Genomic DNA, 72,089 nt, shown 5'->3' with positions numbered 1-72,089 from the left:
ACGCAGCTACATAATGAACAAAGATATAACAAAAATACTCACATTGTTTAATATGTTAGATGACAGAAATTTACATTTAAGAAAGTTGCCAAGGCAGCAAAGCAGATGGCAAATAGTAGTTTAATTTTAAGACATGAGAATAAATTAAAGGCAGTGTGGTCAATTGTGAAATCTGAATTAGGTATTAAAGACTCTGGTCACGAAATTTCTAAAATCAAACTTGAAGATAAGGTAATTGAAAATCTAGCTCAAATTTCAGAATGCTTCAATGAATTCGTCATTAATGTAACAAAGTCAAGTATCAGTGTTGCAGATTATGACAACAAACTATGTTTTTGTATCAAATGTCTGAATGCTCCACAAAATTTAAAACAGTGTAAGGAACAGATGTAGAAATATTATATTAATAAAAAACAAAAAATCTACAGGGTAGGATAGGATTCCCACAATAGTTCTCAAATTTGTGCTTAAAACAGTAGGACAGCCACTATCTATATAATAAACTAATCTTTTGATCATGGATGTTTCCCAGATGTGCTAAACTAAGCAGAATTAAAGCTGCTGTTCAAAAAAGGGTCAAGAGACGATATGGTAAATCTTCATCCCACATCTCTTCTTCCAGTCTTGTCAAAAGTATTCGAAAAAGCTGCCATCCAGATTCAAAATTTTACTGAAAACCATAACATTATTTTGAAAAATCAATGTGGCTTCCAGAGTGGAAAAAGAAATGTAGATGCAATTAACAAGTTTGTTGACAAGTTTAGCACATCATCAGACAAAAAAAATTAAGTTACAGGGATCCTCTGTGATGTCACAAAAGCCTTTGAGTCAGTGTATCTTGCAATTCTTATCTGTAAACTTTATAGATATAGAATTAGCAGTAGTGTTCTGCAGTGGCTTGCTTCATACCTGTGCAATGGGAAACAGAGTGGTTGTCTCTACAAATGCACCAAATTATTCTTCCAAATGGCAGACAGTAATACAAGATGTCCCTCAAGGTTATATACTAGGACCTATTTTATTTCTATTCTACATTGATAAACTATCAATTAAGACTAATGCCCCATCGGTTTTATATTAATTGAAGATCATGAGCCAGAAACTATCCCTATCTGCATCATCAATACTGAACGAGATGATGCAGTAGTTCATACACTGGACTCACATTCTGGAGGATGACAGTTCAAATCCACGTCCTGCCAACCTCTTTTAGGTTTTCTGTGGTTCCCCTAAATCACTTGACGTAAATGCTGGGATGGTTCCTGTGAAAGGGCATGGCCAACTGCCTTCCCCATCATTTCTTAATCTGATGGGACTGATGACCTCACTGTTTGGTCCCCTCCCCCCAAACCAACCAACCACCCACAATCAATACAACAGATAATTGAGAAACATGGTTTCATCTCACTGGATTAACCCTGGACATCCCAAAAACCCATGTGATCCAGTTCAGAACAAATCAGTCAACAGCGCAGGAAATTAAAATAAACTGAAAAATCAACATCTAGAAGAAGTGGGTTCTGTGAATTTTTTAGTATTAAATCTAGACAAGAATTTAAATTGAAACAGACATGTGGAATATTTAGTTAACAAACTATGTAGCTTTGTGTTTGCAGTGCAAATATTAGCAAAAGCCACTGACATGGATAGAAGGAAAATTGTGTACAATAGCTGCTTCCAGTTAGTTACAAGGTATGGTATTGCTTTTTGTGGAAATTCCAGTAACTTAAAGTGCATTCTGAAATTACAGAATGGAATTCTTAGAAACATTTTCGCTATGCATCTGAGGAAATCATGTCGCCCATTATTTAAAAACCTGAAATTATTAACAGCACTCTCTCAATATATCTACGACATTATACTTTTCTTGTGTAGCAATTTATAGTTCTGTAAAGAGCACTACTTTGATCACACATATAATAAAGAAATAGAGATACTTTTGGGTCCTTGCACATTTTTTAAACCTGTATAATCAGACTCTCTAGTAAATGGGAATGAAAACTTACAACAGACTATAAAAGCCAAGATCATTCTGAATATGAACCTAGACACCCTGAAAAGAAAGTAGCGTGATACTCTGCTTCAGCGATGCTACTACTCAGTTGAAGATTACATGAATGATGAACTAAATATTTGGGTAGATATAGTGTATCAGTTGCCTTGTTGCGTGAATATGGGAAGGTAATTATTCGTAAAAAAGTTACATTACTGTTTAAATACAACTACATCTTATTACAGTTTTGTATCAGTGAAATTCTATTAAACATATTTTGGTGTGTCTCCTGTACTCTGATTTAATGATTAACATATGCATGTTATGAGACAAATAAATCACATTGGGCATTTCATTGGTTGTAATGGTTTTATCTTAAAAAAGGCCTACTTCTCCTTCATATGACAGCAGGTGTTTGACCATGTTGGCCCAACACCCACTGGCTATACCCCCACTAATTAATTCCTCCAGCCTCCCTTTCCCAACTCTATTGAAGTGCAGACACACCTAGTGCAGCCCCATCTCCCAGTTGTCTCCAGCGGCACCAGTGCAATGTGCATTTGGCCGCCAGTCATCAGCGTCATCTCCAGCTCTATACTGACTAGTTGCACAGCACTGCCAAGATTAGATCTCTCATTTCTTTAAAACAGCTCTACCATTTACAAATGGGTGTCACCTGTTAGGGAAGCTGTCTTACTCATCTATGTTGTACGCTCCGTCCCTACCCAAGCTTTTCCCTACCCCACCCACTATCACTATGTGATCTTGTGTGAAAAAACACTAAATCTTCAATCACTTGATCAAACCCATCACTTGGCTTGAAAACACTGGTGATCTGATACTACTCCCCTAACTTCTCCTGTAACTGAGGGTCTGTCATGACTGTTACATAGCAGCAGTACTCTCTTTTTCCTAACATATATACCTTTTCCATCCTTCCTACTCATGGGCAGAGTGCACTGCACATCTACCATCTTACAGCATATTTAGGCTCCTCTACCCTCACCTCTGGCAGTTGGCACCTATTGCTGGTTTTGCATTGTCAGACCACATCCTGTTCCTGCTAGCCCTTCGACCAACTGCCAATTCCCAACCATCCACCTCACCACTGCCTTCTCTCAGCCTCGCTAGTTCTTTTCTAGCTTGATCTAAGTGTGCCTGAAGGGCATATATCTTTCCTTCTGCTCATCTATTAATCTATTCCACCTGCATATTTTACAATTCCAGGAAAAGACCTTGGAGACCTCCCCAGAGCTCTCTTCACTGTCTTTCCCCAATGAAATCATTTACTACAGCTTATACAATACATCCCACTAATTAGTTTCATATGACAGTTCCCACAGTTTCTACTCACAGTCAAATAATACCTACAGCAAAAAAGAAAAACCTAAATATGAAACACTAAATAAATATTACGAAATCTATTACTTTTATCTCTCTACAAAAAGAATGTAACCTCCAGTACTGTATTAAATTCGTCAATACTGTAAATTCAGTATTATTCTACAAGGCCAGGTGCATGTAAAAAACGTCAGAGCTAACAGAAATTTAAAACAACTCAAGATATTTCCTAAACTTAAAAATGGTATTTCATGTCTTCCCTTGTGTAACAAGAAAAAATGCACTAGCACAGCTGTTCATAGCAAAAGGTCCTATAAAAATTGTGCGAATATCTATAGTCCATTACAAGCAATGAGTTCAGTATGTGAATGGATGTCAGATCTACAAAACGACTACCAGTAAGTCAATGTTTAGACAGACCTACAACATGATGCACATTAAATATACTGCAAAAGGTGTTCAAAGTGTAAAAGAGACAGAAAAGAACAAAAATAAAATCAAAACTTATATTAGTAATGATGTTTATAATTTGTTTTGGAATAAATTTTGCAGTTACTAATGAATTTTATCCACCAGCTGAGAATTACTTTTTTCATGTGTATTGTATATTTTATGCCCTAGATTTGAATCAACAATGTGATACTGTATGATTCATAGGAAGAGAATCGAGAGATTTGGTAAGCAGTTCAAGAAAGAATTCTAATGAAGGAGATGAAGGTGGACAACTTATCCCATGAAACAAGGACAAGAAACAAGAAAGAAGAAGAAAACTAATTAATTTTTTTACATTTCAATGTCCCCCACAGAAAGCAGACAACTATACAAGTTAGGGTTGATTCAAGACAACACAAACAGTGATTTTTTATGGCTTCTCGTAACAAATCAACACAAGTACTGACTCTGTTGGGCTTGTCTCAACACAGTTCTAACTCAAATACATGTTAACTTCTTTGTTGCATGGATATTCTGGCAGAGTCTAATGTATAAGTTTCATGTATGAAATTCTGGGGGGGGGGGGGGTGGGGGTCCAGACTCACATAGTGTACTATCTATCTATCTATCTATCTATATCCGAATCCCGCTCCAGCTACTGCCAGGTCTGGGTGCTGACGAGTCCTCTCCATTTGGCTCGGTCCTCCCACCACTTTTCTTCCTCCACTTGCTGCCAGGTCACACCTCTCCTTTCAACAGATATTCTCACTCCCATTTTCCACCGTGTTCTTGGGCGCCCTCTAGGTCGTTTCCCATCCATCTTTAGTTCTTCCATAATTTTGGGGAGTCTCTGCCCATGCATCCTCTTAACATGCCCATACCATCTTAATCTCTTTCTTTCAATTTCTTCTCTCATACTTTCTTGTTTGAGGTCCTTTCTAATCTCTACATTCCTTACTCTGTCCATTCTTGTTTTTCCCTTAACTGCTCTGAGAAATTTCATTTCCCCTGCTTGCAGTCTGCTCCAGTCCCTTTCTTTCATTGTCCATGTTTCTCCACCATAGGTGACAATAGGGAAGTAATAATTCTTATACATCAGGAGTTTTGCTCTTTCTGAAACTTCATTATTCCAAATCAGATGTTTTATTGTTTGGTAGAAATTGCCTCCCTTCTGTAACCTCCTATTAATTTCGTTAGTTATTCTTCCATCCCTAGATATTTCACTCTCTAAATAAGTGAAACTTTCTACCACTTTGAGGGGTTCTCCATTCAAGGTATTATTTCCATTGATTCCTTTCCCTCTTCCAAATACCATTACTTCACTCTTATCTTTATTTATTCTTAATCCATACCTTTTCATTATTTCCTTCCACGCATCAAGCTGTAACTGTACATCTACCTCTTTATCACCCCATATTACCATATCATCTGCAAAAATCATCTTTTTGTCTTTTTCTTTTACTATATCTTTAACTGCCCTATTCATTCCCTCCATCACAACATTAAAAAGCGCTGGAGATAGAATACTTCCTTGCTTAAGTCCTTGTCTTATTTCGAAGTATTCAGAGTTCCCCAATGGTGTTCTAATTCTACAATTGTGGCCTCTGTACATTGTCTTTATAACATTAATGTATCCATCTTCTATATCTATCTTCTTCAGTTCTTCCCAGAGTCTTTCCCTGTCAACTGAGTCATATGCCTTTTCTATGTCTATAAAAACCATTATCACCCTTTTGTTATACTCCCAACTTTTTTCCATCAGCTGATGGATAGAAAATATCAGGTCGATTGTGCTCCTTCCTTTCCTAAACCCATGCTGTTCTTCACTCAGCTCCTTTTCTATCTTTTCACTTATTCGATTTAGTAAAATTCTTTCAAAAATCTTGGCTGTATGACTCATGAGGGTTATTCCTCTGTAGTTTTTACAAAGTCTTTTATTGCCTTTCTTGAAGATGGGAACAATGTCTCCTGTTCTCCAGTCGCCAGGTATTTTACTATTTCTCCACACGCTTGATAGTACTCTATACAGCCACTGCATTCCCACTGGACCTGCTGCTCTTATCATGTCCACTGATACTTCGTCAGGTCCTGGGGCTTTCCCCCCATTCATCTTCTTCACAGCTTTTTCCATTTCTTCCTGTGTAATTTGTCCTAATTCTGCTTCCCAACTTCTCTCAATTTCTCCATTATTTGTTGTTTCCTCATGAACCTGGTCCTCAGCGTTTAACAGCTTCTTAAAATGTTCTTTCCAGAGATCTTTTATATTCCCTGGATCTTCAATAATGGTACCGTCCTCTGTTTCCATCTTTACTGGTACTTCAGAAACCTTCCTTTTATTTTTCATCATTTTATAGAACATTTTCTTATTGTTCTTCACATCTTCTTCAAGTTTTTTTTGGAAAACTCTTCCCATGCCTTTTTCTTTGCTGTTTCCACTATTTCTTTGCACTTCTTCTTTTCCTCTATATATCTTTTATGGTCTTCGTCATTTTTAGTTTTCCACCATTTTCTCCATGCTCCATTTTTTCTTCTAACTGCTTGGATTGTGGTATCATCCCACCAACTTGTCTGTCTTATTTTTTCCTTTCCCGATGTTCTGCCACATACTTTTTGTGCTGCTTTGACTAAAGTGTCTTTGAATAAACTCCATTCTTTTTCTACATCGCAGAAAACTTCTTTTGGAAATTTTTGTGTTATTAATTCTCTGTACTTCTCAGCACATTCACTCTCCTTCAATTTCCAATCCCGTATCCTCGTCACTTTCTTCTGTTTTCTATTTTTCACACACTGATTCATTTTCCATTGTCCCACCAGTAATCTATGGTCTCCATCAGCACTCACACTTGGAATTACCTTCACATTTGTTACTTTCTCTCCCCATTCCCTATCTACTAGAATATAATCAATTACACTCTTTGTTCTTCCATCCCAACTGTATCTGGTGATAACATGACTTTCTCTCTTCATAAACCAGCTGTTTGCTATTTTCATTCCATTTCTCTGGCAGTCTGGGAGTCTTTCCCCTTCTTCATTTCTACCTCCATATCCAAAACATCCCAATACTTGCTCAAATCCCTTTCTGTCTTTGCCTACCTGTGCATTAAAATCTCCCATCACTATATTAGCACTCTCTATATGGTTTTCTAACACATTTTCAAAGTCCATCTTCTCTTCTTCGCTACATCCCACTTGAGGTGCATAAATCTGGATTACTTTTAGTGTTTCTTTTTGGAATCTCAAGTTTAAGATTATGATCCTGTCTGATATATATCTCACATTTTCAATACAGCTTTGTACATTCTTATTCACCATCACTGCCACACCATTTCTTCCAGACCTGTTATTCCCACTCCAGTACAGTTTTCCTCCTCCTCTCAAATTCTTCTCACCTTTTCCCTTCCACTTTGTTTCGCTTAATCCCAATACATCTAACTTCCTCTCTGTCAGTACATCTGTCATTTCTTCCATTTTTCCATTGAGGGTTAATATATTAAGGGTGCCAATATTTAGGTTATTTTTTAGTCCAGTTGGTTTCTTCTTCTTGTACTGATGAGTAACATCAGGTCTCCCGTCATTTGCACCACTACTTGAAGAAGCAGTGGGGTCAAATCCTGAGTGGTTCATTCCGAGGCTCGTCTGTGTTTTGAAAGCAATATATGAACACTTTCCTACTGGCTTGCTAGGCCTAACGCAAGGAAGGATTTTCTGTTGGGGTTGTCTCCCTTAGCCTTTCTTACATACTGTATCTTTATTGTCATATCTGTGTTTTCATTTACAGAAATTTGTGTTAAATGGGGTATAGAAATTGTTTCAATAGGACTTCTGTTCCAGAATTTGCAAAAAGCTGAAGACAACTAGTTAATAGTATTCAATAAGAAAAGTAATGGTGAAACTTATAAAAAAATAATAAGAATTGTTATATAAAGCTACTACAATTTGTAGGATAGTGTAAAAAAAATCATGATTAAGCATTGAGGTGTGGGCAGGAAACAGTGAGAAGAACCTTCATATGTGATCGAACTTGTTGGATTTTTTTCGGTCTTAGCTCTTCAGGCAGTTTGCATTGGAACGATCTGACCTCAATTTCGACGTCATACCTAATATATATCCATGTTTCATCACCTGTTATAACCTTCTTTAGAAGTTTGGGATCATTGTTGACTTTATTCAACAACTCCCCAGCAATATCTAAGTGATACCTTTTTTGGTCGAAATTCGACAGTTACAGAACAAACTTTGCTGCAAAACGTTTCATCCCAAAACATCCGAAAAAAGTACTTGGCATAAGCCAAAAGACGCTTACATCATCAACAACCTCTGACGGTGATTCAGCGATTTTCCAGAACCATTTTCCTTACTTCTTCCAAACTGTAGTCAGTAACAGTTGTGCCAGGTCGTCCAGGGTGTTCGTCGTCTTCAGCATCTTTACGATCTTCTTTGAAGCGTCTGTACAACTCGTAAATTCATGTGTTTCTAATAGCAAATTAGCCAAAAGCAACAGTCAACATTTTGAATGAGGTGCTGCACTTTATATAATCGCTGCAGATATAATAGAGTAGTCTGCAACATCAGCATGTGGTTTTTAGAGAAAAGATCAATGATTAACTGTAACAAAATGTAATGCATTCAGTGTCTGACATGAAAATCCTGTAAAAACAAAATTTTATTGTCCCAAAATGATCTAACAATCAGTGAAGTCAATTATTTTCAGTTCTTGGGACTAAGTGCAGATGGAAGGCTTTCTTGGAAGAATCGTTTTTAAGTTCTTGTGCAGAAACTAAATGTTACTATCTTCACTGTAAAAAAGTACTCCACTGTTTCTGACACTGAACTCTCAAGACTTGTTTTAATTGCTTACTTTCTCTTTATTGTGTTACAATATATTGTATACTGGAGCAACTCTGTGCACTCACAAAGATCATTCTTAGCCCACAAAAGGATTTCAAAATGAACTGCAGTGCCAGTTCACGAGCTTCATGGAGGCCAAAATTTGGTGTCTCAGAATTCTAAGTCTGCTATCCCTGTTCGTCCTATTCATATACTCCATCATGGAAATTGTGGTTGAAAATATTGGTTCACTCATATGAGTCTGCAATATTCATCCAGTGAACACTAAATGAACAAATGATGTGCTCTTGGAATAACACTTTCTTAAGCACTGATCAGAAGGATGTGCACTATTCAGCAGTTTGCATTTTCGATAGGCTCCCATCAGAACTAAGAAAATTGAATTATAAACCCAACGTATTCGAGTCCACCTTGTAAGGTTTCCTTCTACTATTCCATAGAGGAGTAACTTATAATGTATTAGTTTTAGTATATTTTTCAAAAACGTCTTTCACGTTTTATTAATTCTTTTGTTTATAAATTTTCTAATCAGCATTCTGTAAACTCGTCCCATGATCAAGTAGTTTTGGCTCACATGGTTCCACAAAAAGAAATAAAACCCCAGCACTTACCACAAGAACCGAGCAAGGTGGCGCAGTGGTTAGACACTGGACTCGCATTCGGAAGGACGACGGTTCAATCCCGCGTCCGGCCATCCTGATTTAGGTTTTCCGTGATTTTCCTAAATCACTCCAGGCAAATGCCAGGATGGTTCCTCTGAAAGGGCACGGCCGACTTCCTTCCCCATCCTTCCCTAATCCGATGAGACCGATGACACACTGTCTGGTCTCCTTTCCCAAACCAACCAACCAACCAACTTACCACAAGAAATCTAATTAAAGAAAAGAAAACCTAAATTAGGATGACGAGATGAATATTACAGCTTCCATCCATCCAGATATAAGGCCAGTATGTTAAAAACCATGCAACCACATTTGGTCTATCCCTAGTGTACAATATTGGTTTGTTTATACATTCTTGCTACTCTCTGTCAGCTGATATCAAAATGATGATGATGATGTTTAGTTTCTATTTTATGTGCCACAATTTCCCAATGTGCTCGACTGAAAAATTTTGCCTCCATATAATGTGTGAGATGTTGCACTCAGAAAGAGTCTTGCTTTAATATTTTCATGAAAAGAGAAGAAAAGGATTATAGCGAAAAAATATGCTGTCAAGTGAGACAGAGTTTAAACTATTATTTACTTTCGCCACATTTTTTACTGTGCCCCTACTCCATGTTACACTAAAAGAAAAAGAAATTGCAACACCATGAAGGAGTTGTGTGACGTAAACGGAAGTTGATAAGCAAGCTTTTCATTTGAAAGGCGATGTCTATTCTAACTTCGCGCCTGTCGCACAAGAGTTGTTCTAGTAGTGTCATTATAAGGATGTGAGTCAGGTTTGCTTTAAATAAACGCTGTAATGGTCATGAGGATTAGTTTATTTTCAGATTGGCCGTGGTGAGTTGATGTTAGTCGAGAATACCCTATAAAGCAACAGAGACACCATTGTCAACACCTCAGTGTGTTTCAACAAGATCATGTAATATGACTATGAGAAACTGAATGTTCCTTCTGTGATACTGCAGAAGGATTTGGCAGGCACATAGCCACTGTATATGTCTGCTGGCAGCGGTGGTCGTGAGAATGTACAGTTGAAGAAGATCAGGCACTGGATGGACACATGTCACTACCGAGAAAGAAGATAATTGTGTTTGGCGTATGGCTCTGGTGCATCTGCAGCTGCACTTTCGAGCAGCAGTTGGAAGCAGAGTGGCACAACAAACTGTTATAAATTGGTTACTTCAAGGACAGCTCTGCGCCAGATGCCCAGTAGCCCAAACCGCCGCCATTTGCGAGTGCAGTGGTGTCAAGCATGAGCTCACTGGAGGGCAGGGTGGAGATCTTTCATGTTTTCTGCTGAATGCTGGTTCTGCTTTGGTGCCAGTGATGGTTAGAAGGAGGCCAGATGAGGGCCTGCCACCAACTTGTCTGCTCGCTAGACACACTGGACCCACACCTGGAGTTATAGTCTTGTGTGCGATTCCGAATGACAGCAGGAGCACTTTTGTGGTTATCACATGCATTCTGACTGCAAATCTGTATGTCAGTCTGGTGATTCGACTTGTTATACTGCCATTGATGAACAGCGTTCCACTGGGTGTTTTGCAACAGGATAAAGCTCGCCCACGTTCCACTGTTGCAACCCAACATGCCCTACAGAGTGTCCACATGTTGCCCTGGCCTGCTTCATCGCCAGATCTGTCACCAATGAAGCACATATGGGATATCATTGGATGACATCTCCAGTGTCATCAACAACCTGCATTAACTGTCCCTGTATTGACTAGACAAGTGCAGCAGGCATGGACCTCCAACCCACAAAATGACATCCAGCACCTGTACAACACAATGCATTCACATTTGCATGCTTACATTCAACTTTATGGCGGTTACGCCAGTTATTAATGTACCAGCAAATCACATTTGCAATGGCTTATCTCGTGCTTATGGTGACCTGCGATCTTGCAATGTTAATCACTTAATCATGTTACCAAGACAAATGTATTCCCGAAATTTCTTTACTGTACTCTACATTAATTATTTTTTGGTGTTACAATTTTTCTGTCAGTGTATTTAAGTAATCCTTCACTGCACAGAATGTATTACTTAATAGGAACTTTTTGGTTTTCATGCAACTTAATTTCAGTAAACTCTTTAGGGAATTAGTTGTATAATTTTATTTCTGAAGAGCAAACGCTATTTTGAGTTTTATGTTTATTTTTTCTTGGTACACATAAGTTCAGCATAGATCTTAGTCCATGGTCAGGAACAGAGCAGTTTGTGCAGTAATACGAGGGTGGTCTGAAAAGTTCTTAGAATGGGTTAAAAAAAAGATACTTACATCACTGAAACCTTTTTTTTATTTTTCAATGTAGTCTCCTTGTAGATTAATGCATGTGGTCCAACGATGTTCCAGTGCCTTGATCCCACGTCGAAAACGAGTTTCATCCAGGCCAGCAAATAGTTGTCAACTCTGGCTAACAATTCTTCGTTGGAAGTCAATCATCGTCCACCAAGAAAAATTTTCTGATTTGGGAAGAAATGGAAGTCTGACGGAGCCATACAGGTGAATAAGGTGGGCATAGCAACAATTCATACCTTAGTTCGTGTAATTTTGCCGTGGCGACGGAAGACGTTTTTGATCCATCGTCAAGAGTCACGGCACCCATCTTGCAGATAATCTTTTCATTTCTAATTCTTCAGTTAAAATGTGTTACGACCTTTCAGATGACATCTGTCAAGCGTGAGCAATTTCAGGCACTTTCAATTGGCGATCCTCGATGACCATTTTGTACACTTTTGCAATGATTTCTGGAGAAGTGACAAATTTGGCCGGCCACTGCACAGATCTTCACTAAGCTCTCCTGACCAAATTTAATTTAATTTATCCACTTGGCAACAGTTGAATATGAAGGAGCAGAGTCCCCCAGTGTACGTTGGAAACCTGCATGAATGTCCTTTGCTTTCATACCTTTCTTTATGAAGTACTGAACACTAGAACCGCTGATATTTTGACATACCTAGAACTGCAGCTGGGTCACTAATGACCCGCAATCTTTTCCTTTATTTCCCCTATGTCCATGGGTTACTGTTACTACCAATGAATCTATTGTCAGAAGGACTAGGAAATTTAGAATGAAATTAACAAAAAAAACAATGTTTACACAAATTAAAATTTTATATTTTAAAACTTACATATATTTGCTGAGTGTTTTTACTGGCTACAGTTACATGATGAACACAAATAATAGTCTTTTGATGTACATTTGTTGCACACAGTTTTCTTGCAGATGTGACACTTTACAAATGATTTGTTTCCTTCACAGTTAGACTTTACAAGGCAACATGTTCGCTTTTTCTGTCTGTCAGGAATATCTTCAGGTTTGACAGGGACGCTAGTCTTTCTAGTCACTGCGTACTTCTCAGCAAGCTCCTCCCCCAGCTGCAGGATGAAATCCCTACGTTTCAATTTTTTTTATTTAGGGAGTTGAACAATACCCACGCATTCATCACAGCCAAATCGATCAAGTTGTAAAATGTGTGAACAGGCCAACGTCCCGATAGTGCTTTGACAGAGTATTTGCGAGCCATTTGGTCGACCACGTCTACTCCATATTTAGAGCAGTTATAAGACGTAACTGTATCTGGCTTCTTTTTTATACCATTCTCAATCGTCACATAAGGATGCATAGTGCTCACAATCATGACATTCTTGTTGCTCTTACCCTGATAAACAGTCAGTGTATTATCATCTTTTTTCTACAATACTGTGCTGTATAACTGTTCTCTTGCCTTCTTGATACAGACTGGAATTTCCCTGCGAGATCGATTTATTGTGCCCACAAGACTGTTAGAACTGGGGTGAAAAAGTTGTCAAATGTGACATTTATTCCTTTGTTGAGGTAAGGTTGCTTCAATTTTTTTACAAAAAAGTCACCAAGACACTCATCACTTCGCCTAGTGTCATCCTTTCCTAGATAAGGGATAGCATTCATAATACACACTCCTGGAAATGGAAAAAAGAACACATTGACACCGGTGTGTCAGACCCACCATACTTGCTCCGGGCACTGCGAGAGGGCTGCACAAGCAATGATCACACGCACGGCACAGCGGACACACCAGGAACCGCGGTGTTGGCCGTCGAATGGCGCTAGCTGCGCAGCATTTGTGCACCGCCGCCGTCAGTGTCAGCCAGTTTGCCGTGGCATACGGAGCTCCATCGCAGTCTTTAACACTGGTAGCATGCCGCGACAGCGTGGACGTGAACCGTATGTGCAGTTGACGGACTTTGAGCAAGGGCGTATAGTGGGCATGCGGGAGGCCGGGTGGACGTACCGCCGAATTGTTCAACACGTGGGGCGTGAGGTCTCCACAGTACATCGATGTTGTCGCCAGTGGTCGGCGGAAGGTGCACGTGCCCGTCGACCTGGGACCAGACCGCAGCGACGCACGGATGCACGCCAAGACCGTAGGATCCTACGCAGTGCCGTAGGGGACCGCACCGCCACTTCCCAGCAAATTAGGGACACTGTTGCTCCTGGGGTATCGGCGAGGACCATTCGCAACCGTCTCCATGAAGCTGGGCTACGGTCCCGCACACCGTTAGGCCGTCTTCCGCTCACGCCCCAACGTCGTGCAGCCCGCCTCCAGTGGTGTCGCGACAGGCGTGAATGGAGGGACGAATGGAGACGTGTCGTCTTCAGCGATGAGAGTCCCTTCTGCCTTGGTGCCAATGATGGTCGTATGCGTGTTTGGCGCCGTGCAGGTGAGCGCCACAATCAGGACTGCATACGACCAAGGCACACAGGGCCAACACCCGGCATCATGGTGTGGGGAGCGATCTCCTACACTGGCCGTACACCACTGGTGATCGTCGAGGGGACACTGAATAGTGCACGGTACATCCAAACCGTCATCGAACCCATCGTTCTACCATTCCTAGACCGGCAAGGGAACTTGCTGTTCCAACAGGACAATGCATGTCCGCATGCATCCCGTGCCACCCAACGTGCTCTAGAAGGTGTAAGTCAACTACCCTGGCCAGCAAGATCTCCGGATCTGTCCCCCATTGAGCATGTTTGGGACTGGATGAAGCATCGTCTCACGCGGTCTGCACGTCCAGCACGAACGCTGGTCCAACTGAGGCGCCAGGTGGAAATGGCATGGCAAGCCGTTCCACAGGACTACATCCAGCATCTCTACGATCGTCTCCATGGGAGAATAGCAGCCTGCATTTCTGCGAAAGTTGGATATACACTGTACTAGTGCCGACATTGTGCATGCTCTGTTGCCTGTGTCTATGTGCCTGTGGTTCTGCCAGTGTGATCATGTGATGTATCTGACCCCAGGAATGTGTCAATAAAGTTTCCCCTTCCTGGGACAATGAATTCACGGTGTTCTTATTTCAATTTCCAGGAGTGTATTTTGAGTCTTTCTCTACCACCATCCAGTACTTTTGCCCGTATTTGTCCGGTTTTGAGGCCATAAACTGCATGAATCTACAACGGCACTTTGAAGGAAAAAGCTGTTCGTCGATTGTTATATATGGACCCAATATGTAGCTAGACTGTGCATTCGCAATGACCTCATTCCAGATTTCTGATACCAAAGCAAACTTGTCTTCTCTTAGTCGTTCTGATCTTGTGGATCTAATGTCAAATCTGAGATAATGCATTATCTCTCTGAATCTGTCATGAGCCATTTCACAAAATTATTTCCCCACTTCACTGACCACAATGTGTCTAGTTCTAAGCTATTAGCTCCAATAGCACCATGGACGTACAATATAGCTATAAAAGCTTCCAGTTCTTCAATTTTTATAGTCCACTCATCTGAGCTCAGTACACAACGTGCTTCAGCTTCTGTAGATTTTACAATATGTTTCAAAATTTTGCCCGTTATCATTAGATGCCATGCACTGTAACAGCTCTCATTCATGTTTCGTTTTGCATGCGGAGATGGTCCTGTCCTATCTTTGAAAACATTCTGTTGTCCATATCTTCCAACTGAACCTATTACTCCAACGTTCCAGGTTGTTCCATTGGGTGCTACAATATCACTACCTGAAGGAAACTGAAGTAGTCCAGAACCCTGGGCATTTTGTGGTCCACGGCGACCTTGAGGACGTCCACTTCCTTGAGTTGACTTAGTCTTTGTGGCAGCTGTTCTTGTAATAGTAGTTATATGTATTAGAACGCAATTTAATATTGAATATATTATGTGACATTAGAACAAAAAAAACACCTTCATAAATGTAATACATAACTTGTAAAAATTCGACATGAAGCAAAGTATAAACATAATTGTTGCAGTTGAAATTAGTGTCTACGCAACATATACATAAACAAAAGTTATTATAAAACAAGCACATAAACAAGCATACCTTTCTCATCAGCATTCAGTAGAACCCTTTCAGGAGTAACATCGTCTTCTGATGAAGTATCCGAAACTATTGGCGATGGAAATTCTTCCTCAGATAAAGACTCCAGTGGTTCGCCCTCAGATTCATTATATAAAATCTCATTTAGAGCATTTATAATGTCCTCTTCTGTGCATATAAATTTGGCCATTATATATTCATAAATTACAAGCACTATCGACACAGACAGAATGCACTACTAAACCCGTTTTCGTGGTACAAAACTCTGGGTGCGCAATATCTGCATACAAGGTCAGACATGTTTGAAACTCTCTCCATCTCATTCCCTGCTGAAAACTGGAACGTCAGCCGGAAGTGAAGTAAAAACGAGTTTTGCGAATGTTGACCAAACACACACTTACAATAGGCATGAAGCTACATGAAAAATGCGATTGTTGTAGCGACTGCGCCGGACGGGTCAGAACTGACCCTTCTGCTGTTCTAGGTGAATCTTCATATTTCTCTTTTATGTTGTCGCCATAAAATGTGAAATGAAGTATAATCACTAATTACCTTATTTCATAAAAAGTCACAGAAATGTAACACTCTAGGCAATAATAGAAAAGAGTGACAAACAAAAGAATTATCAAGTGGATCACGAGTGACCTGGACACGGTTATAGTGTTAATGACTGCTCGAATCTCGATTTTTTCCATCTTCGCAAATCGCTACGCAGGAACAAGAGAGGATGTCACCACCACAGCTTTCTTTCAAGAGTGCTGACATGGCACGTGTTAACAGGCAACAGTCCAATGAGTATCACATGAACAACTTGTTGCGCTAGTGCTGACCTCTCATGGTGATTCTGAGAAGTTTTAAAACCACCCTCGTATTCAAGGTTATTTTTCATGTGTATAAGTGAGTGGTAAAGGTACACACATGGTGGAGTTAAAATCTCCAATGTTTTGGAAACATGAATTGGCAGGCTCTTGAAGACAGACGTCTATAATCCCTCAAAGGCTAATTAAAAAATTTCAAGGAGCACTATTAAGTGAAAAATCTAGAGATATTGTGTCGTTACATATCATTTACATGAAGACAAAATTAGTCTGATTACAGCAGACACTGCAGAATTCTTCCTGCATTCCTTATGCGACTGGAATGGAAATAAACCCTAACATGTGCTACTGTGCCAAGTACCCTCTGCCACGTACTTCACAGTAATTTGTGTAGTATGTATATAGATGCAGAACATAAGAATTTGTAATGGAACTTAAAATGGAGCATAGCAACCCATATTAATGGCGCCTCCATGTTCTTAAAAAATTCTCAAAATTTTCATCTCGTTCTGCTCAATTAAACCAATTTCTTGTTTGGTTTGTTCCACACTAAATAGCCAAAGAAACTGGTACACCTACCTAATATCGTGTAGGGCCACTGCAAGCATGCAGAAGTGCCACAACACGACATGGCATGGACTCGACTAATGTCTGAAGTTGTGCTGGAAGTTGTTGACACCATGAGTCCTAAAGGGCTGTCCATAAATCCGTAAGAATAAGAGGGGGTAGAGATCTCTTTTGAACAGCTTGTTGCAAGACATCGCAGATATGCTTAATAATGTTCATGTCTGGAGCGTTTGGTGGCCAGCAGAAATGTTTAAATTCAGAAGAGTGTTCCTGGAGCCACTCTGTAGCAATTCTGGACGTGTGGGGTGTCACAGTGCCCTGCTGGAACTGCCGAAGTCCGTCGGAATGCACAATGGACATGAATGGCTGCAGGTGATTAGACAGGATGCTTACGTACAAGTCACCTGTCAGAGTCGTATCTAGATGGATCAAGAGTTCCATATCACTCTAACTGCACACGGCCCACACAATTACAGGGCCTCCGCCAGCTTGAACAGTCCCCTGCTGACATGCAGGATCCATAAATTCATGAGGTTGTCTCCATACCCATACACGTCCATCCGCTCGATACAATTTGAAACGAGACTCGTCCGACTAGGCAACATGTTTCCAGTCATCAACAGTTCTGTTTCGGTGTTGACGGGCCCAGGCGAGGTGTAAAGTGTATGTCGTGCAATCATCACAGGTACACGAGTGGGCCTTCGGCTTCGAAAGACATTATGTTTCGTTGAATGGTTCACACACTGACACTTGTTGATGGCCCAGCATTGAAATCTGCAGTAATTTGCGGAGTGTTGCACGTCTGTCAAGTTGAACGATTCTCTTCAGTCGTCGTTGGTCCTGTTCTTGCAGGATCTTTTTCCGGCCGGAGCGATGTCGGAGATTTGATGTTTTACTGGAGTCCTGATTCTCATGGTACACTCGTGAAATGGTCGTATGGTAAAATCCCCACTTCATTGCTACATCGGAGATGCTATCTCCCATCGCTCGCGCGCCGATTACATCATCACGTTCAAACTCACTTAAATCTTGATAACCTGCCATTTTAGCAGCAGTAACCGATCTAACAACTGTGTCAGGCACTTGTTGCGTTATATGGACGTCCTCGATCGCAGCGCCGTATTCTACGTGTTTACATATCTCTGTATTTGAATACGAATTCCTATGCCATTTGGCTGTACAGTGTTTTTTCCATCTGTAATTTTCAAGTTGATGAACACTTGCTATTCAAGAGCGGCTCAGGACCGTTACATCTAGCCCCTTGTCTTTATTGTTTTACAAAAATAGTAGATTTGGTTTTTAGTTTCTTTTGGTTCTTGCCGAGCGCATCCCAGCTTTTTTTTTTTTTTTTTTTTGTAGACGTGTGTCAAGGACAAGTACCGGGTGATCAAAAAGTCAGTATAAATATGAAAACTGAATAAATCAATCACGGGATAATGTAGATAGAGAGGTACAAATTGACACACATGCTTGGAATGACATGGCGTTTTATTAGAAGCAAAAAAAATACAAAAGTTCAAAACATTTCCGACAGATGGCACTTCATCTGATCAGAATAGCAATAATTAGCATAACAAAGTAAGACAAAGCAAATATGATGTTCTTTACAGGAAATGCTCAATATGTCCACCATCATTCCTCAACAATAGCTGTAGTCGAGGAATATCTTGTATAGACACCTTTTATTAATCCGACACGTTCCACATCATTACGAAGTGTCGTATTCATGATCTATGGAACAAGTACTAATCTAATCTAATCTGAACAACACTGTAAAGCATGTCCGGAGTTATGGTGAGGCATTGGCGTCGGATGTTGTCTTTCAGCATCCCTAGAGATGACGATCGATCACGATACACTTGCGACTTTAGGTAACCGCAAAGCCAATAATGGGGACCTGTATTTAAACAACAGTTGTTCCCAAGGTCCGTAAAAAAACGGGTTTTCTTATTTGCTGTATTGCTAACTATCGACGAATGCTGACGACTCCTTTACATCTGATACAACTACTCTTATGTGACCCACCAGTTGGAGTCGAAGTGAAAAAATAAAAGAATTTCAAGAATTGCACGTCTGTTAACTATACTAAATTATCGAGAAAGTTTGTTAAATCACTGAATAAGACCTGGTATGGTCCGACAGCTCTTCATTCGATACTGCTATTGGCAGTTGCAGCGAAATTTCGCCCTCAGATTTATTTCCGAATAGGTATAGCACTTTAATCCACGTGATTTACTCTCAATATCCTAAATACGTAAGAGTTTACTGAGGCAAATACCGAAATTACTCGAGGAGTTTCGTAAACATCTGTTTTTATAGGCAAACTTTGTCTCATCTGTGAACTGTCCCGAAGAGTTCATCATTCTATGGAAGAACGTAACTTGCAAAGTTTTTTCGTAATCTTATAATAAACAACAATTTGAATTACTTGCGATTGACGTTCAGAAAACAATAAATTATTTTAATGAGTTGGTACGTCTTGCGCAGCATTTGTGTGTTACTGTATAATTCGTACTACAAATTGAATGTATAAACAAGACTGTTGTCGGTAAAGGAAAGCAGTTCTATTTGTTTCCTTTTAATACGCATTTGTTTACAGTATGGACGTTGTAGCCGTCATACAGTAAATAAGCAAGATTATAGCTAATGATACAGCATTATTTATTATTTCGGTTGTGTAAGTTGGAAACCAGAGAGTGTTTGCCGCCAATTATCAAATGACTACCCGTGGCAGCGTTAAATGTCTGTGATGTTGATGTTTTGATAAAGGTGAGAGAAAGCGTAACACAATTTTCCAAGAGTTTGGAGTCTTTAAAATGACATGTAGGTAAATAAGATAGTACATATTGACGTAAATATATTTGTTGATATTAATTTATAGACGACGTAGTCTAGTACATATGTGTAGATACTCGTTTGATTAACTATTTTCTATATGTTAGAGTGTTACACGAAATTGAGAAGCATGAGGCAGATTTAACTGTTCATTGAAGACACCTGTCACCACGACTGAAGCGTGCTAAAGCCCATCGGCAGGATAAGTCAACAACAGCTGAATGATACGGTATGCTAATATGTTTACGTTCGTAGACGGTATGTAAGAACTGTAGGCCTAATAGGTATTTGTCCTGCAGCTACACCACCGGAAGTTACGTTTGTAAAATGATAGTTCTTTGAATACGACCCAAGTTTATCATCCAAAATTCGTCTAATGCCATACTGACCTGTCGCGCATCTACGAAGTCAATTTCATGTCGGAGTGGGTGAGAGATGCTGTTGTCATTGACCTGTTATGTTGCTTCTGTTCACTTCGTTCTAACAGTATGCCTTTGTTTAAAATTTGCTAACAAAAGAAAGAGAAATTTGTTATATCTTAGATAAAATGTGTGTTGCAACACTTGAGTTACATATGGTTCTCAGTTTGCAACAGTGATCTGTTTTAATTAAACGAATACCCTATTAGCCACTCCACCAATGATTTGTAATCAGATTTCTACTTGGAGGTATGAATTGGTTCCAATAACGATAATTGCAAGTAGGTACACTTCACATTAGGGTCATTCCATGTCAATTCAACCAATTTGAGAAAATGTTCCAGCTGATAGTCTCATATTTGGCTGAAATTTAGCACACCAATGCTACCAAGTGTGGAACACTCATGTACAAAATTTTAAGTTCCCCTGCCAATTAGTTCCAGAATTATGGCTTGTGAAAGAAGGTAGTATGACCCGGAAATTGCAACCCGCATCTGGCAATCTATCTTCAGACCCAACTTCAGGTCTTAATAAGTTTGGAACTATTTCACACAGTCTACTGAAATTTTTACAACCCAGTTACATCCACTTAGAGAACACACTCTATGAATCAAAACACCAACATATTTCTGAGGGAAAATAAAAAATTCCAAAATGTGATTAAAAACTGTAATACGTTAAAAGGTACATATTGTAGGTGCCCTCTATGCCAAATACAATTAACTCAAAAAGGTTATAAATATTTTTGGTGGTAAGCTTAATGTGGCCTAAACACACATAGAACTCATCATGCCCATATCAGTCACACAAACAGAGTTACAAGCACACGAAAATACAAAAATTTGAAAAATTACCTGAAAAACGTGGGTTTCCTAAGTGTGGTAGCACAAAAGGGACAAGTGATATCCAAGCCAAATTTCAAACACGGCATAAGTAGACCATAATATTATATGTGGCAAAATTTCAACTCGTTATTGCAAGACATTTGTGTACAATAAAAGTTGACAGAGATGTATTTGGTTACGTTTCTTTTAACGCGATTTAGCAAGTAATAGTGATGTAGCAGACAGCTTGTTTCAGATAAAGCTGCAGCAATTGTTGGGAACCATTAGGCAACAGAAAGTTAAACAATGGTAGTTTTCAGGGACAGAATGAGTCATTGTTAGTTAGGAACAACAAAGGAAACAAGCAACAATTACAGGTTACTCATGTTTTTAAGATTCTAGTTCAGACTGTCAGTACTGTTGTGGAAAGTCAGTATGGAGGCATAAGTGTGTGCTAGTGATGCTTTTGATCAAACAAGTTGCAGTATTGGTAGAGCACAAGCATCTGAATGTAAGAAAACAACATATGGAACAAAATGTGGCATTCGCTTTGTACTGTATTATCTGGATGAATCGGACCAAGATTTGTTGCTATGGAGATCCAGGATACACCATGTGGGCACAAGAAATACAGTTCCAGGAAACTTTAGTCTTTGTTACCATCATATGAAAGTGTTTCTGGATAAGTATTCTTTCCTACAAAGAAGTTGTTTTGATCCATTTTGGATTCATAAGAAGACAGTGAAGTGTAGCCTCAGAGAAATTGCATGGGACTTGACATGAAACCAGGACAAAAGTTATGTTCCCGGTGTATTACATTACTAAAAATTGAAGAATATTCTGATAATTTACATGACAGTGACGAAGAGTATCAGTCACCTACAACCACAGTGGATGAGCAATTAAATACTTCAGTGACTGCTCTTGGGTTTTCTCCCATGAAGACACACAAAGTTGGGAAAAGAGACAGGCCCAGCTATGGTAGAAGAAAACTACAAGAAGCTCAAATGAAATTAAAACACAAAATAGCTGACACACTAATGGTGGAAGAGGAAGAACTATCTGCTCCAAAGGAACAGAAATCATGACAGAAATGCTCTGATTTGGACAAAATTGTGCATGATTTGAAAGAAAACTGTGCCATATCCACACGCCAGAAAAAAAGTAGCTATTCTTACCCTTGCACCTTCCAGCTGGTCTATTGACTACACTGCAAAGGAATTCAATGTTTCTACATATATGGTAAAGCAAGCTAGGAAAATAAAAACAACCCAAGGAGTGCTTCCACAACTTCAGCAGGCTCAGAGTAAGCAATTGAGTTCAGAAATAAAGGTGCTAGTGTCGGAGTTTTATTAAAAATAGTGACTACAGCCGAATAATGCCTGGAAAAAAAGACTATGTAACGGTGAAAATGGGAAATGCACATGTACAGATGCAAAAAAGATTGTTGCTATGCAACATATCAGAACTATATGTAGAATTCAAGGAAAAGTATCCCAAAACCAAAGTGGGTTTATCATCTTTGAATCTTCGGCCAAAATGGGCTGTGCCTGTAAGTGCAAGGGGCACACACAATGTTTGTATATGAGAGACCCATCAAAATGCTGAGCTGATGTTTGCTGCTATAAAGGATTCTGGTCTGGATTACAAAGGTGCAATGAAGCTGCTAGTGTGTGACATCAGTTCCTACCAGTGCATGATACACAGGTGTGAAAAGTGTCCTGGTAAGGCAAATCTTGCAGAACACATGAATAACAAACTGTATGGTGAACTCCTAATGGATGACGATGAACTTGTTTCTTATAAACAATGGACACACATGGATCGCACAAGTCTTGAAACAAAGCAAAGTACAGTGGAAGATTTTGTTGAAATGTGTTGTCAAAAAACGGACAAACTGACCACACACAGCTTCACAGTAACAGCATAATCGGCTTATCTCCAGTTTTGTAAGGATAATTTGAAACAAGATGAAATTATAGTAACACTAGACTTTTCTGAAAGTTATGCATTTATTGTTCAAGATGCCATCCAAGGATATCACTGGAACAACATCCAAGCAACTCTCCAGCCATTTGCGATTTACTATAAAGGTGAATCAGGTGATGTGTCTGTCATGAACCTGTACGTTTTTAGCGACTGTTTAATTCATGATGCCATTGCAGTTCATTCCCACATTCGCACTGTCATGGCATATGTGAAAAGCTGCCTTACATACATTTTGCGTAATACTTCATTGATGGGGCAGCTAGTCAATACAAAAACTGTAAAAATCTCAAAAATCTATGCATGCATTACCATGATTTTCAGATTAACGCAGAATGGAATTTTTTCACAAGTCATGGTAAAAATATATGTGATGGTATTGGTGCTACCATTAAGCGCATGGCATCACGAGCTAGTCTGCAGCATCCTACAGGAGGTCACATTCTAACACCTCTTCAATTATTTACCTGGGTACAGAAAAATATCTCTGGAATACGGTCATTCTGTGTTTTGAAAGATGAGGTAAAAATCAGTCGAAGAGTTGCTAAAAAGCAGACTATAACATGTTAAAACTGTTGCAGGCACAAGGAGCCATCATCACTTCTCTCCAGCAGACTCTGACTATGTGCAGATGAGCAGACTGTCCGGTTATAACTATAAGTTCAAGCACAACATGTGTCTTCAGTGTGTCTGACTCAGGATTCAGAAGCATAAGCAGCAACATACAACCAGGTTGCTATGTTATTGCTGTTTATGATGACAAATGGTACTTAGGATGTGTTGCAGAGTGCTGTGAAGCAGAAGGTGATGTATTTGTGAACTTCCAGCAGGACCAGCAAGATCATTTCATTGGCCACGTTTGGCAGGCAGGTGTTGGATTCCTTTTGAACATATTCTTATGACAGTTCCAGTTCCTACCACAGTGTCAGGAAGACAGTACAATTTGCCACTCAGTGTACAGAGTACAGTAGTTAAAGTGTGGGAGAACTTTTGTTCGAGGCACAATCAACTGGTTTTCATCAGTTAAGTTGCAGTAAACTTTAGTGATAGGTTGTGTTAATCTGTCTATATGTTGTTACTTAGTGATTAAACACTTGTGGGAGAGGATAAGAAGAGGCAGAACAGTTTACGATATGTTTTTACAAAATTGTATTGTGGAACAATGGCCACATCACAAATACATCTGTCAACTTCCATTGTACACAAATGTCTTGCAATAACATGCTGAAATTTTGAGATATATATCATTATGGTCTACTTATGCAGTGTGTGAAATTTGGATTGGATACCACTTGTCCCTTTTGTGCTACCACACTTCGAAAATCCATGTTTTTCAGGTAATTTTTCAAATTTTTGTGTGCATGTAACTCAGTTTTTGTGACTGATATGGGCATGATAAGTTCTGTGTGTGTTTAGGCCACATTAATACCACAAAAAATTTATACCCTTTTTGAGTGAATTATATTTGGCATAGAGGGCACCTACAGTATGTACTTTTTAACGTATTACATTTTTTTAATCACATTTCGGAATTTTTTATTTTCCCCCAGAAATATATTGTTGGTGTTTTGATTCATGGAGTGTGTTCTCTAAATGGATGTTACTGGATTGTAAAAATTTCAGTGGACTGTGTGAAATAGTTCCAAAGTTATTAAGACCTGAAGTTGGGTCTGAAGACAGATTGCCAGATGCGGGTTGCAATTTCCGGGTCATGCCACCTTCTTTCACAAGTCATAATTCTGGAACTAATAGGCAGGGGAATCTAATACTTTGTACACGAGTATTCCACACATGGTAGAATTCGTGTACTGAACTTCAGTCAAATCTGAGACTGTGCCCCTGGTTGAACTGACATGGAATGACCCAGTAGTTTGCAGAGTATGGATGCAGATGGGTTAGTCTACACAGCAGAAGTACACTACAATGGCTGCTTTTTCCTGTTTGTGTAAAAGTTCACTGATTTTTCATCCCTGGGCGCACTGCTTCATGAGATTGGTAAATTAAATTCATAAAGTAATTGTGAACACTAATCCTTAAATCTGCATACTTCTGTAGGAGCAGCTGAAATCATTTTCATGATTACAGTAACGACTTCTACAAATACAGCCTTTTTCTTCATTTACCTCCACAAACCTTTAGTAAAAAATAATTTTTATGTCTTGACCAGAGATCACCACAATTAATGCATGAAAATGCATTCTAAATTCCCAGCCACTCTGACAGTGTGTGTAGAATGGATCACATTATTCTGGAATGCCTCCAGATTTCCGTTTTGTATCATTTTCCTAAATTGCTCCAAGTAAATGCCAGGATAATCCATTTGAAGAAGATGGGCCAATTTCCTTCCTGATGCTTTTGTAATCTGGGCCTGCACCATCTCTGATGACCACGCTGTCAATAGTACATTAAGTTTTAATGTTCCTTCCTTCATCAGTTGTGAATGTTTGCATAACCATGTGTTTGCTTAATAATAACCTTCATTTAATAACATAGTGAACACAATATCGGCCCTCGACCAGCTGTACAGGAGAGAACATAGCATTCAGAAGAGGGGCATTTGCTGCTGTACTCCTCCCCTCCTCCCTCCCATTTGAAATGTGGATTACAGAGTTTTTATTCATGTATTGAGTGGATAACCATCAATTCTCTGTGGTATCATATGTTTGTTTTTTGAGTCACCTACAAAATTTAGTTATTGCATGGCATGCGTCAAATCTGACCAATTCATTTATGTAAAGAAAATGGGAATTTTAAAGTCTTTCTCCCTTGGCCTCCAAAAATGCCCACAGATTCCCAAGCAATGGAAGTAAATTCTCTTGTCTCTCACAGGACCAAATCCACAATTTCAGAACTGGAATACAGATGCTAAGAATGACAGAACTAGAACTTGCAGACTATGGGAAACTTTTCCAGAGATGTAATGAATGCAGAAAGGATGTGATTGGAATACAAATAATGGAATTAGTAAAGGGGACCACTCACCATATTTTTAATGCATTGAGCAGTTGACAGGCATATAAACGTAATAGAAAGAAATGATTATGCTAAACCTTTTAGTGTCTTACACATTTTGTGTGTGTATGGTATAATTTTATGCAAATCATTGCAGTTTCCTCGTAGACCCACTCACAAGTATGAGTCAGAGTTGGTGAACATTGAGGGAGAGTTATGCTTGATGTCATAGGCGTTACTGTCACTAGCAGCACATACTGATAAAATTGTTTACATTGTGAAGTATGAAACTGTCTATGCTTACAGAAAGGAGTAAGAAGTGACAAGATACTCAGTATTGATTTTGGCAGATATGTTTTTCAGCTTCAATACAATGTTACAATGCATTCCATTTGATATCTTGTCATATGGCATCTGCTGTTTCATGACAGAAATCTAGTGATGGGTTTCTTCCGAAATGCATCATGAGATGATAAATAAAATTATTTTGGTGATCAAGACAAGTGTTTTACCGTTTATAAACCTTCTGTTTTTCCATCAGATTGAGATCTACATATTTACACAAGTACCTTATTTGGCCATCAGCTGTGTGCTGATGTAATGCATTTTGAATGTGGTTAAATGGGCAGCTGCAGAATGGTTGTACATGTTTTAGAATCATGGGATTTGTATGAAATATTGTAGAGTTTCATACCCATTTAATGTTGTGCTTTTGCTTGAATTACCTAACAAGTACACGATGGAAACTGTGTCAATAACGGCATGTCAGTAGCCAGTAACTGATAGTCCTGCTACGAAGCTCACTACTGAGTATCACCAATGCTTCCATATTATGATGAGTGAATTTCATGGCCACATCATTAGAAACAGGTTTAAATTATCAGTGGTTAAGGGACCTCAATAAACATATGCAGACAACATCTAGTTGGCTCTAATCAGCATGTTCTGTCTTTAAAGTTACCACAAGACTTAGAGGACTAAAATATTGGTTACTGCAGTTTTCAGAGATGAAATAGTGAAGGCAGCAGATCATCAAATGGGTAAAAAGATAAGGCCTAATATAAATCTTTGGATAACACAGGAGATATTGAGTTTATTGATGAAATAAGAAAATACAAGGTGGCACAGATAAATGTAGTCTATTTAAGTATAAAGGAAATACAGTGAAATTACAGAAACAAAGAGCTGAAATGGACTTATCATTTATTTATAATGAAAAATAAAGTGAAAATACAACAATAGAAGATGCTGAAAGTGACCCCCTGCGACTTCAGTACACGGCTGTGCATATCGAGGCATGTTCAGATACACCTGGTGTATAGTTTGGATGTCTATGGCAGCAACTTCACGTCTGATGATGGTCTTTGTATTGTGTGTGGATTTGTTTCATAGACCTTACTCTTCATGTGCTCCCCCCCCCCCTCCCCTCCCCAGGAAAACAGGAAAAGAAAAAAAAATCACATATTGTTAGTTTCAGCAAATGTGGTGGCCAAAATGTTTGCTGGTAGTTCGTTCCTCATCATGGACTTGTTCCAGGGATACCATAGAAGTGTGTCATGTTGCCTTATATTGCTGGAAGAACCAGTATTGTCTTTCATATTCAGAGAATTGAGCACAAAATGTATCAAAAATTTCCATATATGCAACCGTATTGAGAGTAGTGTCAAAAAAATATCAGTCTAATAATACATGTTGCTGTTACACTGCACTGAATGTTGATATTTTCCTCACAAAGTGGTTGCTAACAGTGTTAGGGTTATCTGTTGCCTAGTACCCCATGTTCTGTGAACTCTCATGACTAGGAAGATGAAACCGCGTTTCGTCACTTGTGATATAACAGAAAGGGTCTAATAAACCGTCTTTGAAAGGAGGCTGTTAAGATGAACATAAACAAAAGGAAAACAAGGATAATCTAACGTAGTTGAATTAAATCAGGTCATGCTGATGGAATTGGAGTAGCAAGCAAATTGTAAATAAAATCTACTATTTCGACAGCAGTGTAACTGATATGGCCGAAGTAGAGAGGATATGAAACTTAGATTGGAATAGGAAGAAAAATGTTTGTGTTTGTATGTCCATATGTGACAGGTTACATTTACCATAAGTTCTGTTCTTACCATATTACTACCAGGTTATGTTTAGCAGCTCCATGAATGAATGTTCATCCTAACAGTGCCAACACTGACTAAGACATTGTCTTCTGATCAACTTTTTTGCTTTGTGTCCGAAAGCTTCTGAATGTTAGCATTATTGTAGAAGACTCAGCTTTGTAAGTGGTATATCTTTCTTACTTCTGTCCATAGACTTCACTAATTCTCTTCCAAAGTGTGGGTAATAATGTCCTTGACTCTGATCACGTATTGTTGGCTTAAACTGTGTACTATAGACTTCATGGCAGAAAGTTACAGAAATATTTTTTCACTCCCAAAAATATCAATAAGATCATGGTGTTTGTATGAATTAAATATCAAGGTTTCACCTGTAATACGCAACTACTTATTGTTGCCTTTTCTCATCACTGCTATTCATTACTGACAATATGATGTAGTTACTGCTACAATGCGTTATTCTAAATATTGCAAATGTACTTTTTAGGCCTTCTGAAATAGGCCACAAGAATTTTTGCATCTTCTGTGAAAAAAAGACATAAAAACGGGAATTCCTGAAAGGACATCATACACCATCAGTGCTGGCTGAACATATCTGATACAACAGGTACCAGTAAACAAGGTCTCTTCATAAAATTCCGAAGCTTTTTCCACAAAATTTTTCTACACTCACATTTTAATTATTGTGAATGGTCTCCTTCGAATTACTTTCCTCCTCAGTTGATACACCACTCTGAGCACCATTTCCACTTCTGGAAGCAGCCTTGGTACATCTCTTGCTGGTTTGCATGAAGCACTGTCTGCAAATTTTCTTTTATCTCATTTATTGTTGCAAATTTCATCCTTTCAATGGGATTTTCAGCTTTGGAAATAAAAGAAAGTCCACAGGGGCCAGGTCTGGAGAGTACGGTGGGTGAGGCAGCACAGTGATTTCATTTCTTGTGATCTTCATAGATTGCGAGACAAAGGTCTTTCTGATTTTCACTCATGAGCAGTGAACGAACTTGGTGGCAACACCATGATGCTGTGTGAGGATTTCATGACTTGATCCAACTGAAATGTTAACTTCATCTACGATCTCTGACAGGAATGTTTTGGCTTTGTCAGCTAAAACAAAGAACGAATGTGTGTTAATAGAACATAAGTGAACCACCTTTATGTTGTCAATATGATTTCCTAGAGTGCAAATAAACCACAAAGTCAATGAAAAAGCTTCATAGAGTAAGTTGGAAAGTGGGCCTGACTGCTGTAATTGATGTAATCTATCCTCACAGTCCCTAAGTGAGAAATACGTAGAGGATTGTAGAATATCCCTAGAGTCATCACTCAAAGCTGGTTCTTGAAACTTCTCAGGATGTTTACATCTGTCTTCAGGAGTCTACCAGTTCAGTTTCTTCAACCTCTCAGTGACACTCTCCCACAGGTCAAACAAACCTGTGACCATTTGTGCTGACTTTCTCTGTATACGTTCAGTATCGCTTGTTAGTCCTGTTTTGTACAGATCCCACACAATTGAGTAATATTAGAATAAGTTGCACAAGTTATTTTTAAGCAGCTTCATTAGTAGACTGATAGCATTTCCCTAATATTCTACAAATAAACGAAGTTTACCACCTGCTTTACCCCTAACTGAGTCTAGGCAGTCATTCCATTTCATATCCCAACAAAGTGTTACACCCAGGTATTTGTATGAGTTGGCCAGTTACAACTGTGACATATTGATATTTTACAGTCAGAGGATACCACTTTTTTTTCATGTTGTGAAGCACACAGTTTTACGTTTCTTAACTTTTAAAGCAAATTGTCAAATCTTTACACCACTTTGTAACCTTACCAAGATCTGACAATATTTATGCAGCTTCTTTCATACAGTACTTCATTATAGATAACTGCATCATGTACAAAAAGCCTGGGCTACTACGAATATTGTCCATGAGGTCATTAATATACAACATGAACAGGAAGTATCCCAACACCCAAAGTTACCTCTAATTCTGATAATGAATCCAAGATAACAAGCTGTGTCCTCCCTGCTAAAAAATTATCAGTCAAGTCAAAAATTTCGCATCATATACTCCATATTGTCATACTTTTGACAGTAATTGTAGATATCGTACTGATTCAAGAATATTTACTTTGCCTTCTGTGATAAGGAATTTTGGAAAACCATTTGTATTAACTCCACTTTGGTGCCACTGTCATCAGTAACTTTATCATTGCTACCACACTGCGGAGGTATTGAGTGTCTTGCTGCTGCCGTACTTTACATATGACCGGAATCTCTCTGGATTTTCTGACAGGTTTCGAGACAAGAGTTTCATTGTGGAAATTATTAGAAGCATTTTGCATTGAAGTCTGTGCTAAATTTTGGGCTTTTGTAAATCATCATAAATCTTGACAATTTTGTGTTCCACTAAATCTGTGCAACGGTGTCCTGACCTGTTTTGTGAATCATGGGGGATCTATCCATCTCTTATTAAATTACTTGATATGAAACTCAGTTGCTGTCAGTATTTCTTTGACTTTAAGCCACATCCAGTCTGTGCTTACATAGCTAGTTTGGAAGAAATACAGTCTGTCTCTTTTGAAGATATCAAGCAAAATTTTTTCTTCTTTTTTAAATATATTTATTTTTGATGGATTTGGATGTTAATGGTGTTCAATCTCACTACAACAGCCTAGTGGTCAATAGTCTCTGTACCCATTGTGATACTTTCTATTTGTTCAAGATTGTTTGTTGTCAGATCTAGAATGTTATCACAACTAGTTGCTCTGTGTGTGGGCTCTTGAGCTAATTGCTCAAAATACTTTACTGAGAATTCCATATGATGATTTATGTCTACTACCAACTTCAAATGTGTGTTTTCGCCAACATATTGAGGGTAGATTGAAGTTGCCACCAACTGTAATTGTATGAGTTGGACACCTATTTGAAATGAAACTCAAATTGTCCTTGAACTTTTCAGAAACTTTATCATTCAAGGGGGGGGGGGGGGTCTGTAAAAGGGACCAACTGATAATTTATTCCAGTTGTTCCATAGAACCTGTACCCGTACTAACTCACAGCAACTATCTATTCCAATTTCACTGCAAGGGAAACTAATTTTGACAGCAACAATAATGCCACTGTCAACCGAATTTACTCATGTTTTCCGAATAATGTCAGGTCCTTTGTAAAAGTTTTGTGTGGTTGCCTCCGGCTTAAGCCAACTTAAAGTACCTATAAAGACTTGTGTTTCAGTGCTTTTAATTAGAGCTTGGAGCACTATTTCTATCCCAATACAGCTATAACAGTTTACAACTGTAATACAAGTGAAATTCCTGGTGATTAAAGCTGTGTGCCTGACTGGGACTCGAACCCGGGATCTTAGTCAATCAGAGCAAATGCTTTACCGACTTAGCTAACCCAAGTACAACTCAAGACCAATCTTCAGTTTTACTTCTGCCGGTACCTCATCTCCACCTCCTAAACTTCGCAAAAGTTCTCCTGTGAAACTTGCAGGATTGACATACCTGGAAGAAATGATTTTTCAGAGACATGGCTTGGCCTCAAGCTGGGGAATGTTACCAGAATGAATTTTTCACTCTGCAGCAATGTGTATGCTGACGTGAAACTTTACGGGAGATTACGACTGTTTGTCAGACCCTGACTCAAACTCAGGATCTTTGCTTCTTGCACGCAGGTGCTCTTCTAACTGAGCTATGTAAGCACAATTCATGACCTGTCCTCACAATTTTACATACACCAGTATTTCATTTCCTAGCTTCCAGACTTCATACTTCATTTTGTAATAGTGATATTTCTTGGGTCAACCCTCATTCCTCGTTTGACCCACACCTTTTGATACTGAACCCTTTTCCAGGTGTCTCTAACATGGGCCACTACCTAGTCCATTCCACACAACCCTCCGATACCCATGCAACCACCTCCTGTGTGTAAAGGGTCCCTGATGTATTGAGTGGATCACAGCATCTCTCTAATGTAAGGTGCAAGTCAAGGAATCTTCAGCCCACACATTTGCAGAACCGTCTGAGCCTTTGATCAGGCATTCCACTCAGCTCTGTACTGAAGGTCCAGAATGGTTCTGTCAACAGTGCTACTGATGGTGAGCTCCACTTTTGAGAATGTTGCAAGATATCACTTTGGTAGAGCAGTGTGTTATCCAACTTCTACCTAGCTGACGAAGCATTGGCTGTCTTTACCACTTCAGATAACCTCTGGAAACTAGAGAGAATCTCTTCTGAGTCAAAGGAACACACATTAGTAATGACATGAGGCACCATCTGCTCTTGGTTGTATGCTGTGTGCTTCATGTCATCCAGAATAATCCAGTCCACACTTGATATAATTGTGTCTAGTATGCACACAGTGTGCAATTATTGTGAATATCATTCATTGGCTTGGTAGATGTTGCTTTACCAAAGTGATACGTTCCACCACACTCTAGACTATCAATATTCTCAACCTCCGTGACTGCCCGACCTTGTAAACTGAGAGGCTTCCACTGAAACAAGGCTAATGACTGCATCTGGCTCAGGACCATCATTAGTGCCAGGTAGCACCTGAAGGCTGTTTGTCAGACAGACTGGGGAGGCATTTCAGTCAGTGGCCCGGAAAACTTATCATTGTCTGCCACATGTTGAAACAATCTCACACTCGACTCAGTGCAGGCAGTAACCAGTTTATTCACTGTAGTGGACATATCAGGGGGCTCATGAGATGTGCTGGATATTCCTTGGAATCCCAAGTCCACTGATGCCCATTGGCAACAGTCTCAAGCTGTATGATCAAAGCCAGAACCTCATGGAGCTGTGAGTGAAGGGTCTTCAACTCGCCTTACATGAAAACACAGCATTCACAGTCAAATGGTTCAAATGGCTCTGACCACTATGGGACTTAACTGCAGTGGTCATCAGTCCATTCACAGTCCCTAGCTATACTAAAGACATTGGAAACCTACACAACACCATTACAAAAGCACACAGACAAAGCAAAATAAGTAAGCCAGCAGAGGAGGAAGAGCAGTTCCCGACTTGTGGAAAAAGTTTTTTAAACCTCCTTCTTTCCTTCTCCAGGAATCAGGAAAACTGTCCAAGTAGTTTTTCTGGTGTTTGCTTCAATAATACACAGGGAGTATCAGACAGACATTGAACTGTTAATGTATTTGGAATGCAGAAGGCTATGTAATTGATTTCAGTGAGGATTTGGGAGATACTATTCCATCCTGATAGCTTGTTCTTGCTTCAAATGCTGTGCAGCATGTTTCACTGTATGCAGGAGGTTCACTCTAGTGGAACTTGCAGTATAATGCAGTATTTCAAATGTAATTGTCTTTCCTATTTTAATTAAAAAGTAACCTTCAGTGAGGGAGAACATGTTCGTTATTCTATGTTTGTGGTTTCTATTTTCCAGCTTTCAGCTTTGTAATAATGTCACATATTTACATTTGATAATCATTTGACTGCCACACTTATGGCACCTTATGGCTTACTTCGCCAAACAAATATTTTTATTGGGTATTAACTGCAAGAAATGAACAGATAAAACCTGTATCATGAGTCGCCCCATAAATGCAAACAACTATCCCACATAGTGGCATTTAAAAAATGTATTCCTTACTTAGGCACTAATACACCATACTGTTGCTCACTGGGTAATTGCATAAATTGTTCTCTGTGAGTTGTGACGTCCTTTGAGATTTGCATTAGGAAATCTCATTTGTTAATTCCACACTGATTTTTCAACAGACCTGAAATATTTTAAACATGACAAAGTTAAATGAAGAATATGCTGTTGTCATAAATTGTAGACCTACTTCATGTTCCACATCTACATCTACATTTATACTCCGCAAGCCACCCAACGGTGTGTGGCGGAGGGCACTTTACGTGCCACTGTCATTACCTCCCTGCCCTGTTCCAGTCGCGTATGGTTCACGGGAAGAATGACTGTCTGAAAGCCTCTGTGCGCACTCTAATCTCTCTAATTTTACATTCGTGATCTCCTCGGGAGGTATAAGTAGGGGGAAGCAATATATTCGATACCTCATCCAGAAACGCACCCTCTCGAAACCTGGCGAGCAAGCTACACCGCGATGCAGAGCGCCTCTCTTGCAGAGTCTGCCACTTGAGTTTGTTAAACATCTCCGTAACGCTATCACGGTTACCAAATAACCCTGTGACGAAACGCGCTGCTCTTCTTTGGATCTTCTCTATCTCCTCCGTCAACCCGATCTGGTACGGATCCCACACTGATGAGCAATACTCAAGTATAGGTCGAACGAGTGTTTTGTAAGCCACCTCCTTTGTTGATGGACTACATTTTCTAAGGACTCTCCCAATGAATCTTAACCTGGTACCCGCCTTACCAACAATTAATTTTATATGATCATTCCACTTCAAATCGTTCAGCACGCATACTCCCAGATATTTTACAGAAGTAACTGCTACCAGTGTTTGTTCTGCTATCATATAATCATACAATAAAGGATCCTTCTTTCTATGTATTCGCAATACATTACATTTGTCTATGTTAAGGGTCAGTTGCCACTCCCTGTACCAAGTGCCTATCCGCTGCAGATCTTCCTGCATTTCGCTACAATTTTCTAATGCTGCAACTTCTCTGTATACTACAGCATCATCCGCAAAAAGCCGCATGGAACTTCCGACACTATCTACTAGGTCATTTATATATATTGTGAAAAGCAATGGTCCCATAACACTCACCTGTGGCACGCCAGAGGTTACTTTAACGTCTGTAGACGTCTCTCCATTGATAACAACATGCTGTGTTCTGTTTGCTAAAAACTCTTCAATCCAGCCACACAGCTGGTCTGATATTCCGTAGGCTCTTACTTTGTTTATGAGGCGACAGTGCGGAACTGTATCGAACGCCTTCCGGAAGTCGAGAAAAATAGCATCTACCTGGGAGCCTGTATCTAATATTTTCTGGGTCTCATGAACAAATAAAGCGAGTTGGGTCTCACACGATCGCTGTTTCCGGAATCCATGTTGATTCCTACATAGTAGATTCTGGGTTTCCAAAAACGACATGATACTCGAGCAAAAAACATGTTCTAAAATTCTACAACAGATCGATGTCAGAGATATAGGTCTATAGTTTTGCGCATCTGCTCGACGACCCTTCTTGAAGACTGGGACTACCTGTGCTCTTTTCCAATCATTTGGAACCTTCCGTTCCTCTAGAGACTTGCGGTACACAGCTGTTAGAAGGGGGGCAAGTTCTTTCGCGTACTCTGTGTAGAATCGAATTGGTATCCCGTCATGTCCAGTGGACTTTCCTCTGTTGAGTGATTCCAGTTGCTTTTCTATTCCTTGGACACTTATTTCAGTGTCAGCCATTTTTTCGTTTGTGCGAGGATTTAGAGAAGGAACTGCAGTGCGGTGTTCCTCTGTGAAACGGCTTTGGAAAAAGGTGTTTAGTATTTCAGCTTTACTCGTGTCATCCTCTGTTTCAATGCCTTCATCATCCCGGAGTGTCTGGATATGCTGTTTCGAGCCACTTACTGATTTAACGTAAGACCAGAACTTCCTAGGATTTTCTGTCAAGTCGGTACATAGAATTTTACTTTCGAATTCACTGAACGCTTCACGCATAGCCCTCCTTACGCTAACTTTGACATCGTTTAGCTTCTGTTTGTCTGAGAGGTTTTGGCGGCGTTTAAACTTGGAGTGAAGCTCTCTTTGCTTTCGCAGTAGTTTCCTAACTTTGTTGTTGTAGCACGGTGGGTTTTTCCCGTCCCTCACAGTTTTACTCGGCACATACCTGTCTAAAACGCATTTTACTATTGCCTTGAACTTTTTCCATAAACACTCAACATTGTCAGTGTCGGAACAGAAATTTTCGTTTTGATCTGTTAGGTAGTCTGAAATCTGCCTTCTATTACTCTTGCTAAACAGATAAACCTTCCTCCCCTTTTTTATATTCCTATTAACTTCCATATTCAGGGATGCTGCAACGGCCTTATGAGCACTGATTCCCTGTTCTGCACATACAGAGTCGAAAAGTTCGGGTCTGTTTGTTATCAGTAGGTCCAAGATGTTATCTCCACGAGTCGGTTCTCTGTTTAATTGCTTGAGGTAATTTTCGGATAGTGCACTCAGTACAATGTCACTCGATGCTCTGTCCCTACCACCCGTCCTAAACATCTGAGTGTCCCAGTCTATATCTGGTAAATTGAAATCTCCACCTAAGACTATAACATGCTGAGAAAATTTATGTGAAATGTATTCCAAATTTTCTCTCAGTTGTTCTGCCACTAATGCTGCTGAGTCGGGAGGTCGGTAAAAGGAGCCAATTATTAACCTAGCTCGGTTGTTGAGTGTAACCTCCACCCATAATAATTCACAGGAACTATCCACTTCCACTTCACTACAGGATAAACTACTACCAACAGCGACGAACACTCCACCACCGGTTGCATGCAATCTATCCTTTCTAAACACCGTCTGTACCTTTGTAAAAATTTCGGCAGAATTTATCTCTGGCTTCAGCCAGCTTTCTGTACCTATAACGATTTCAGCTTCGGTGCTTTCTATCAGCGCTTGAAGTTCCGGTACTTTACCAACGCAGCTTCGACAGTTTACAATTACAATACCGATTGCTACTTGGTCCCCGCATGTCCTGACTTTGCCCCGCACCCGTTGAGGCTGTTGCCCTTTCTGTACTTGCCCAAGGCCATCTAACCTAAAAAACCGCCCAGCCCACGCCACACAACCCCTGCTACCTGTGTAGCCACCCTATGGCGCAAGTCGAGGAATCTGCAGCCCACATGGTCGCAGAACCGTCTCAGCCTCTGATTCAGACCCTCCACTCGGCTCTGTACCAAAGATCCGCAGTCAGTCCTGTTGACGATGCTGCAGATGGTGAGCTCTGCTTTCATCCCGCTAGCGAGACTGGCAGTCTTCACCAAATCAGATAGCCGCCGGAAGCCAGAGAGGATTTCCTTCGATCCGTAGCGACACACATCATTGGTGCCGACATGAGCGACCACCTGCAGATGGGTGCACCCTGTACCCTTCATGGCATCCGGAAGGACCCTTTCCACATCTGGAATGACTCCCCCCGGTATGCACACGGAGTGCACATTGGTTTTCTTCCCCTCTCTTGCTGCCATATCCCTAAGGGGCTCCATTACGCGCCTGACGTTGGAGCTCCCAACTACCAGTAAGCCCACCCGCTGCGACCGCCTGGATCTTGCAGACTGAGGGGCAACCTCTGGAACATGGTATCCAGTGCATTGAAAGCTCTGAAGAAAACTTGCTATGATTGAGGGGAGGATTTCTCTTATCTGCTCCAGTTGCCTTAATGACTTACAGAAAATTTCAATATAATGTAATTGAATAGACAAAAAATCCACTCACCAAGCAGCAGCAGAACACACACATAAAAGAAGGTTACACTTTTGGAGCCAGTGGCTCCTGGCAGAATGGTTGGAGGGGGAGGAAGAGGGGTGAAGTAAAAGACTGGAAAGATTTAGGGAAAGGGCAGGTTTTTGAAAAGTCTCCCCTGAACTGCCATTTTCCAAAATCTTCCTCTTTTCTGAAACCTCTCCAGTCATTTTTTTCACCCCTCTTTCTTCCCCTCCAACCTCTTTGCCGGAAGGAGCAGCCACTGATTCTGGAAGCTTACATAAGTATAACCTTCTTTTATGTGTGTGTTCAACCGTTGCTTGGTAGGTAGAGTTTTTTATCAGTCCAGTTACATTAAATTTTCAAAAACTGATTATTTTGTTGTTATATTAGAATACTTCAATAGATATACAAAACAGGAGAAATATCCAAAATGTACTGAAGTACTTTATAATACTAATACAAAAACAAGAAAAGATGTACATGGGTGTGCTGAAAAGTGATGCCTCCAAATTTTCTATTCTGTTCTCAAGATTGGTTGAGGTGTTATATGTCATGCATATTACTCGGCCAACTTTTCCGCTTTGCTGACACAGGTTGCCAGAAAGCTGAAAACAATCATTCAAAGAGTTCATCCACACATGGAGCACCCTCTCCTTCAGTGTTACAATACCAGACCAGACGAGCAGTATGTCATCTGCAAAGTTAGATGCGTTAGCTTTACTGTCATCAATCATCCTCCATACAGTCCTGACTAGGCCTCACCCAATTTTCATCTGCTTCCAAAACTTAAGAAAACCTTCAGGGATCACAGTTTTATAGTGATGAAGCGATGCAACAGAGGTTGTCGAGAAAGTCAAACATTTTACAGTGGCCGTGTCACCCAACTTATTTCTCACTGGAAGGAATGTATTTGTTACCAGGACGACTGTTGAGAAATAAATCTGTAGACATGTGCAATAAATATGCTGAATGTTAATAAAGTTTGTTTTGTTTAAAAAGCTTTAAGGGTTTTCACATATAAAATTTGGAGGCATTATTTTTCAGCATGCCCTCATGTCATTGTGATGGCCATATTTTTCTGTTTAAACGTCAAATGAAAACTACCACCAAAATTGTTTGTTATTACTTTCTGTGCTTCAGTTACAGCGATAGCACCGGGGCATCTGTCCCTTGATGTATTCAAATGCACTTCTGGGGAGTTGTTTAAAGAAGTGAGGCATTGGTGGATGGTAAAAATTTATGTTGTTTGATAAGTGTTTGTTAGGGAGCTGGTAAGAAAGCAGGACATACCCCATTGAAATATCTACCATTGAAAATAATAAGAAGTTAAATATAGTGTGAATTTGAAAACGTAAAATCAGTCAAAATGTAGCAACACATGCTTTTTTTATTATTATTTAAAAAAAAATTACAGATCAATTTGATACAATAACTGGTGATAGCCGAACAAATACTTAATGTCTTAAATCTGGCTTTTGGAATTCTTTTGTTGGTGAAGACCCTTTCTCCACTTCAACTTTTTGGCATTCTCACAAAAGCAAATGTATTAGGTATATAAATATCCGTCTGCAGAGTTGAAAATCAGTTAAAATCTCAAGGTAAAAGTAGACATCTATGTCCAATGAATTGCAAGTTCAGCTATACACAGAACGTCCTACATAGCACAAGTCCTAGCTACTTCCTGCAGGTCACTTAAGTGAGCATGCTTTCTGTTTACCTGGGAAAAAGAGTTAGAGTGCCCAGGCCACAATACTTAAGAATTCACCAATACCTTTTATCCTTACATTTGATATCATTCCTTGCAGTTAATCAGAGCCTTTCCCAAAAGTAGAATGGATTTCAGAAGTGATGACTGTGTGAACCAAGGAATGAACCTAGGTGTGAAATCTAGCAAAGGAAGGAGTTGGTTGAAAGTGGTCCGGGTACAAAGAAACTCTTTTTCGGTTTGTGTCATAACAGTTAATATCTGCCCTCGCATGCCTCCAACCTGAATCTTTGAACCCCTCATAGTAGTGAGATAAGTAAAATGTCTAACTTTGTAGTGGGACAGTATCCATCTGCTCAATATTCTAGATGTTTTGTGGTTTCTGTATCTATGTAATAGAGGGGGGGAGGAGGAGCTACTTTGTGCCCACCTTTTGTAAATATTGTAATTTAGATTGGTATTCCATATTTTAAAATTCTCATAAAAATATTGTTTTTTATTTCCTTCACCTGATTTTATGAATGTGTAAATTCTTTCATCAAAACTTAATATAAGTCTAATGGCACTCGTCATAAAGTCTACCTCCTTAGTAGTAGATGTGACTTGACAACGAATGCCTTATTCCATAAATTTAAAAATTTTGGCAGTGTAAATCCTCTGGGCATTGTATTTCTCTGTGTGGGTAGCAACAATGATCTCAAAAGTGATTTATGTGTCTTGGGTTTATGATTGTTTCTTGTTACTTCTTATTCAGTGCCATTTTGTCCAGTGCTAGAGATAACTGTTGCCTGTTTCCGATTTATGGTCCAACACTTACAGAAGGTTTGTTTACTCTGCTACTATGAGTAGAAGCAGAGACCATGAGCATACTAAAATAGTAAAATTTGAGGATAGAGAGAGAGTGAGAGTGAGAGTGAGAGAGAGAGAGAGAGTGCAGGAAATATGACAAGTTTGCTGCAATTTGAGAAGTATTTGATAAAATGAATGAATTACTACCAAGATTTTATTCTGCAGGTATGTACACTGTTGTTGATTAAATATTGTCATTGTTTCGTGGTAGGTGTCCCTTCAAGGTCTTCATTAAGGAAAACCCTGGAAAGTATGGTATACGTACAATGCTCACAGACTATAAAACCAGATATGTTCTCAGCGTGGAGCCATATCCAGGGAGGAAAAATGACAGTCCACAACAATCAAATTCAGCTGCAGCTGTAGTGGAACATCTGGTTGTTCCTACACATAATTCAGGATGCAAAGCCACCAGACAGAGAGAGATTACACTTCAGTTAATTTGGCCAAAAATTTATGGATGAATCACAATCTCACTTGTGGGAACATTGCAAGCTAATAGGAAGCATATTCCTCAAAAACTGAAAGACAACTCAAGAAGAGAATTATTTTCCAGTAAATTTTCGTGCAGTAATTCTATTACTGGAAGCATCCCAATCACAGTTGTATCATATATCACCCATGAAAAAAATAAAAATAAAAAGCCTTCCGTTGCTGTTGACCCAACATTATGATGCTGTTCTTAGTTCACATACGGACACTAAGAAGAAAACAATCATAAATTTGTATTATAATGAGTTTAAAGGCAGCATTGGCACAGTTGATCAAAGGGTGAGTAATTTCCAACTAAAAGGGCTACAAGAAGGTGGTTGCGATCTATTTTCTATACTTTTGTGGACATAGCAACGTTGAATGGTTGTACATTGTTTCTGTGCAGCTTCTCAGAAGGGAATAAGATGAAATCTAATATGCAATGACTTTTTCTTCACGAATTTGGACTACAATTCACAAAATCATACATTGAAGAAAGGGCAGTGAATATTAGACGATTCCAGAACTGTATGGCTTCACTGAGGGACATATTCTCAGATGGAGTATCAAACAGAAGTTTGCTGCAAAGGAAGCTGAAGGAGGACGGGGAAGGTGTCTTTTGTGTTGTAATAAAAGCCAGTCAAAAGCAGTGAAATACAATAAAGTGAACAAAACAACAATTATCTGTAACAACTGTAACAGATACACATACAGTAAACACAGCAAGAAAACTGTTGCATGTTCCAAGTGCGAAGACATGCCTGAAGAAAGGGATGAGTAAGTTATCCCAGAAGCTATGTAATGTAAACTGCTGTGTTTTACCTAAAATATCTGTAATACTTTTTAATTATAATGAAGTTTCTGCAATAACTCTGTAATGACTTTTACTACCAATGTGGAGAGATGCTGCTCAAGAAAATAAGACTAAATAAACTCATGTGATGGAAAAAAGTGAAAAATACTAAATGCATTTTTGTAGAGCGTTCTAAAAGATATTTACAATTTCTGGACATTTATTACGTATTACAATATTTTGTTAATAAAGGTCAATAAAAGTTAAAGAAATCTGAATTATAAAATTTTTTGTGGTGGGCACAAAATACACCCCTCTCCCTCCCTCACTCCTCCTTGGCACTACATGTTACGATAAATACATTGGTACTAGAAGGGTTATGTGTCAGTGCTGCTCTTAGTAGTCCATTGGCTAGACACAGTCGTAAGTGCCAATCTTTGTAACATAGGCATTGTGAGATGCCAGACAAAACAGCTTTATCTTTATTTATTTCAAATGAGTGAAGACTGTCGTGGAGCCTTTGTCAGTTCTATTTTACAAACATATATAGATACCAGTTACATTAATTTATGTAAAAATATTACTTTATTGTAGGCACTGGAAAGAGTTAATTACCAGCAACATCCTATATTTGTTTAAAAAAATAAAGGTAAATATCTGCAAGTATTGGATAATAACCAGAAAACATCATTTACCCCAAAATCATTAAAATAACTTTTTCCCGGAAAGCACTTCTGGCAAATTCTATAACAATTACTTCAGTGAGGCTTTGGTTGATTTATTCCCCTATCCTTTCCCAACTATACTTGGTTTCTGACGAGACAATAAACTCTAGCCCTGCTTCTTCTGAGACACATGTTGTATACCACCCACCTACTGCCTCCCTTGACATAGATTCATGATTATCCCGATACAAAAGTGAATGTCAGCCAGATACAGATAGTAATAACTGTTCAAATCATCTATGGTTATAGCAGCTTAGATAGTTACTATTGATTCATTCATCAGTTGGCTCCATCCGTGATTTTATTTTGCACTCTGTGTTGGTTTTGATTACTCATATCAGGTCCAAGAACCTTATCGCGTATACAATACATGATCAGCTAGCATATTTTTTTCATTGCTAGAACTGAGCTTAGTATTTTCATCTTTTTTAATCACCAGTGCTGTGCACAGAAATCTGGTCTCCAGCTGTCTGCTGTTGTATTGCTAAAAACCATTGTACAGTCAGCTTGTTTGCCTTTGTCAACTTGATGTGCATCAATATGAATCATTTTTCGTTAAGAGGGCATTGTCAGCTATATGTACACATTTCATTAAGCCTGTGTAAGAATAAAGAAGAATTCTTGCTGCCTGTATACATGGATCATGCACAGTGGTAAAAAGGCTGCAGTATTTACACTGAAATCAACAAGAATTATTATATGAAGCACTGCATTCTCATTTCCCAACAGACAAAGAGGAATCTTGTATATTTATATATAGATGAAGTGAAATAGGTAACTATTGGTGGACAGAACAGTGATGTCCTCTTAAAGGTAAATAATTTTTACTGACAAATTTTGTATCAAGCTATCATGTATGGAAGTGGCACACATGTGGAAATAGGGATTGTGAATTAAGTAACAGACTGGAATGAACTGTGACAGGATCTCAAACAGCAGGTGTAGACATACTACGGCAGGCATAAAAACTTTGAAATACTGCATTGATAAAGGCTAGTTACTATTCGAAACCTAGTTCTGCTTTAATAAAGCTAAAAAGGAAACTACTACTGATTGCTGCTCTCTATCACTTCGAAAGTCATATTGTGATTGTTGAGCGCATTCTGCTCTCCTAATGGAAGACAATCTGTTAATTAATGCAATGTTATTCCCACATACCTGTTGCTGACTTTCATTTTAAACAATGGTAGGAGTAAAGTCAGCCTCTCGCCAAATAATTGTGTGTTTGAACAGGTAACAAGTGCGTAACGAAAATTGAAATTAACCAAGTTTTTGTACACAATAGATTAGCAAAACCCACATTCGTACACATAACACATAGTTGTGTCATCTTGATGGTGCAGTACAACTGCATGTTCGAGCTAATATAACCATGCATTTGTATGTGTTCTTGTTAGTTTATCTCCAAGGAAGGACATTGTTTGAAAGCGTAGCAATAATTTCATTCTTCTTTAGGTGCCTGTGCACTGTCCATCATCTCAACTATAGGAGAGTGATTACCCCTATTCCTTCCATTATTATTATTATTATTATTATTATTGCACCCAGGATTTTCAAGTATCATATTCACTTTCATTTTACGGCCTCTCACCCATCACTCATTTAGAAAGAACAAATTGGCGTGTTTTGTACAAGAGTGGACGGACACACACACACACACACACACACACACACACACACACACACACACACACACACACACCAGGGTGCAAAGTATTCGCTAACAAAGAAACTTGTAATTGTTTCAGAATTGTTCCTGTTCCTGCAAGGCGTCAACACTGCTGAGAGGGTTACGCTGTAGTTTGCTTCGCAAGTGCATATAGTGGACTAGGTGTGTTGAGCAGACAGCCCCTAATTTGGTTATTATGAATTCCAGACATTACATGATATTGATACATTTAACATAACTGTCACTTTTTGAAAACCATTACAATGGTACCAGTAAGCTCGGGGCAAAATATTTCACAAACTGGAGTCAACAATACGACTACTCCAGGAACTCCTAATAATCCAACAGGAGGATCTGCTAAAGCAAGTTCTGGGGTGAAACCTAACTATGCACTAAAGTTCACTCTTGCTGGTCACACAAAGGCAGTATCTGCTGTAAAATTCAGCCCAAATGGTGAATGGCTTGCAAGTTCATCTGCTGATAAATTAATCAAAATCTGGGGAGCATATGACGGAAAGTTTGAAAAGACAATTTCAGGACATAAATTGGGTATATCAGATGTCTCGTGGTCTAGTGATAGCAGGTTATTAGTAAGTGCTTCTGATGATAAAACATTAAAAATTTGGGAACTGAGTTCAGGAAAGTGTTTGAAAACTCTTAAAGGTCATAGTAATTATGTTTTTTGCTGTAACTTCAATCCTCAGTCTAACCTAATTGTTTCTGGCTCATTTGATGAGAGTGTTCGCATCTGGGATGTAAGAACTGGAAAGTGTTTAAAGACATTGCCTGCTCATTCAGATCCAGTGAGTGCTGTTCATTTTAACAGAGATGGTTCCCTAATTGTGTCCAGTAGCTATGATGGCCTCTGCAGAATATGGGATACTGCATCAGGTCAGTGCCTGAAAACACTGATAGATGATGACAATCCTCCAGTGTCATTTGTTAAATTTTCTCCAAATGGCAAATACATCCTTGCAGCTACATTGGATAACACATTGAAGCTTTGGGACTATAGCAAAGGAAAATGTTTGAAAACATACACAGGACATCGTAATGAAAAATATTGTATATTTGCTAATTTTTCTGTAACTGGTGGTAAATGGATTGTTTCTGGTTCAGAGGACAATATGGTGTATATTTGGAATCTCCAGACAAAGGAAATAGTGCAGAAGCTACAAGGACATACAGATGTAGTGCTTTGCACAACATGTCATCCAACAGAAAATATTATTGCTTCAGCAGCACTAGAAAATGACAAGACAATTAAATTATGGAAAAGTGATATTTAAGTTGTTTTACTTCCTATTATTGAGATAATGATTGTAATTGTTTATGGTGATTATTAATTGTACTGACAATCAGCTCAAGTCATTGACTGTGCATTCAGTATTAGTTTCAGTCATTTGTTTTATATTAAATGTAATCAATGCCTAAGATTTGATGGACAAACAATAATATTTATGGAGTAAATGGCCTTTATAAGAAGAATTTCTTGAAGTTTCAGTAATTCTCAAACATCTGACAACTGTGTTATAGGAATCCTTTGTATGTATAGAGAATCAAGTTACATTTAACCTGTATATAAGTTACTCTTCAGCCAAAAAGTTTTATTTTGAAAGTTGCATTTCTACAGTACTTTCTTTGTTTCATTGTATATTATTTAATGTAAAACTTAAAAATCAATAATAATAATATTGAAATAGCACTTTATTTCATTGTCCATTATTTTTGGACTCATTCTAAATCACCACACAACGATACATTGAAAAATTATTCCAAAATTAATTTAGTGTGTGGAAAACAATTATGTTGTGATGGTTTGTCCTCTATTTATTCCAGCAGTTCCAAATAATTTGGCAATAGTAGTTCTGCTGATATGATCATGTAATATCTTATGTATTTTTAAATGTAAGAAAAATGGCTAATGGAATGTAAGAGTGCGCAGTTATATTGCAGTGACTGATGATGATTACCAGATTTTAAATTGCTCTAGACAAAACTTTTACTGTAAGACTGTGGTATATTATATTTTTAATTAACTGCATTTTGTAGCCATAATGCTGACTGTCTGCAGGAATGTTTTGATTGTATGTACTATCATGAAAGAAAAGGAATCAAAGATGGAATGTAGTGTTAATGACTTATCAGATACTGATAATGGATGATTATCATTAATAAAAATTTGTTAGCCTTATGCCTTCACAAGTGAAGGAGAACAATGTTAATGAAATATTTGTAAAATAGTTTGTGTTACTGAGAGGCATAATACATGTAACTGCAAGTTTGTTAGCTTTGTCTACCTCTCTCTCTACATGTAAGACAATCTGGTTCCAAATCTCTAAGGAGTCATAGTAATAAGTTACTGTTGATGATACAAGTTTGAATTTCTGGAGTTCCTTAGATATGGCTGTAATGTAGTGCAGTTGGCAGTCAGACATGTTACACAGCCGAACAGTAATTTGAAACTAAATGTATGACTCTTAGAGAAAAGTTTTTCTGATAACTTGGTTATTTGCTTGCCAGAAATTTAGACAGTGAAATAGTGTCCAATAATATGGAAAGTTAATGAAATGTAAATAATTAAATGGAACTATGTGGAATAAACATTGTCGGTACAGTAAACCCCAATCTTCTTTTCCCTTTAGAGTAAAATGTAAATCTACACTAGTGATGTAAGAGACTAGTTTGATGTGTTTAGTAAACTGCAGTGCATTGAATGAAAACAAACTGTGTAATGCTGCTGTCTGCTCACCATGTCAACAGTAGTGTAATCAGTAACACAAAATTGCATCAGCATAATTACAGCTTTAATTTACAGTGTCTGTGGTTATGTTTCTTGGTTGGTCACTCAGTTAAACAAGATCATTCTTTGGCTTGTAAATATATATACTGGAGCTGAGAAAGATATATGCTATTAGTAAGACTTGCATTGATATGAGGTATGATTTTCAAAAGAAAACCAGTTTAATGTTAAATAAGAAGTTGAGTATAGCATTTTTCATGAAGCAGGTGAGGAAGAGCAATATCGTATTAATAGCACGCATAAGGTAGTCAAGACCTTGGTTTCAGCATTGGACTGTGCTCAGAACTGATAACATTTAATCCGAAGACACTGTGATGTTTTTTAAAAACATATTGACTTCTTTTAGTATTGAGTAGGGTACATAGATTAGGTCTTGCATATATAATATTGAATGGTGGTAAAATAATTGGGAAGAAAAATAAAAAATTACTATTTACAATATAGTATGTACAGGAAAAGCAGTAACATCAACTGAAGTACCACATTGTTTAAGGCACTTACTCATACTCAGGAGTAGTATTTAAATCTCTCTAACTGTCCAGATTTAGGTTTCCTATGGTACCCTTAAATCACTTAAAACAATTGACGTGTTGTTCCTTTGAAAATACCAAAGCCAATCCCCTTTATACCTCTGCTATCCTGCTTGTGCACTCCCATAATGACCATGTCATTGATAGATTGTTAAACTCATATTTTCCTTCCTTTGTTATCCAAATATCTGTCAGAAGAAGTCGATAAAGTTAAACAGAGATCTGATATTTTAATCTGATCAGCATTCAAAATGGTGAAATCATACTACACTTTAGATTCAAACGAAAGCAATGAATATCTAGTTGGTGGTAATCAGACAGAAATAGGTGAATATAAAAGGAAAAATTCGTTATGAAGTCTCGGTTGAATGAAAAGGTCTTTGGGAGAGAACCTACACTTTCTTCTGCCTCTTTGAGTTTCATTGAAGTGAGGAAAAAAATTACATCCAATATCAGGCATGATATCTGTGTCACAGTTTAGTGAAAACAGTTTCCATTACTGTGAAGAGCCGCACATTACCAGTGACTACAAAGGCCTGACTTTGAACTTAACTTTATTGTTCTATATCGTCGAATCTGGATTTTTGAACCCGTGCAGATGGACAAGTGCTTTTTCGATACTGCTGGTGTGTCTGTTTCACTGTTGTCACTTTTGAATTAGTAAATATGAAATGTGTGTGTGACTCCCTGTGTCTGTCCAATTCACAAGGCACCTTAGCACTGAGCTTATTACATACTCATGTGCAGTATTACCATTTGGTGCATTTGATTAGGAGATTGAGATGCCGTAAGTTGTACTATGTTTTCATTGCACTGAATGCAATTTTCTTTTTTTACCAGGCAATTTATGTTGACCCCCCCCCCCCCCCCCCCCCCCAGTTATCTACTTTGCTGCCTGATGAGTTTGAAAGCTGTTTGTTATAAGCTGCTCAAAAATTATTGTGATACCATGAATATGTTCCTCATTGCTTACTCACTCCCCCCCTCCTCCCCCTTGCCCACAAAAATCTTTTCCTTAAACCATTAAGCCACCATTTCTTCTTGCATTGTCTTTAGACTGCAAATAAGTGCAATAACAAAGAATTACTGTAGTAACCAGAATATGTGCAAGAAAGCACTGTATTCTTTCCTAATTCATTAAAGAGAATGTTAATATTCCATACAGATTTGATTCTCGAAATGGTAAAGAAGGTGTAATTAATTTTCATATTTCAATATTTCTTTCAGAATCAAATCACCTGAAAATAAAGGTGCAAAATGGCCCAAAATCCTGCCCGAAAACAGAAGAGAAAAACATATACAAAAGAAGAACTTCAGGAGTTGTCAAAAGAAGAACTGATCTCAAGAGTTTTGCAGTTGGAAGCCTATAACACACAATTAAAGTGTTCACTAACTAAACGACTGAGTGAAGTGGAGAATACAGTCAGTATTGAAGAAACAAAGCGCAAACGAGCTTTTGATTTTTCAAATTGCATTAAGAGGCATATTATGTTGAAAGTATTGTATCTTGGATGGAATTATCAGGGTCTAGCAACACAGGAGGACAGCACTAAAACGATTGAACATGAGCTGTTTGCAGCTCTGTACAAAACTTGCCTTGTTGAAAGCAGGGAGACTGCCAATTATCATCGATGCGGTCGTACAGATAAGGGTGTAAGTGCTTTCTGTCAGGCATTCACATTAGATGTTAGAAGCAACTTGACTGAAGAGGAAGTACACTCAGGAAGCACTAACTCAGAACTACCGTATCCAAAGCTTTTGAACCGTGTTTTGCCAAGTGACATTAGGGTTCTATCCTGGACACCTGTACCACAAGGCTTCAGTGCAAGATTTGATTGCAAATCTAGGACATACAAATATTTTTTCCCTAGAGGAAATTTAGATCTACAGAGGATTAGTGAAGCTGCATGCTATCTGGTAGGTAGCCATGATTTTCGTAATTTGTGTAAAATGGATGTAAAGAATGGAGTAATCAATTATATAAGGGAAATTCTTAGCATTGAACTGAAAGTTGTCTCCGAGGATCCTGCAAAAGTAGTATCATATGACGTGTGTGTACTAACGGTAAAAGGAAAAGGCTTTCTTTGGCACCAGATTAGATGCATTGTCGGTGTTTTGTTCTTAATTGGTCAAGGCAAGGAGGAGCCCACTGTTATAAAGGACTTACTAAACGTTGATATTAACCCACAGAAACCTCAGTATTGTCTTGCTAATGAAGTTCCACTTAATCTCTTCCATTGTGAATTTGATGAAATGGGGGAGATAGTGGACAATGATACACTAATAAGTGTGATACATGAACTCCAGAGAATTTGGACAATTAATGCTGTTAAAACAACAATGGTGCGTTCTATGTTGTGCTGCTTACAAGAAAATATAGAGCAAAATGCAAATGAACAAAGTTCATGCCTTCTCGATGGAGTGAAACGCAAAGTTTACCAGCCGCTCTTTGAGAGGCCAAAATGTGATAGTTTGGATGAGCGCATTCAGCATTACATAAAAAAGAAGAAAATTGAGCTTCCAGAAAATGAGAGAGAAAATGCGAAGTAGTGATCAACAGTTTAGTTTGACAATTGTATATTTGAAAATAAATATTGAACTTTTTTAGTAATTGGGTAAATATTGATGTAACATAACGAAATGAAAAAAAGTTGATCTGATGAGAAGATATTTGTTCAGCTTTTCTGCATACTTGCTTCAGCAGAGACAGGACATTACTAATGCGAAAAATAATCATCTTGTCCGTTAAATGAATTTGTCCCTTTTTGCTGCCACAGTTTTGATATTACGGTATAGGAGGAAAACATTGCATCTTTTATGAATTATTTTTGTTGCAAACCCTGTAGTAAAATTTGCAAGAGTCTCTTCAACAGTTTCACATGATGACAGCTGAAAGTTGGTCCACAAACAAATATCAGTAGTACCTTTACAGTTTTCTGTTCTTATTCCTAAAATATTTAGTGAATTTTTAAATAGTATGAAGCCCTAAATGAGTTGAAGATAGTTGTCTGCTTTCTTCACATTTGTGATGTATTTAAAACATTCCCTACAACATCTGGTTGTGGAAGCATGTTACATTTTCTTTATTCATCACTAGTGCATGACTGTTGGCCTTCAGTGTATATGGAGAAAGAAAATCATCATTGGATTCCACTATTTCTGTCACATTGTATGTGCAATAAAAAATCAAGAAGCGACCTGTTTCCAAGACTTGGGCTCTATATGCAGATTTTTTTTGTGTGTGTAGTAAACAGCAAATGATAAATGGACTGTTTGACCAAAAATATCATCTGTTGGTTCCACATTTGTTCCTTCTTAAACTGTATAGAGAAGAAAAATATCCATTTCTGTGAGATTGTGACCTGCGTCATATCCTTACTCCCAGTGGAGACTGGCACATTTGACAATTGGGAACATCTGCTCTATTCAGTTTTCTTTATCCTCATCATCCACTATGCAAGTGGCTCATAACTTTGGCATTCTTCCTTCTATCGCCAAACCTTTAAACTATCTGGGAGATTACTTTACACCATTTAGTTGATTCTTGCCACTACGTTTCCCTCAATGTACACCTGTAAATCTCCTTTTCATTCATACTCCCTTGCTATTGCTATCATTTTTCCAATTTTTTGTAGTGATTTATTTATTGTCTTTCAGGTGTTTTCAGACATTAGCTGCCTGCACCATTTACTACTTCTTTCCTTTTCATCTTTGTTGCTCCATTAATACCTCTGTTTTGTGTTTGCCCATCCACTGTCGTGAAAACTGCCCAACCTACCATTTCTACCTTGTCAAGTTTACAGATCTCGTCTGTTGCTGTTAATACATTGGAGACAGAATTCAAATACCCCAAACAGGGTAGCTGAACTCAAAATTTAGCACATTGCCTTGCCACAATGAGTGCAACAAATTCGAATGATGGGCTATGGAGTTCATATCTGGTCTGTATATTCATGTATGTTATATCAGTTTTTAATGACAAACATACAAAAGCTTTTACCAAAACATTTTTTTTATCCCAAGAAAAAAAGGAACTTGTACAAACTGTTCTTCAACATAATTTAACTTCTTGTTTGTTTTGAAATGCACAAACAAAGATAAAAATCCTAACCAGGGCATTGCCTGAATGTTTCATTTCAGACACATTTTGGTTCCTGCTCTTAATGACGTCAGCACACACTTTGCAGAAACTCGTTGGGTGTGAATATTTTATTATTATTATTATTATTATTATTATTATTTAGTATGTGATTTGTTTTTCTGGAAATGTTTGCCACAGTTCGGAGAGGGTAAACTTTATCTTTCATCCATATTTCTTGTCTTGTGACACCTGCCATGAACAGAAAAAAGCAGTTGTTTCCACCATTTGTAATGAGACTTCTTGAAGGGGTAATAACCCATCATTAGCTTTTATTCATACCTCCTACTTTACTCTCACAAGTGTGCTACCTCCAGGCTGTGCATTGCACAAGCAGTGAACCAGCAGGGGTATAAGCTTTGAGAAGAAATGGTATGAGACTCGGAACAGAGTGGTGTTCCAGAAAGTGCTGTTGGGAACTGCAAATTATTAAGAATATGGGAACTGTATGGCACAACAATACACAGACATTATATAAGTAGAAGTTATTGTACTGGGTGGAATACAAAAAAATGGAAGGAATAACTGTATCCACTTACTATGTAGTTAAGGTATTGAGTAGGAGCCAGACTTATATTAAAAGGTAAAGGTTAATTTATTTGGTTTCAGGAACAACTATGCCACTGAAATTTGTTTCTGTAATGTTAAAATGCAGAGGTAGTTCAGAGATGTCTGTGCTTGTTTGCCACTCATTGGCTCAATTATATGATGAGGATTTGTTAGATTTTGGACTGTATTATAATATATAGCATTACAACAGTGGTTATTCAACAGACTAACACATTGTTATAGTGACATAATAATCTTGTGGTAAATTCTTGAATTTCAGTGTATGACACGCAAGGCATTGCTTTAATTTTCTCACTAACTAATGAACATAATTAAAATCCTTTTGTTTAGTGATTGGTTACACAGTATATTTCACAGTGATTAGAATAAGCCTCTTTGTAACTGATAAAATACCAGCTCCTTATTTGTAACTGTAATGGAAATTCCTGGATAAAAGCAACAAACAAAAACATGAAGAAATGCAATCACTAAACTACAGTAATTCCTTTCCTCATGTTTCAGATAGAGAGTAGTCTTTTTGTGGTGTACCATTATTATAATGTTCTATGCTTAAATTTGTTGAGCAAATATGTAACTCTGTGACTACACAAGCCCTTGTTGACTAATTTGTCTCTTGTTCAAGCCTTATCTGCCTTTTCCATTAATCCAAGTAGAACTTCAAGAATAGTTTGATCACTGGCTTTGTTAGTGGACCTTCTTTTTAAATTAATTACATTTTCAAGAACTCTTCCAATGTCACACCTGTAACTCTTTTCCAACAAATATACTCATTAAAGTTCGTAATATATTAAAGTTGTGTGCCTGAAATGGACTTGAGACATCAGTCTTCTGACTGATTTGATTTAGCCTGCCATGAATTCCTCTCCTGTGCCAACCTCTTCATCACAGAGTAACACTTGCAACCTATGTCCTGTAATATTTGCTGGATGTATTCCAATCTGTCTTCCTCTGCAGTTTTTGCCTTCTACAGCTCCCTCAAGTACCATGGAAGTCATTCCCTGATGTCTTAACAGATGTTCTATTACCCTGTCCCTTCTCCTTGTCAGCACCAATTCTGTGCAGAACCTCCTCATTCCTTACTTTACCAGTCCATCTAGTTGTCAACATTCGTCTGTAGCATCACATCTCAAATGCTTCGGTTCTCTCCTGTTCCACTGTTCCCACGGTCCAGATTTCTCTACTATACAACTCTGTGCTGCTAACACACATTCTCAGAAATTTCTTCCTCAAATTAAGGCCTATGTTTGATACAAGTAGACATCTCTTGGGTAGGAATGTCCATTTTGCAGTGCTAATCTACTTTTGATTGCTCCATCTGTCACTGGTTATTGCCTGGGTAGTAGAAGTCCTTAACTTCATCTACTTCGTGACCATCAATCCTGGTGTTAAGTTTCCCACATTTCTCATTTCTACTCCTTCTCTTTACTTTTGTCTTCCTTCAATTTAATCTCAGTCCATATTGTGTACTCATTAGGCTGTTTATTCCATTCAGAAGATCCTGCAATTCTTCTTCACATTCACTCAGGATAGCAGTGTCATCAGCGAATCGTATCATTGATATTTTTCCGCCTTACATTTTAATTCCACTCCTGAACCTTTCTTTTATTTCCATCATTGCTTCTTCAATGTACAGATTGAACAGTAGCGGTGAAAGACTACATCCCTCTCTTACACCCTTTTCAATCTGAGTACTACAATCTTGGTCGCCCATTCTTATTATTCTCTCTTGTTCTTGTACATATTGTATATTACCCGTCTCTGCCTATAGCTTACCCCTTTTTTTCTCAGAATTTTGAACATCTTCACATATTTTACATTGTTGAACACTTTTTCCAGGTCAACAATTCAAGTGAACATGTCTTGTTTTTTTTTCTTTAGTCTTGTTTCTATTATCAACCCCAACATCAGAAGTGACCCTCTGGTGCCTTTACCTTGCCCAAGCCAAACTGATCATCATCTAACACATATTCATTTTTCTTTTCCATTCTGCAGTTCATTATTCTTGTAAGCATAAGCTGTTAAGCTGATGGTGTGATAATTCTCACATTTGTTGGCTCTTGCAGTCTTCGAAATTGTGTTGTTGATATTTTTCCGAAAGTCAGATGGTATGTCGCCAGACTCATACACTCTACATACAAATGTGAATAGTCGTTTTGTTGCCACTTCCCCCAGTGATTTTAGAAATTCTGATGGAATGTTATCAGTCCCTTCTGTCTTATTTGATCTTAAGTCCTTCAAAGTTCTCATAAATTCTGATTCAAATAATGGATCCCCTCTCTCTTGTCTATTGACTCCTGTTTCTTCCTGTATCACATTAGACAAGTCTTCCCCCTCATAGAGGCCTTCAAAGTATTCTTTCCGCCTATCCTCTCACTACTCTGCATTTAATAGTGGAATTCCTGTTGCACTCTTAATGTTACCACCCTTGTTTTTAATTTCACCTAAGGTTGTTTTGACTTTCCTATACACTGAGTCAGTCCTTCCAACAATCATTTATTTTCCGATTTCTTCATATTTTTCATGTGGCTATTTCATCTTAGCTTTCCTGCACTTCATATTTATTTCAGTCCTCAGTGACTTATATTTCTGTATTCCTGAATTTCCCAGTACATTTTTGTACTTTCTTCTTTCATCAATCAACTGAAGTATTTCTTCTGTTACCCATGGCTTCTTCACAGTGAACTTCTTTGTACCTATGTTTTTCTTTCTAACTTCTGTGAATGCCCTTTGTAGAGATGTCCATTCCTCTTCAACTGTACTGCCTACTGGGCTATTCTTTATTGCTATATCTACAGCCTTAGAGAACTTCAAGCGTATCTCATCATTCTTTAGTACTTCTGTATCCCACTTCTTGCGTATTGATTCTTCCTGACTAATCTCTTAAGCTTTCAGTCTGCTCTTCATTACTACTACTTTGTGATAGTCTATATCTGCTCCTGGATATGTCTTAAAATACAGTAGCTGATTTCGGATTCTCTGTCTGACCATGAGGTAATCTAACTGAAATCTTTCCATATCACCCAACCTTTTCTAAGTATACCTCCTCTTCTTGTGATTCTTGAACAGAGAATTCACTATTACTAGCAGGCCTTACATTATGAAAAAGACCATTTCTCTCAAAAGACAGGGTTCTATGTATGAGACATGATCCAGTACATAGTGTTAATCTTTCAGGAACTTTCAATATAACATATATTCTACTGGAGCATTAAAGATTAATTCTGAGACCACATCAATGTTGACACACTTATCTCAAATGCATCAGCATACTATCCTCTAAGTACTTGTTAAATATAGAGAAGGCAGCTGTTGATACAGCAGAGTAAAGTAAATCGCTTTGGGCTGGATCAAGAAGCTCAGTATCTTACAGAATTTTAAAAGGTTTTGATGAAGACTGTGTAAAATGTTATATTATCATTAAAAAATACTACTGGGTGTGAAGGACACTTAAATCACTGTAAAGCATAACAGCATATCCAGTAACTGAAATAATCAAAATAGTCAACTAATATTTTTAACTCAAATTGTTGAAGTAAACAGAAGGTAAACCTCTGTTCAAGAAAGGGTCAAGTGGAAACAGAGCAAGCTATTGTCCAATTTGTATTCTTCAAATCCTGTCAAAAACGGCTACAATCCAGTTACAAAATTGTTTGCAGAATATGGTATTATTCGAAGAATCTTATTTAGTACCGTAGAAAACTGGTTCCAGTTAAATGGGTTGAAACTGGAACTGAAAACAAAATCCCATACTGTACATATCCAAAAGAAACATTTAAATTGCTAGGAGATTAAAATAATTTTGAACAATTGGGTTACAGAGAAAGATGATACAGTTAAATTTCTTGGATTAAATTTGGACAAGAATTTAAGATAATCACACATCGATTTTCTTAAAAATAAATGAGGTAATTTTGAATTAGAAGTACAACTTCTACTGACATCTATACATTACAAATAGCATATACTAATTACTGTATTTATCATTAGGTGTAGAATAGTTCTCTGGGAAGCTCAAATAGCATCTGTGGATACTGAAGCTGCAGAAGAAAATTATTAGATGCTTTTGTACTGCACAGCCAAAACTATTTTGTCCACTATTATCAGAAACTACAAATCATAATTGTTCCCTGCCTATACATTCGTGAAACTATGATGTATTATTCTTATGCAATAGACAAATTATTTGAGAAAAATCATTTTGACAGCAGCAGGAAGAGGAGGATACCATTGTTAGCATTACTGTAGTTGCTTTCTATTTTAGGCGAAGTTTCATTACAAATCTGTAACATATACCTATATTAAATGATTGATATAGAAACATTATGAGACTAATAAATCACACTTCACTGACAGCTGTGTGTCTACTGGCAAAGTAAAAACATGTTTTATATATTAGAATTATGTGTTGTTTACATCCATGATTCCAAATATTCAGATAAACTTTAAAGTAATGGGATACTATGGTAGTATTTTACTTGTTTTTGATTAGCTGAGTATTTCGTATTTCCTTCCTGGTATATGTTGATAACGTCCTATAGAATTTTGCACCTGAATGCAGAAGTCCATTCTGAACCCTGGGTATGTTTGCATAGTACATTATTTTTGTTTCTACTATTGTGGATGTGCATTACACCATTCATCCTGAATTCTCTCTGTTATAAACCACAGATACCAAACAATGGAAAATCCAGGATGGAATGTAACAATATTATGGAAAGAAAAGTTACCACTCTCCATATAGTGGAGATGCTGAGTCGCATATAGACGCAACAAAAAGACTGTCACATACAAGCTTTTGGCCAGCAAACCCTTCATCACACACACACGCACACACACACGAGTGTGGCTTCAGTTGCCAGACTGTAGTCATGTGCATGTGAGTTGCATTTTCGTGTGTGTGTGTGTGTGTGTGTGTGTGTGTGTGCGTGTGTGCATTTTCGTGTGTGTGTGTGTGTGTGTGTGTGTGTGTGAGTGTGTGAGAGAGAGAGACTGTTGTCTATTTTTGACAAAGGCCTTGCTGGTTGAAAGCTTATTTGTGACAGTCTTTCTGTTGCGTCTATCTGTGACTCAGCATCTCCGCTATATGATGAGTGGCAACTTTCCTTTTCATAAAACCACAGATACCGTTAGAGAACATAATTCTGTATTGACACAAGACTGAAAGAAATCTTAAGTCTCTAAAGAGGCTTTAGTGAGATTTTTGAAAATCGGTTTTACGTAAGTCTCTTACTGTGTATTTGTACAGAATAAATACATTTTTTATGGTAGCTTCATTGCCCCAGAAGATTACGACATTGGAGAATATCTGTAGGAAGTACACGTAGTAAGGCAGCATCTTCACCTGCAGGTCAGTAAGGGAGATTTCTAAGTGCAAAGCAGGTAGACAAAGATATCATCAGGAGTGCCCCAGGGAAGTGTGACAGAAGCATGTTTGTTCCTAGTGTACTTAAAAGAATTAATGGGAGGGTGAGCAACAATCTGCAACTGTTTGTTCTAAAGTGATTGTAGAATTTGTATTTCATGTGTTGAATGGCAGCTTGCTCAAAATGTGCAAAAATGTGAATTAATGCACATGTGTAGGAAAAACAGTCCTGTGATATTTGAATATGTATTAGTGGTGTTCTTCCTGACACAGTTACATCAATTATATACCTAGGCATAATGTTGCAAGGCAATGTAGAATGAATGAGCATGTTCGGTTGTTTGTGGGGAAGGCAAATGGTAAACTTCAGTTTGCTCGGGTAATTCAACAAAAGTGTAGTTCTTCTAGGAAGGAGACCACATACAGAACACTTGTGTGATGCATTACTGAGTACTGCTAAAGTGTTTGGGATTCACACCTATTCGCATAATTGGTAGAATCAAACTTATTCAAAAGTGTCCTGGTAGATTTGTCACCAGTAATTTTGATCAACTCCCAAGTATCACAGAAATGCTACGTGAACTCGATGGAAATCTTTAGGGTGATGATCTTTTGAAAAACACTATTGAGAAAGCTTAGTGAATGGACTGCAGAATGATCCTGTTGCCGCCCACATACATCGTGAATAAGGATCACAAAGACAGGATCAGGGAAATTAGCATTCATATAGAAGCACATAGACAGTTGTTTTTCTCTGGCTTCCTTTGCTAGTGGAACAGGAAAGGAATAAATAGTTATGGTACAGATTACCCTGTGCCATGCAATGTATATTGGTTCATGGAGTATGTATGTAGATGTGGATGAACACTTTTTGGTTAACTTATCCATATGCTGGTGCCATCTCAGTTTATTATCAATTTGGATGCCGAGGCAGTGTAGCCATGGAGCCTAATCTAGCATGCACCCATTGATTTTAATTCCTGATAACTTACGTTACTTTGATTTATTTATAATTGCATAATATGAGTTTTTCTAACCTATTACAAAATCTTGGAGCACACTTATTGTTTTCCCAGTCTGAATTGAGTCATATTTGTGTCACCAGTTGTTAGTGCGATCTTTTGTTCTTTACTGTCATGGTAACATCATCCATATGTACTATTTTAGTTTGCGAGATCATATCTTACTGACTTACAAGAGAAAGCCTTTACAGATACCAAAATTAGCTGCAGCATTCTGTTGAAGTTATCTTCTCAGAATTTTTTGAGAACACAGGGGAAGGGTATGTAATTAAAAGTTACTAGTTTTTCTCCAATTCTATAAATGGGTGATACTACCACACATTTTGGTCTTTCAGGAAATACACTTTTACCAGTAGACTGGTTACAAATGTAACTTAAGCCAGAACAAGATTTTAGTTCTTGCTTGAAATACCAATATAGTCAGCAAGTCACTGCTTTTTAGTGACTAGTAGTTGTGATCTCAGATGATTTGGCAAAACTGGTATTTGCTGGTGGTGTACGCAGTATATATCTAAGTCCAATGGATCTGCTTTCAGTCATCAATTTTTTGTCCATGTGTTTCAGTGTTTCATCTTCTATTAAATCTTTTGTTCTCATGTATCATAATTTTTCTCATTTGTTAAAATTCTGTCTTCGGTAGATTAAATGGGAAGAGTATTAATGATTCATATTCATGCACTTAGATTAATGGTACTGCTGTGCTTTCTTACTTTCCGTGTCCGGAACTAGACTTCAGACTTCCAAAACTCAGCAGCCAATATGGCCTTGTCATTTGCCTCCCATAAGTCATTCATTGTGCAGGGCTGGTCTAAATATGGACAGATAAGCAGGTGTTGAGGATCCTGGACAGAACCACACAGACAGAGTGTGTTCTCATTCTCTTTTAGGAAACCCCATTGCTGCAGGTTTGTCTTGCACTTTGGCACTTCTACCCTCATACGGTTTAGGGTTCTCCAGACTGTATGGTAGGTCTCCACCAGGCGCCAGTTCTTCTTTTACATCTTTATGGGGGTTTCTCAGGTCGATTTCCCACTTTTCAAATGATTCTCTGCAGCCGACCCTTTCAGGGGGACAAAGCCGTCAGTCAGCAGGCTGGTGTCCATATAAAGGGTGACGCATGTCCTTTTCTTGCTTGGTTTTTTTCGGCTTCGGCAGCGATGTCACGTCATATGTTGGGCGGTGCAATCCCCATGATTAAGTACATCTTGTGCACTGGGGTTGGCCTCAAGCATCCGGTAACAATCCGTGCCATTTCATTCACCGCGACATCAACTTTTCTCACGTGTGTTGATGCAGACCATACTGGAGCAGTGTATTCCACGGCTGACACACTGAGCGCAAGGGCTTAAGTTCTCAGGACTTTTGGGTTTGCACCCCAGGATCCGCTGGTTAGTTTCCTGATGATGTTATTTCTAGTTGAGACTTTTTCCCTTGTGGCATTACAATGATGTTTATAGGTCAGTGTGCCATCCAACGTGACACCAAGATATTTGGGCATTTTACAATGCTCGAGACGTTCACCTCTCCATATTACATTTAATTCATGATTTGCCTCCCTGTTCTTTAAATGGAATGCACAGACCTGCGTCTTGGAAGGGTTCAGCCTTAGGTGGTTCGCCTCATAATACTGGGAGAGAGCTTCCAAGGTACTGGTTAATTTCTCCTCTACATCCATGAAATTGTTACCTTGGGCTGCAACTGCAGTGTCATCGGCATACATAAATTGGCGCGTGATGTTTGGCACTGGTTGGTCATTTGTATATATATTATACAGAGCTGGGGTGAGGACGCTTCCCTGAGGTAGGCCATTCCTCTGATTTCCCCACCTGCTCTTCTTGCCCTGGAGACAGATGAAAAATCTCCTATTATGCAGGAAAGTACCTATCAGTGATGTCAAATGGTGATCTCTTGTCACATTATATACTTTCCTAAAGAGCCTCCGATGGTTTACAGTATCATATGCAGCTGAAAGGTCTATGAATACCACTCCTGTGATCTCTTTCCTCTCAAACCCATCCTCTATATGTTGGGTCAGGTTCAGGACTTGACCGCAGCACGATTTGCCTGGTCGGAAACCTGCCTGCTGTGGGATGATCTGTTGTTCCTCGACACTTTCTATGCGACTTAGCGTCAGGCATTCCAAGATCTTAAAACAGTGACATGAAAGAGACACAGGTCGGAAGTTTTTTGGATCATCAGAGTCCTTTCCTGGTTTCAGAAGTGCAACCACTCAGACATTCCTCCACATCTTTGGAAAATTGAGTCTTTCTACATATGCGTTTATCAAATCTAGCAGCCACTGTAGGGTATTACTGCCAAAGTTTTTAATTTGCTCAACTCTTAAGTTCATCGATACCAGGAGCTCTGTTAATCTTCAAGCTGGAAATGGCTGCAGTAACTTCTGACATTGTAATGGTGCCTTGAGGTGGTGATTTTCTGTAATGGTGCCTTGAGGTGATGATTTTCCTCTGCCGGATCATGTGTTAATGGTTCCTGGTACTTTCTGCTGTGGGTTTTGCCATTCATAAGGAGTGCAGTGGCAACTTGGTCTGCCATGACATTAGTAAATTTATAATTTGACTTTGTGGCATCACCGTTAAGGTTCTTTAACAGTTTCCAAGTCCGCCTACTGTTCACTTTCATGTCCAGGTTCTCCACGAGGTTACAGCATTTGGCTTTGCGGTTCTCAGCTATGACTGACATGAGTTCATTGCCTGCTAGAAGTGTCTCATCATCAAATTGGTCATTATCGAAGAGTTTCTAGTATCTTTCCAGTAGTGGCTTTGCGTCCTCAGACAGTCCCATAATATATTGTGTTCTGCATCTTCGCGGTATTGTTTTCCTAGACACTTTCTGAACGAGTTTGACAAAAGAGTTGTACATCTCAGGTTGTGGGGGGATTTTTGTTATTTCTACGTCAATCAGCTCTCTAAATTTCTTCCAATTGGCCTTTTTAAAATTGAACCTTCTTTTGAAAGGAACTTGTTCAGGCTTAACAACTGCATTGACCGTGCAAATTATGGGCCGATGCTGCGTATGGGAAATTGGCTCCCCAATCAGTTTTTCACATTAGCCAGCGAGTTTCTTGCTAACAAAGATGTTATCGGGATTGTACTCTTTCTTCCATCTGCCACTATTAAAGGAGCTTGGCAGTTTCGGGTCATGTATGAGCAGTAGATTGTGTACCTCAGCCCAGGTCCCTAGTTCCACTCCGCTTCTTAGTTTTTTTATAGCCCCATGTAGTGCTCTGACAGTTGAAATCGCCCAATACAAAATTAAAGTCTTGGTAGCTGAAATTACCAGGCTCAGTGAAGACAAAATCTGATTATGGGGATTTGTACACTGAGATAACATTATATTGCTGAGTTCGAACAGTTAATATCTCAATGTCTTGCCTGTCGGTCAGTGATGCAGAAGTGACTCTAATTCCTGGCCTGGCGAAGATGGCACTACCGTACTGTTCATGTGGTCTTTCCAAGATGATCTTCATTCCATCTATTTTGGGTGTGGGTCTTGTACTGCCCCGATGAGTTTCTTGAATCAGGAGGAAGTCACATTGATATTCTTTACACAAGTCAGATAATAAAACTTCTTTGTCTCTCGATATTCCTTCAATATTTATCGACATCATCACAAGTGGCCTTAGAAAAGACTGTTTGGGTAGGGTCTTATTGGTCTTCATTTTCTCAGAATTCCATTCCGGTTGTTGAAGTATTAGCCGCTGATAGATCAACGTTGCCCGGGGTGTGCCCGATTGCGGTTCTTGTTTGTGTATTGCTGTCGCAATCTTCGGGGAGGCTTCTTCAATGCACCCCACTGCTGTGCTTAGGTTGATGCATACCACATTGTCATGCTACATACTGGAATTTTGCATTCTGTTTCCTTGTATTGTGATTTTGGACATGTATTAAAATTCTATTTGTTATTATTTAAAGGGAAAGATCATTATTGATTTGTTCTTTTGCACATGGATTCAGTGAACAATTGCATTTATTAGGCAGAATAACAGCTTTGTTTTTAATGTGCAGTGAAATGGGCATCTTGGAAGTTTAACCATCCATTTGATGGCTGTGTCGTGTTGATTTGACTTGTGTAAAGTCCACTGTAGTCATGCAGTTTTAGTTGAAGTGTTATAAATTTTAACCTACTTCAGCTATGAGACTTCTTTCTAAAGATGTAGGTGAAATCATACAAAATCAGTCGATAGGATGTTATTTGCTGCCATTGCATTTGATTGGTGCATGTAACCTAGTTTTCACAAGAGGTGTGCTGCCACAGTTGTTGGTGACTGAACCTAAACTTGTCTGTGAGGCAATGTGATTTCAAGATGAAGGTGTACCATTTATTTATATTTATTCTTCATAATTACAGTCTGTGGCAGTTTCCTGCGACTATAGGAAGCCGTGTGGTGCTGGTGTGCAAGACTCACATGCCCCCTTTATCATTGGACTTACTTGGAGGTGCTTTGCCGATCTTCTTTTCAGGATAGCCGGCGGTGTCAATCTCCCCGACTTCTTCTCCGAAGATATAATGCTGTTTGGAGGAATTTTCTCAACTCTCAAAATGATTCAGTACACTCAAAATACTTTTAAATCAATCCCACTATATTGTCACTGCCACAAACAGAACACCACATAATAGTATTCACATAAATAAACAATTTTTCGTAAGCCCAATGACTCGCGGACCGTTAGAACTACTAAGTACTTTTACAGTAAATTCAGTTCCAGAAATCTCTCGAAGTTCTCGCAAGCCTACCATCAGAATCTCAAGAGAGTACGTAAGTAAGTGTCTCCTTCTTTTCATACAACGTAATTCAACTGTTCACAATAATGGCTGACATAACACCGTCACTGAATAAGGCGTGCTTGCTCCTTGTGCTGGGCATGTAGTTCCTGTGGCAAGTGCAGCAACCACTTGCCTGTGTCGATCAACCGTTCACATTGTAGCATTCTCTTGATACACGTCCAACCTGTGCACACAGAAAACTGGTGCGAGGTAGACTCCCTCCCGTGTCTCACTCTCGTACGTAAAATATCAGGCGTTTGAGATGGTGGAAAGCCAAGGGTCTCTAGAACTGATGTAGAAATTCTCGAGGCACTACATATTCCTCCCCTTATCTCGAACACACAATATTTTATACATGTTCATTATGTACATCAAGATCATATTCTCATAACGCTAATTTACATTTCAATCAGTTTATATAACCTTTTTTCTAGCGATTGTGTATTTAATACATAGCTCTTCTTTTTTTGTTTTGATACTAACTATCTGAGCATCTCACCTAATGTTGAAGTTCGTACTTTTATATCTAGGGATCATGTGGACAGCATTTCTGATTTCCAATCACAAACTCCAGGTGTCATAGACTTGATTACATCATTCTTTAGTATAATTCCCTGAACTATTTTTTTCTTTTCATACTTAACAGTTTCATTCCGTACAGTAGCTTGTAATCTGGAGGAACTCTGGGCAAATGAAAATGCTTTTTTCGACACTTGAAAGTTCACATAAAACATAACAATGTGAGTGGAATAGAGAATCCAATCTTACCGGAACAATCTCTACAAAATGTGTGACTTCTGTCACGATACTGGCCTTTTTCCTTTAGGAACGGTACCTATACCTTACCTACGGGTTGACCCTATGAATGCACTTCCTCCTTCCGTTTTGGTAGCTACGCCCCTTTAAATTCCTACTCTACTATGGTACAGGTCAATTCCCTTCTTGGTGCCCCTGATCGCACAGTGTCGGTCAGCCCTTCTTGGGTCTGCCTACCTACCCTTTTCCATCCAATAAATGCTGGGTGTGCCCTCCTCCTCCTTCCTGAATAGGCTTCATAGTTCATTGCCCTGGTATACCTATTATACTATAACTCAAAACTACTTGGAAATATTAAAATCCACCTCACTCTCCACTTGTGCTTCTTAATACTTCACTTCATGTCCTAGAGTCCTCCATTACATTTCCAATGTAATACCATCATAATAAACGTTAATCCTCATAGTTCTTACATATATAAGCATATCCCTGTACATGCCTATATGCAGTGTGGAACTGTCACTGTAACACAATGTGCGCATACTTCCTTATGTGCATGTACTTCCCCCTACAACACTTGACGGTTCTCACATTATCTCAAACTGTACTTTTCCTGTTTGTGTCTTCGTGTTTCTTTGTGTGTAAGTGTATGGGTAGTCGTGTAGCCTGATTCTTTGGCCTACTTATATAAAATAAGTTGAAGGGTATAGAAAACCACAGAAATTGAGAGGGACTTCAGCGGTAGAAGTGTATGCATATGGAAAGAGGGAAAGATAGACCAGTACTCAATAGAGAAGTAAGAAAGGAAAAAGTAGAAATGGTTGCTAAGATCGAAGAAGTGAAAGAAGATAGCCCAAAAGACAGGAAACCCTTCCCACTTCCCTTCGCCAGAACTTCGCTGGTACTTGAGTGAGAAGCCAGAGGAGGTACGATGTTAAACGTCTCCTGCAGAACGGACATTCTCGCCTTCACCTTTGAAGTCCCCGAAGAAAAATCTTAGCAACCCCTATGGAATGGCAAATGGTGAAGAATTAGTCACACTTGTTTGCGAGGGTTGTCTGAAAGGAGTGGTGGTGTGTGTGTGTGTGTGTGTGTGTGTGTGTGTGTGTGTGTGTGTGTGTGTGTGTAGTGTTAGCCATGTTTGTACCTGCACTACCCACCCCTTTCAAAGCAGGCTGCAGGACAAGTCACAAAGACTGGCAAGGGTGCTCCTGGAGTAAGCGAGAACGACGTCTAAAAATGTCCTAGTGGGTCCAACTCCCTACCATCTAACCACCAAAGACGATTTAAATACTTTCAAATACTTAACAGGTCCAATTCTCCACTTTTTTTAAAAAACATTTCTTATCCATTGCCATTCATCAATACCTCTATACACAGGTTTGTATGGAAAACTGATGAAGAGGTTACGTACAAAGACTAATTTAGGCAAAAATAAAACCTAAATATACGTGGATGGCGTGTATATCATATTATGTGTTGTGTTATGTTTCCTCTAAATCTCTATCTCCTGTGAAACTAATATTTCTTGGTAACACCCATAGACAAAATTAAAACCTCATTATTATTGGATTCTAGATCCTTGATGACTAGAGCTGAGTGTGCTGTCAACTCACATTTACATCAGGACTAGAGCGGAGTGTGCTGTCAACTTACATCTACATTAGGTATTAAGTGTTCCGGATGTAAATGTGGATATACCTAATCGGCAATCCACTGCAGGCAAAGCTTAAGATTATCGCTGATTAGAGCGGAACGTGCTATTGGCTTAGATACACCGAGTAACCTTTTATTTAACATTATGCTGTTGACTAGAGCAGAGTGTGCGGTTGACTTACATATTATGAGACATTACCATATGCTTCAGTCCTGATTTGATATAACAACAAAATCCATTAAGGTGATTATACAATGGCGAATCACAGTGTCCATAAAACAAGCAAGATTTTGTATAATGATGAGATCACTGATTTGCTGCAAATCTTGCTTGCCATGTTGAGACGAGTATGCAGGAGTAGGTAAACTATACGACAGTATAAGAATTTGAGAATAGAATACAGGATAGTATAAGATTTGAAGAGAATTCAGTGTGGAAAAACGAATATGAAAGTAACACCAAACACAACTCGGGATCCGATAGTCGTCATTCCGCCCGTTAACACAAAATGTTAACATCCCTGGGGTGTATACAACTTTAGGTCTTTTACGTTGTACTTTCCCTTTTCTGATCCATTTATAGGATCTACTAAAAATAGTGTCTTAGGATGAATTATTGTTTGTTCTTGGAAAGGTCCCTCATACGTCCAAAAAAATTTATGCATTTCTTTCTTTGAGGCCGAGCTCTGAAGATGCTGCTTCACAAGAACTAACTCGTCAGCCTTACATTGCAGTTCGGTAGTCTTCTCGCTATATTTGCCCATTCGTTGTTGTGCTGTGTCAAGTATGTTCTTACAGACTGACTCATGTTAAGTTGGAAGTTATCTACAGGTTGCTCAGGCCACACGAAACATTTAATAAGGGGTTCTCTGACAAAGGGTTTACCTATTACCTCAAAAGGTGATAAGCCTGTTGATAAATGTGGTAACTCATTTAAAATAAGCTCAGTCTTTCATTTTTGTTGCACATGGTGTATGTTTTTCATGGCAGTATGTGTGGCATAACTTCCCAATTTCTTTCATAACCCTTTCACAAGGGGTAGAAGAGGGATTATAGTTGGAAATTGATATTGGAGAAATATTTTCCCATGCTATAAATTCCTTAAACTTGTTACTAGTAAACTGTGGTCCATTGTCGGAAAGGAACTGTTTCGGTGTTCCTGCCTGGAGAAAGTACTGTTGCAGACAGTGTATTACTGTTGGTGTGTTTGCTTCCTAAGTAGAATATAACTTAACATGCTTATATCAACACTCTATGAGGACAAAAATGTATGCCGTTCCTGCCTTTCCTTTTGGAATTGGTCCAAAGAAATCTGCAGCTGTTAGGTCATGTAAGGTTTTGGGAATGATTGGATACATTTTATATTTAACGTGAGTGTTACTCTCTTTCACCTTTTGACAAATTTTACAAGTTTTAATGGCAGATGGTATTCTATGTCCTAGCTCTTTAAAATAATAGAACTTATTCATATGAGCAATACATTTCCAACGGCCCCGGTGGTCTAGCGGTTCTAGGCGCCCAGTCTGGAACCGCGCGACTGCTACGGTCGCAGGTTCGAATCCTGCCTCGGGCATGGATGTGTGTGAGGACCTTAGGTTAGTTACGTTTAAGTAGTTCTAAGTTCTAGGGGACTGATGACCACAGGTGTTAAGTCCCATAGTGCTCAGAGCCATTTGAACCATTTTGAATACATTTCCTTATACCGATGTGTCCATACCCCTTATGAACGTACCACACTAACTCATCTTCTACTAAACTTGGTTTGCATAAATGTCAATGTTGGGTTGTCTTACTGTCTCTCCAGAACAAATTATGTCCTACAATCTTCCATTTTCCATCTTGATTAGGAGGGAATGACTTCTCAACACACATAGCAAAAATATCTGTAAAATAAGGATCATGTGGGATGTTATTTGTTATTTTCTGAGCCATTTCTTGCACCTTGTTAAGTGGATATTCTAGTGTTAAAAAATTAACCACAAAAATTGCACCAGGTCCTTCCGTACGCTTTAGTTCTTTCATGCCTACTGGTAGCCAAGACAAAGCATCGGGTACAATATTCTCCGAACCCTTTATATACTGGATTTTAATGTCATATTCTTGAAGAAACAACATCCACCACATCAATCTGCTATGTAGTAATCAACTATTAATTAAAAATGACAGAGCTCGGTGATCCATATAGACATATATTTCGGACTCCCATATTAGTGTTTGGAATTTTTGTGTACTCTATAGTATGGCCAATAATTCTTTTTCTGTTGCTGTATAGTTCAATTCATGTTTGTTGAGACTCCGGCTAGCAAAAGCTGTTGACCTATGGTCTGTACTTTCCAAACCCCATTCACCTTGGAAAAGTTCTGTGGCTATACCATAGTCTGATGCATCGGTTGAAATCTTGAATGGTTCACCCATCACCGTATAGTGCAGTATCAGTGATTCTGATAGTGCCCGCTTTACATTTTCAAATGTATCATAAAAGTCAAGGGTCGTTCAACTCTTGACTTTGTATATAGCGTCTGCAATACCCTGCCATTCCAAGAAGTCCCTTCAATTGTCTTATGGACACTCCTTAATAGCCTCTATCCATTCTGGATCTAGTTTAATTCCTTGCAGACCTACTACATGTCCCAAGAATTTTAGCTCTTGCCACACAAAGTGCAATTAAGACAGTTTTATTGTAATACTTTTTTTCCTTAAATCTTTGTACTGTTTTCTTCAAGGTCAGGCAATGCTCGTCCCAGGTGGGTAAGATTATCAGTATATCATCTACGTATATTATTAAATCCTTTAATAACTGTCTCCCTAACGCTTCATCTAACATGTGTGTAAATACTGATACCGAGATATTTAGTCCAAATGGTAACACATCAAAATGATAGGATTTCCCATCAAATAGAAATGCTGTGTACTTCTTTGAATCTGGATGTAACCAGCTTTGCCAATACCCAGCAGTCAGGTCCATCGAGCTAAAATACTGTGCTTTCTCAAATTTGGACAATAACTCGTCGATGTTAACAGGTCTATCTCTTTCAGTTCCTATATGTTTATTTAGGGTGCACGCGTCCAGTACCAACCGCACACCTCCTGTAGCCTTTTTCACTACTACCAAAGGATTATTTATAATGCTCGTGCTGCGTTCTATTATTTTATTGTCTATCATTTTATCTCTCTCCTCCTTAACCGTTTCCTTTATGCTTACCGGTATTGGGTAAGGTTTATGGAAGAACGGAGTATTATCTTTGATCTTAAATTTACATACATAATACATACATACATAATAACACTGGTTCATGGTGTGGGTTCCTGTAGTCATGTCCTAGTTCATGAACCACGGGCAACGTATGAGTGGCCAAGTAAGTGGTCCCGACAGTCGGGATACCAGTTACTTTGGAATAAGCCTGAGCATCTCGGACATATTCTGAGTCACCTTTGTGCTCATACGGCAAAGACTACCAAATCCACCGGTTAGTCTCTCAGCCGTTAGGGGTAAAACCCAATGGGACTCGGGGCAAGTAAGGCTAGCAACCTGCTTCCCTGGTACTTTAAATATGATGCTAGCAACAATCAGAGCAAAATGCCTTGGACCTTTGGAGGTGACGGAGTCCCACCTCTAACTGACAAACCAGGGACTCCTAAGATACGACTTGGCAAACAAATGGTAATGAGATGGGGAGCTATTAATATCAATGGGGGCTACTCTGGGAAGAAGGTAGAGCTGGCAGAGGCTGCAAGTAAGATGGGGCTGGACGTTTTAGCTGTTAGTGACATTCGGGTAAGGGGTGAGAAAGAAGAGGAAGTGGGAGAATACAAGGTCTACCTGTCAGAAGTCAAAGCAGGAATAGCACAATGGGGTGTAGGGCTTTACATCAGGAAATGGAACCCAGCGTAGTTGCAATAAGGTATGTAAACGAACGACTGATGTGGATAGATTTGACAGTGTCTAGCAAGAAAATTAGGATTGTGTCAGTATATTCGCATTGTGAAGGGACAGATCAAGATAAGATGGATAGTTTTTATGAGGCACTCAGTGATGTAGTTGTTAGAGTAAAGGACAAGGACAGTGTTCTGCTCATGGGTGATTTTAACGCCAGGATTGGAAATCTAACAGAAGGGTATGAAAAGGTTATGGGTAAATTTGGAGAGGATATGGAGGCCAACAGGAACGGGAAACAACTCTTGGATTTCTGTGCCAGTATGGGCTTAGTAATCACAAACTCCTTTTTTAAACATAAGAACATTAACCGGTATACTTGGGAAGGCAGGGGAACCAGATCTGTCATTGACTATATAATAACAGATCAGGAATTCAGGAAGGCTGTGAGGGACACACATGTATTCAGGGGATTCTTTGATGACACTGATCATTATTTAATATGCAGTGAAATTGGGATTGTGAGGCCGAAAGTGCAGGAGGTCAGGTCCATATGTAGGAGGATAAGAGTGGAGAAACTTCAGGATAAGGAAATCAGGCACAATTACATAACAGCGATCTCAGAAAGGTACCAGTTAGTTGAATGTAGTCAATTACAGCCATTGGAAAAGGAATGGACAAGGTACAGGGACACAGTACTAGAAGTGGCTAAAGAATGTCTTGGAACAGTAGTGTGTAAAAGTAGGATGAAGCAAACAGCTTGGTGGAATGATACAGTCAAGGCAGCCTGTAAAAGGAAAAAGAAGGCGTATCAAAAATGGCTACATACCAGAACCCAGGTAGACAGAGAAAGTTATGTTGAAGAAAGAAACAAAGCCAAACAGATAATTGCAGCTTCCAAGAAGAAATCGTGGGAAGACTTTGGAAACAGGTTGGAGACTATGGGTCAAGCTGCTGGAAAACCATTCTGGAGTGTAATTAGCAGTCTTCGAAAGGGAGGTAAGAAGGAAATGACAAGTATTTTGGACAGGTCAGGAAAACTGCTGATGAATCCTGTGGATGCCTTGGGCAGATGGAGGGAATATTTTGAAGAGTTGCTCAATGTAGGTGAAAATGCGATCAGTAATGTTTCAGATTTCGAGGTAGAATGGGATAGGAATGATGATGGAAATAGGATCACATTTGAGGAAGTGGAAAAAACGGTAAATAGATTGCAGTGCAATAAAGCGGCTGGGGTGGATGAAATTAAGTTGTAACTCATCAAATACAGTGGAATGTCAGGTCTTAAATGGCTACACAGGATAATTGAAATGGCCTGGGAGTCGGGACAGGTTCCATCAGACTGGACAAAAGCAGTAATCACACCTATCTTCAGACATGGAAATAGAAAAGATTGTAACAACTACAGAGGTATCTCTTTAATCAGCGTTGTGGGTAAAATCTTCTCGGGTATTGTTGAAAGGAAAGTGCGAGTATTAGTTGAGGACCAATTGGATGAAAATCAGTGTGGGTTTAGGCCTCTTAGAGGTTGTCAGGACCAGATCTTTAGCTTACGGCAAATAATGGAGAAGTGTTATGAGTGGAACAGGGAATTGTATCTATGCTTTATAGATCTAGAAAAGGCATATGACCGGATTCCTAGGAGGAAGTTATTGTCTGTTCTACAAGATTATGGAATAGGAGGCAAACTTTTGCAAGCAATTAAAGGTCTTTTACATTGATAGTCAGGCAGCAGTTAGAGTTGACGGTAAATTGAGTTCATGGTTCAGAGTAGTTTCAGGGGTAAGACAAGGCTGCAACCTGTCTCCACTGTTGTTCATATTGTTTATGGATCATATGTCGAAAACAATAGACTGGCTGGGTGAGATTAAGATATGTCAACACAAAATAAGCAGTCTTGCATATGCGGATGACTTAGTTGTGATGGCAGATTCGATTGAAAGTTTGCAAAGTAATATTTCAGAGCTAGATCAGAAATGTAAGGACTATGGTATGAAGATTAGCATCTCCAAAACGAAAGTAATGTCAGTGGGAAAGAAATATAAACGGATTGAGTGCCAAATAGGAGGAACAAAGTTAGAACAGGTGGACAGTTTCAAGTACTTAGGATGCATATTCTCACAGGATGGCAACATAGTGAAAGAACTGGAAGCTAGGTGTAGCAAAGCTAATGCAGTGAGCGCTCAGCTACGATCTACTCTCTTCTGCAAGAAGGAAGTCAGTACCAAGACTAAGTTATCTGTGCACCGTTCAATCTTTCGACCAACTTTGTTGTATGGGAGCGAAAGCTGGGTGGATTCAGGTTACCTTATCAACAAGGTTGAGGTTACGGATATGAAAGTAGCTAGGATGATTGCAGGTACTAGTAGATGGGAACAATGGCAGGAGGGTGTCCACAATGAGGAAATCAAAGAAAAACTGGGAATGAACTCTATAGATGTAGCAGTCAGGTCGAACAGGCTTAGATGGTGGGGTCATGTTACACGCATGGGAGAAGCAAGGTTACCCAAGAGACTCATGGATTCAGCAATAGAGGGTAGGAGGAGTCGGGGCAGACCGAGGAGAAGGTACCTGGATTCGGTTAAGAATGATTTTTGAAGTAATAGGTTTAACATCAGAAGAGGCGCCAATGTTAGCACTGAATAGGGGATCATGGAGGAACTGTATAAGGGGGGGCTATGCTCCAGACTGAACGCTGAAAGGCATAATCAGTCTTAAATGATGATGATGATCACTGATACTACCCGAATTATCGGAAAAAGCCACAAATGGTACACAACATTTATAGTCTCCCTTTCCACAATAAAGCAAATTTCCCTCAAAATTTAACACGACGACTTCTGATAGCCAATCTAAGCCAAATAACACATCCCTATTAATATTTTCTACTACT

The 72,089-nt window shown here is 38.8% G+C and overlaps 1 protein-coding gene across 10 annotated transcripts; it reads left to right on the top strand.

Annotated features, from left to right (window-relative positions):
* Positions 1-19,328: 19,328 nt before the first annotated feature.
* Positions 19,329-56,080, top strand: LOC126162396 (WD repeat-containing protein 5-like). 10 transcript variants are annotated; one of them, XM_049918877.1, is made up of 5 exons: positions 19,335-19,458; positions 19,586-19,809; positions 19,929-20,050; positions 43,777-43,859; positions 48,258-56,080. In XM_049918877.1, exon 5 carries the CDS (start codon positions 48,288-48,290, stop codon positions 49,578-49,580), a length of 1,293 nt encoding a protein of 430 aa, XP_049774834.1. In that variant the 5' UTR covers positions 19,335-19,458; positions 19,586-19,809; positions 19,929-20,050; positions 43,777-43,859; positions 48,258-48,287; the 3' UTR covers positions 49,581-56,080. The 10 variants fall into 10 exon arrangements, with proteins under 10 accessions (XP_049774841.1, XP_049774834.1, XP_049774836.1 ...); XM_049918879.1 differs by lacking the exon at positions 19,335-19,458 and having other exon boundaries at positions 19,468-19,755; XM_049918876.1 differs by lacking the exon at positions 19,335-19,458 and having other exon boundaries at positions 19,468-19,809.
* The last annotated feature ends 16,009 nt before the right edge of the window (positions 56,081-72,089 follow it).

Source organism: Schistocerca cancellata, chromosome 2 (assembly GCF_023864275.1).
Source record: "Schistocerca cancellata isolate TAMUIC-IGC-003103 chromosome 2, iqSchCanc2.1, whole genome shotgun sequence".
Taxonomy (NCBI): domain Eukaryota; kingdom Metazoa; phylum Arthropoda; class Insecta; order Orthoptera; family Acrididae; genus Schistocerca; species Schistocerca cancellata.
This window is presented reverse-complemented; position numbering and strand designations above follow the sequence as displayed.

Coding starts and splice junctions, on each gene's coding strand:
- LOC126162396 (XM_049918884.1), top strand. CDS start 48,288: ATGGCCCAAAATCCTGCCCGAAAACAGAAGAGAAAAACATATACAAAA.